This window comes from Cyprinus carpio, chromosome B4 (genome assembly GCF_018340385.1).
Source record: "Cyprinus carpio isolate SPL01 chromosome B4, ASM1834038v1, whole genome shotgun sequence".
Classification (NCBI taxonomy): domain Eukaryota; kingdom Metazoa; phylum Chordata; class Actinopteri; order Cypriniformes; family Cyprinidae; genus Cyprinus; species Cyprinus carpio.
This window is the reverse complement of record NC_056600.1, coordinates 20653512-20716993: the sequence shown is the minus strand read 5'-3', so window position 1 is coordinate 20716993 and position 63482 is coordinate 20653512. Positions and strand designations below refer to the sequence as shown.

General features: G+C 39.0%; 1 protein-coding gene across 3 annotated transcripts; it reads left to right on the top strand.

Moving 5' to 3' along the window:
• Window positions 1-11659: 11659 nt before the first annotated feature.
• LOC109102933 lies at window positions 11660-32255 on the top strand. Of its 3 annotated transcripts, XM_042722369.1 has the most exons (7): window positions 11660-11792; window positions 12584-12649; window positions 14796-14847; window positions 15049-15223; window positions 15956-16310; window positions 16644-16847; window positions 18005-18339. In XM_042722369.1, the coding sequence occupies exons 3-7, from the start codon at window positions 14803-14805 to the stop codon at window positions 18078-18080; spliced, it is 855 nt and encodes a 284-aa protein (XP_042578303.1). In that variant the 5' UTR covers window positions 11660-11792; window positions 12584-12649; window positions 14796-14802; the 3' UTR covers window positions 18081-18339. The 3 variants fall into 3 exon arrangements, 2 of the variants coding, with proteins under 2 accessions (XP_042578303.1, XP_042578305.1); XM_042722371.1 differs by lacking the exon at window positions 18005-18339 and adding an exon at window positions 32189-32255 and having other exon boundaries at window positions 12584-14847; XR_006154554.1 differs by lacking the exons at window positions 15956-16310; window positions 18005-18339 and having other exon boundaries at window positions 12584-15223; window positions 16644-16780.
• Window positions 32256-63482: the final 31227 nt, after the last annotated feature.

Genomic DNA, 63482 nt, shown 5'->3' with positions numbered 1-63482 from the left:
CCTAACAAAGTCTGTGACTACGAACCGAATCTAACTTTGGAGGACCTGAATGAACTGAAGCCGCTATTGTTGCATTCCGTGGTCAACTGGCAACAGTTCAGAAAAGATTGCTGTTCTGGCGCTCCACCTGTTTGCACAAAAATAAGAAGAGACAGTAATTTATCTAATGGGATCCGATCTATCAGACGGTCCTTTTGAGAGTTGGATGACGATTGAGAAATTCTGGTATCCTGAGGAAAGAAAGCATTCCGTCATTCTGGCTAAGGATTCAGCATAATCACCACACTCATATCTTGCGGGCCATAGATACACCAACAAGTTAAGCCACAGTGGAAGAAATCACTATGCCTTTCCACACGCTGAGGAGACGAAGTATTGGATCATTAAGGGTAACGCAGCTAGCTGCCATGGAATAGATCATATTTCAGTTGTGGCCATTGTAGACGTTTTGGAGTTAAGGTGAGTGAAGCAGGAAGATGGCAGACTTGCAAAGGAGTGACTCCTTCCTGGGATCTATGAGCCTCCATTACAAATATCGGGGTGGATTATTTTGGTCCTGTGGAAGTTAAAAGAGGATGTTCCCTTGCAAAAACGTTATGGAGTAATCTTTACTTGCATTGCAAGTCGAGCATGTCATCTGGAAGTGCCCTATTCTTTGGACACTGATTCGTGTATCAACTCTCTCCGAAGATTCATTTGCTTCACCAGCTCCACGTGGATCTTGGGTTGATGGGACGGGAGTTTTGGAAGTCTTTTTTCCAGATAAAAATGGACTTGTGTCGTTCTGTGCGAGTACAAACGAAGAACCAGTGTACTCGAGAGACCTGTGGACAAAGCTTTGTCTGTTGGAATGACAACATGGAAAGTGGTATGGACTGAACTTTGCAAAGACTATTTACTGTTCTGACCTACAGGACTGATTAATGCAGTGTGTTTACAATGTTGCTTTGGGCTTCATGGCTCCTTTGTCAAGTCAAGTCAAACCGTCATCTTTATTTTATAGCGCGGTTAAAACAAAAAATGATTGCGTCAAAGCAACTGAACAACATTAAGTAGGAAAACAGTGTGTCAATAATGCAAAACTGACAGTTAAAGGCAGTTCATCATTGAATCCAGTGATTGTCATCATAGCAGCTCAGTTCAGTTTAAATAGTAGTCTGTGCAATAATTTTAGCAATCAAGTCAACGATATCGCGAAAATTACAAATCGAACAACGAAATTAAGTATAGTCCCCAACAATAAGCAAGCCAGAGGCGACAGCAAACAAGGAACCAAAACGCCATCAGTGAGAGAATGGAGAAAAAACTTTGGAGAAACCAGGCTCAGTTGGGGGCTGGGCCAGTTCTCCCCTCTGACCAGACGAAACCAGAGCAGTTCAATCTCCAGGCCTGCAGCAAAGTCAGATTGTGCAGAGAATTCATCTGTTCCTGTGGTCTTGTCCAGGTGGTCGTCTGAGACAAGGTCTTTACAGGGGATTCTGTCTCTGGGGCTCTAGTCCCTGGTCTCCGCTGTCTTTCAGGGCTGTAGAGGTCCGTTTCTAGGTGCTAATCCACCATCTGGGCTGGATACATACTGGATCCGGGTGACTGCAGTGACCCTCTGACTTGGATACAGACTGGATCTGGTGGCTACGGTGACCTCGGAATAAGAGAGGAAGCAGGGACTAATATTGAGCGTAGATGCCATTCTTCTAACGATGTAGCAAGTACAGTCGGGTGTTATGGGAAGTGTTCCCGGTTCCGGTTTACCTAATTAATGCAGCCTAAAAATCCTTTAACGGATTTGGATATTACGTATGGATTAGTATGTTATGTGTAAGCCAGGTAAAGAGATGGGTCTTTAATCTAGATTTAAACTGCAAGAGTGTGTCTGCCTCCCGAACAATGTTAGGTAGGTTATTACAGAGTTTGGGTGCTAAATAGAATAAGGATCTGCCCGCCCGCAGTTGACTTTGATATTCTAGGTATTATCAAATTGCCCGAAGTTTTGAGAACGGAGCGGACGTGGAGGACTATAATGTAACAAGAGCTCATTCAAATACTGAGGTACTAAAACCATTCAGGGCTTTATAAGTAATAAGCAACATTTTAAAATCCTATACGATGTTGACAGGGAGCCAGTGCAGTGTTTACAGGACCGGGCTAATATGATCATACTTCCTGGTTCTAGTAAGACTCTAGCTGACTGCATTTTGGACTAACTGGAGTTTGTTTACTAAGCGTGCAGAAGACAACCACCCAATAGAGCATTACAATAGTCTAACCTTGAGGTCATAAACGCCAGATGGATTAACATTTCTGCATTTGACATTGAGAGGCATAGGCCGTAATTTAGATATATTTTTGAGATGGGAAAAATGCGGTTTTACAAATACTAGAAACGTGGCGTTGCTAAGGAAAGGTTGCTATCAAATAGCACACCTAGGTTCCTAACTGATGACGAAGAATTTGACAGAGCAGCCATCAAGGCTTAGACAGCTTTCTAGGTCATTACATGCAGAGCTTTTAGGCCATATAATTAACACCTCTGTTTTTTTCAGGAATTTAGCAGGAAGAAATTACTCGTCATCCAGTTTTTTTGAGTACTATGCATTTCGTTAGTTTTTCAAATTGGTATGTTTCACCAGGCCGCGAAGAAATATAGAGCTGAGTATCATCAGCATAACAGTGAAAGCTAACACCGTGTTTCCTGATGATATCTCCCAAGGGTAACATGTAAAGCGTGAAGAGTAACGGCCCTAGTACTGAGCCTTGCGGTACTCCATACTGCACTTGTGAACGATATGATGCCTCTTCATTCACTGCTACGAATTGATGGCGGTCATATAAGTACGATTTAAACCATGCTAATGCACTTCCATTAATGCCAACAATGCCATCTTTGTATTAATCTTGTATTGAATTGTAATGTCTACCTGCCATGTACAATTAGGGGCCGGGGTGTAAGAGCCATTATGTCTTTTGTAATTCTGTTTTTTGACCACTGGGTGGAGTGTGGGCCCAAATGAGTATATAGGTAGGCAAACGGTAAGAGAAGTCAGGTGTGTAATTAGAGGGAAGCACAACATTTTTTGACCGTGTCTGGAGGTGAATATGTGGAGGCATCCAATGATATTTTATGTGCATTGTGCAGCAGAACTGTGAGTTAAATGACCAGTACGAGCTGTGTGATGAATAAATCTGATAAAGCAGTGTTTGGAGGACGATGTTTTGTTTGGATCTCACGTGTCAGAAACTACCCTACAACACCTCAAGTGACAAAATGATTAGTATTTATGTCATTATAACCTGTGTTCTCCTCATGCTGCAGGAGTGTGTTGGTGCAAGGTGGATGGAGATCTCAAGGCAGTGCCCTAAAATGCAGATCTGAAGATTTGTCATCACAGAAGTTGCAGGCCTATCACAAAGTTCCTGAAGTGTGTAACAGTATGCATTTTCCCACTTCCTGCAGTAACTTCTAATGTTCTTGAAACCACTAAGAGTTCTGTGTAATTCTGTGTCGAACAGTTTGCTTTTTTTTCTACTCCCTGCAGTAAAATTTGTTCAGTCAGTAAGGTCCAAGCAGGATATGTGCAAATGTGATAGTTTTCTAAAACATTGCAGTTTTGTTTGCATGTTTTGTGAAGATTAAATAAAATTTGTACAGATTACATTTCCGTTGTACTTACTGACGTACACCTCTGCATGCAGACACCCAACTGTACAAATTCATTTATTTGCCAGTCCTGAAAAGCCAGTCCTGAACCTAGAGAACCCATGTTCTGCAGAGTTCAGCTCCAACACACTTGCTTGGACATTGCTACTGATCCTGAAGTCCTTGCTTAGCTTATTTTATTTTGTTTGTGTGTTTATTCGGGGTAAGCTAAACTTTGCAGGACACTGGCCCTCCAGGAGCAGGACTGAGAGTCCTGACATTAGCTCTTTACATTCAGTGCATGTAATTTATCAACATTTTAGTACATCTTAAAATATACAGCTCATGAAAAATAAAAGTTCCAGATTGACAAACATTAATAAACCAGTGTGAATAAACTATATCTTAAAATAAATTTGGATGGGAATGGGAAGTTTGAAGTAGTTGTACAGCTTGAAGTGTGAAGTTTATTCTTGTACACAGATATGGCATATTCATGGCAGTACACATGAAATTCATGTTGTAACAATAAAAAACTTCACAATCACGGGAAGAAGGAGGCCGGAACCGGCGGACACTCAAATAAAACTTTAATGACAAAATAAACACAAAACAGCGCGACTCACGGGCGACTGCCGCACATAAACAAAAACCAAACACAAAATAAAGCCCAGGCCTGGTCATCTCTCGTCCTTCACTGTCGTCGCTCCTCTTTTATATCCTTCCGATCTCCTCCGTGGGACTCGAGACAAGTGAGTGGAGCAGGTGTTGCTCATTTCCCAATCACTCCACCGGCCTCGCTCCATCCCCACGGCTCTCGGCCCCGCCCCACTCTTCACATACCCCCATCGCCCCTCGCAGGCCGGGGGGTACTCCCCGAGACTGCGCTCTAACTCCCCCCCAGACCACCACCCCCCACCCCCTCCAGGGGGGACCGCTGACGGTAACCTGCGGGAACCTGGGGGTTAAGGACAAATAAGGCGAGAGAAAAGGAGATGGAAGGATGAGGAGCGACGGGAGACGAGAGAGGGGAGAGAGGAGAAAAAATAAAAAATTAAAAAATCCGGTTCCCAGACACGCCGCACTGGGCCCTCCACCAGCTGGGTGAACTCCTCCCGCGGTGCCTGGCGCGTGGCACTGGACGGCCCTCGGTGAACGGCACGACACTCCTCTGCCGCCCGGTGGACGGCGACGGCTCCTCAAATAAACACAAGCCGGCAGGAGTCCCCCTTTCTCCTCTGCTCCTCCCCATTCTTGGCGGATGGCAGCAGCTCTCCGGCCCCCTGGCGAATGGCGCCAACTCCTCCACTCCCTCACGGCCGGCAGCCGCCCCTCTCCACATCGTGGTTCGGCTGGCAGCGAGTTCGTCCGTCCCCGGGCAACTCACTCCAGCCCACTGCCTCGAGCTTCCACGGCGCCAGACTGCTACGCCCTGCTCCGTGGCACCGCGGATTCACCCCAGCGGCAAGGGATCTTCGGCAGCGCGTCCCTCCTTCCTCCCGGGTTTCGGCACCAGTGTAACAATATAAAACTTCACAATCATGGGAAGAAGGAGGCGGGAACCGGCGGACACTCAAATAAAACTTTAATGACAAAATAAACACAAAACAGCGCGACAGCCCCTCACGGGCGGCGACTGCCGCGCAATAAACAAAAACCAAACACAAAATAAAGCCCAGGCCTGGTCCTCTCTCGTCCTTCACTGTCGTCGCTCCTCTTTTATATCCTTCCGATCTCCTCCGTGGGACTCGAGACCGGTGAGTGGAGCAGTGTTGCTCATTTCCCAATCACTCCACCGGCCCCGCTCCGTTCCCACGGCTCTCGGTTCCGCCCCACTCGTCACACATGTATTTATTTGTCATTTAAACTGATGTAAACAGAAAAAGAATAGACTGGATTTTTTAAACCTGTCGCCCCCTCTCTAGTGGACATTAGTTGTTAAGGCCTTCATTGCTCAGATAACAAAAGTCACTAGGATTTTTTGGGAAGGTAAAAGTCTGACCAGTTATACAGCAACGCGAGTCAGAGGAGTCTGAAGATCTGTGCTGAATTTGGTGAAACATTAAAGTTCTAGTCGATGTCAATTACTCTCATAATAAATAATAATAATGTTTAAATATATGTTGGCTTTCTCAAACCCAACAAAGAAGACTGAGAAGAGAAACATCAACCAATTTAGTATGTGATAAAACTAATATTACTAATTTATTTCATAAATTTAACTTTATTAATTTTCACAATTATTTATTAATGTCACACACACCTACCTAGTGCCTTTTGAATTAAAAGACGAGAGTGGTAAATGTTACAGACATATTATCATGGAACTGTTTCAGTCTTTTTTTTTTTTTTTTTTTCCACTTCACTTTTATCCAAGGAGACAGAACTATTTGCACTGTATTTATCAATGGGACAATATTCATCAATACTGTAACCTAGAAATAATTTAAAGGGGTCACTTGCAATCACAGCGCGAATTATGTGCCCAGCAACATCTGATTCAGTTATTATGGTAATTAACAGTGAGTGGTGGTTTCAGACATTATAGTACTGATTCTTATTGAATGAATGAATGAGGCATTTATATATTTATTCTGCCTGAAAGAATGAAATACCGTGCTGAAGGCAGAGCGATTCGACCAATCAGATGAAAGCAGTGTTTCAGCGCCGCCCACAAGTGTGAATGAAATATTGAAGCCAGAAAACGATTTGTAAACCCCAAACGACAAAATGAGATAGAGCCAAAAACTCATTTTCCGTTTGTAAAACTAAACGGAAAAACTAATAAACAAATAAACGACACATTTTTTTCCATTTCTTGTTACTGCATTCTAAATAAGAAATGAAAATGATCAAAATGTACACGGACCGGACACGTACATCGTTTTTTTTTTTTCGTCCAATTTTCTAATACTATTTTTTTTGATGACACACAATACATTTGGAAAACAAAAAATACAGCCATTTCTGCTTTTTTTTCTTTTAAACAAAAAACCAAGCTGCACCCTTTTTTAAAATTTCATCTTTCATTCTGAAATAGATTAATGAATGAATGAAAAAGTACACGGACCCAAGCTTTGACTCTCACGTACTTTTTTGTTTGTTTGTTTTAGATAGATAATCAGTAACCTAGCTTTCTTTTTTATTTAATTCGTAACAAACTCTAATTACTTTTTAATTTATTTTAACAACACTTAAATACATACCTTGCACCGTTTTAATCTTTTCCGGGGTAAAAAAAAGTCATTACATTGTTTCTATTTAGTGTATGTTTTAACCTTTTTCTTGAAATGCATTGTGTATGTAAAAACCTTAATAAAAACCTCCCTTATCCCGTTTAATAATCATACCACATTTCACATTTTAACGTTTAAAGCACATAGTTTTAAACAGTCTTCAACGTCCCCCCCACACACAAAAATGCTTTTCCCCTGATCATAAATTCCTTCAGATGGTCAGACACACGGGTGGGGGCTGTACAGAAACGGGGGTCCAAACAGATGTCTAAACAGGTGTTTTTTTTATGACCCTCATCAATCAAACTTTTTGCCACAAAGCATACCTTACTCTCTCTCTCCACCGTCAAAATGAATTTGTTACCTCGGTATAATTTTCTTTTTTCTATGCTGCCGCTTTCCCCTCCTCTAGGTTACTTTTAGGAGATCAATTCCATACTTTCGCAGTTTATCTGGAATGGTAAACGACCCAGAATAAAACTGGTCACATTGCAGCATCCTATACTTTCCGGAGGATTGGCTGTACCAAATTTTTAATTATATTATTGGTCATTCCAACTTAAGACTCTTTATACTTGGGTCAGTCCTCAATCTAAAGTTTCATGGAGAGTAATTGAAGCTGACAAGGTTAGACCACATAGGCTCCAAGATATTTTATTTGCTGGCACAGGAAATAAAAATGATAAATATAAATTTGGCTCGGTTGTGGCCAGTTCTATTAGGATCTGGAAAAGGGTGGAACACCTGATGAGAGGACCTTTCAAATTTTGTAACAACACACCCTTATGGCACAACTTTCAACTTTTTTTATGTGGAAATCTGCCATTTGTCCAGCTCTCTTGGTCTACATTGGGCATAAACACTTGCGGTGACTTATATGATAACCAAGGACTCTGCTCGCTTCAAGAACCAAGAACTAAGTTTTGTTTACCAACATCATCATATTTTGTCTTTTTTTTTTCAGTTACGCTTTGCTCTCAAGGCCTCTGGGGCTCCCTGGTCATCCCCCATTTCCTCTCATCCTATGTGGAATTTGAATTGCACCACCCTCTGATGGGCCATCTGTTTCTTTAATATATAGTAAACTTAATGATCACACTGCAAAGCCTCTTTCTATTAAATCTATATGGAATCGTGAATTAACAGATTTTGACTTATCAGTGGACTGGGAGAGGGTGTGGTCTAATCTAATCTTAACTTCTAAAATCTTGGCTCATCATCTTATCCATTTCAAAGTCATCAATAGAGCATACATAACTCCTTACAAGAAGTTTAAAATGAAACTGCAATCGACCTATAACTGCCATATCTGTAACACTGTATCATCGGGTACTTTTCTCCACATGTTTTGGGAACATCCAGTTGTTGTCAACCTACATATGGACACATGTGAATTCTGTTGTATTGTTTTTACTACAAATTGGTTACACATCTAATCCAGGTTTATGTCTTCTCAATGACGATTCCAACTTATGTATAAGTTTATTAAAGAAGAGAATGTTGTTTGCTGGTTTTACAGCTGCAAAGAAGACAATAATACAAAACTGGTTTACTCCGAACATGTGTGCAAAAACATTTTGGATACATAGACTCCTTGGGATAGTGGCCTGTGAATGTACAATGGCATGAATGAACGGAGCTAGGCCTGGGACTATTGATTGACATTTTGGAGTATGTAAAGGAATGAAAAAGTAAAAATCAAAATTATTTTGTCTCTTTCAGATTGTGAATTGTTGATGGTATGTCTGTTGCTCCCCCTTCCCTGTTTGTTAAAAATAAAAAGTTGATCACAAAAAAAAAAAGTAAAAAATGGTGAATGGGAAAACAAAGTAGGCATCTGGTTTCCTTAAGGTAGCTTGAGGAAATTGGATGAAATTAAGAATTTTCTTTTTATAAATTATATCAGTATCAATAAAGTTACCAAGGAAAGGATTAAAATTAGCTCATATTAATATTTGTAGCCTTAGGAATAAACTTGTTGAAATATCTGATGTTTTAATTATAAATAATCTTGATCAAACATTCTCAGATGATGTAGTAAATATTAATGGATATAATATTTACAGGAAAGTTAGAAATAAATATGGTGGAGGGGTTGCCATATATATTCAAAGTCATATTCCAGTAAAGATAAGACAAGATTTAATGCCTGTAGATGTAAAGGCTCTGTGGCTACAAGTACAGTTACCATTTGTCAAATCATTATTTATTGGTTGTTGCTAATGTGCAAATAGTTGTTATTTAAAGGGGTCATATTCTAACGCTCAGCCCAGGCTGGGTTACTAAAATTGGGGTCTGACTTTTCTGTGTGAGAGTTAAAACGTGTTAAAAGAATGACATAAAACAGAAAAACAGTTAATAAGATTGATGTATTTACAGGTTCACAATTAAAGACTTTAAAACAACACAATAAAACTAGGTAGACCCTATTGAAATAAAAGTTCAATAAAGAACACAGTTATTTTGTCCATACCCTAAAAACAGTCCAAGAATCCCCATGTGTTGTTGAGTCCCAATGTGAGTGTCCAGCAGTGTATATACAATCCAGTCTGAGTGAAATAAAAGTTCAATAAAAGTAACTCCACAGTCTGGGTGTGAGTGGAAGCTGTTTGTCTGCCATGCTGCTCTTTTTATAGGGCTCCTGCTTCCTGTCACATCTAGACTGTGGAGTTACTTTTATTGGACTTACCTCTCTGGACACTTGCAGCCACTTTAACACCAGGCATGCATCAAAAGGATATTTTTCGTTTCCTGTTTCAAAAACTAATGCAAAGCAATGGGCTGTAATGTATAGAGGAATGAAAATATGGAATGAATTGCCATCTGATAATTCATGTTTTTTAACAAGTAAAATGAGGTTTAAAAAATTGTTGAAGAAATATTTAATAGTACAGTACTCAGTAAATCTTGATGTTCTGAATGAATTTTGGGTTTGTATGTTTTATTGTATTTGTTTTTATTGTTATGGATTAATGTAATTTTGTTTTTTACTTGTTGGACCCCAGAAAGAATAGCCACTACCTTGGTATTGGCTAATGGGGATCCAAATAAACAAATAAATAAACTGCTTTATTTACAGTATGCTGAATATAAAACTGTTAAACAAGAACATTAAAACATTTCAAACTTGTTAAACAACCATTTCAATACATTCCTCTTATGAAAACGCTTTATAAAACATTTATCAAATATTATAAAACTCATCCATTAAGCGCTGTCAAATAGAACGTTGTCTGCAAATTCACAACATGTAAATTACCAACAAGTTTTCAAACTGTTCTCATGTATGCCAAAATGTTCTTACAAACAGAAACATACTTATAATGAATTTTAAAAAAAAATTCAAAACATATAAATATCTTTTACACATATAGTTCATGCACTGATCTAATGCATTCTGCTCACCTTAAAACAATAAATTCAATCAAAAACCTACCCAAAAGACAGACAAACAGACAAAACCTCAATGTTAGTTGACATGGATCGAGAGGAAGGACAAAATAATTATTCTTCGCCACAGTAACATACTGGAGTCAGAGAAATTTGATATCCTTACTGTAGATTTTCTTAATACTCTTTATTCTAGTTATTATTTTCCTCTTTTTCATAAACTTACAAGAGTTAAAGAAAATTAAACAAATTTAATTTTCTTGTAACTCAAGGTATTGAATCTGATGTTTATTTTTCAAACTTGTCTGAATATTTTCCAATATTCCATTATTCTGTAATTAGGGTTAACAGGGTTAAACTCTCAAAAGAAATACAGCAAAATAATTGTTTTTTATTGATCGATTAAATGACAGTCCTTCTACATGGCACTGCTTAAGACTAAACAAATTATATTTATTTTAGATCATCTTTCTGGTCTGTCTATGATGTGGAATCACAAGACATGACAACCCAAGCATGAAAAGTGAGTATTTGTGTTTTTCTGTTACCTATAGAACTATTACACTTCAAACTTTTCTAACTATTACACTTAAAGCCACACATTTCACAGTACATACTGTACATAGATACGCATTTCTTTTGTGTATGTCTCTAAACAATAGTTAGGTAAACAAGTTACAGCTGATAAGTAGTTTTAAGTGAAAGATACACTGTTAGAAATTACCAGCATTTCACAATAATTAACAGTATTCTTTTACAGTAACTTGTTGTAATTAAGTTTCCCTGTAATATCCCAATGAATACCTGTAAAAACTACAGTATCCTTGGATTTTACAGCATTTAACTCTTATTTTACAGTAAAATCTTGCAATCTAAAACCTGCTGTTATATCACAACAAGGTCTGTAATATCACAGCAACACAGTGAAAAAAATTAAGGATTTCACAGCATTAAACAGTATTATTACAGTAAAATATTGTATTGAAATATGCCCTGGGAAGTCAGATGACATAGCCGAACTGTTTTGAACCATAGACTGTATAAAAGCATGGACGTAGTGTCCGTGACGTCACCCATAGACTCTTCAAGAGCGAAAAGGTGGGAGCTGGTTGCTGAAGTCACGCCCAGCTAGCGCGACGGCATTGTCAGCAGCGGCAATCCACCTGTCACTCACGTGGCCACACCCTTAATTATGCAGAACTTTAAGGCTTAATATAATTTAAACGGATGAGTTATAAAAAAATTCACCCCCCTCACAGTTGTCATGAAGGGCAAAATTAGCTATATAGACCAAAATCATGTTTTGCACCAGGCTGTAAACATGTTTTTTCTTTCTGCTGTAAAGTTGGGCATTTTAACATGGGGAGTCTATGGACTGACTCCCTTTTGCAGCCAGCCTCAAGCGGCCAGTTGATGAATTGCAGTTTTAGTCACTTCCTTGTTGGCTTCACGAGAAAGAGCGCGAGGTTGCCGCTCGTTTTGAACTGAAGGCGCCGTCGTGTCCCTCTTCTATTCCGGGCTGAATGGAGAAGGTGAGCAGCATGCATGTTTGCAGCACTTACACCCATGTTATTTTAATATAATTATAATATTTACTTTCAAATAAACGTTTATCGCATGACACAGTTCACATTTTGTTAGAAAGTGCCCGGAATTGTTGAAAGTTCTCTCACAGCATTTGCTAATAGTAGTTATGTTAGTAATGACGAGAGTTTCGCTATAATTTTGTATGTCACTCTTACCGTTTAGACAACTTTGGTGTTTGTAAAATTTATAAAACCAATGATGGGACAAACATTACTATTTATTTGTGCACATTTCTGTAATTAGTCAAGGTTATCATAGATTAGCAGGGCTAACCGTTAGCTGTTTGACTTTAATAACTTAGTGATTCAAACGGTCCATGAAAAAATATTTTTCCAGCGGATATCCTAGTTACAACATGACTGAGCTGACTGGAGTAAGTTAGTCTCATGTCGTGTTCGACAACTGGAGGGTTTCAACACTAGGGTTCCCACTTGTCCTGATATGAATGAATAATAATTGTAAAAGTTGTAAATGCACTTTATATTGAGTGAGCAATCTCAAAGTGCAACAGAAAAAAAAAACACACTATATATATATATATATATATATATATATATATATATATATATATCTATATATATATATATATATATATATATACCACTATCTTTTTTGACATACGGCTAAAATTAAATTACACTGATCAATGATCATAATCTGCATTCAAACTGAAATTCTTATTGTTGGTTGCCTTTGTGTAATTTCTCCTTTTTCTTTCCTTTTCTTTTCTTTCCAGGTCATCAGAGGGCGAGGCTAACCATCCTGTTCAGTGTCAGGCTAAGAGTGAGGAGAAATAGATTAGGTAGGTGACTAGTTAACATGCACCACAATGTTCAACTGTAAATTCGTTGGCTGTGAGCATGTCTGAGAATGTGTGTAACTATGTTCAGCACACAAAACTGCATAGCAATGCCCCCAATTATCACTACCAGTGTGGGGTGCCTGACTGCTCACGGAGGTACAGAAAACACACGGGACTGCAAATTCATATGTATAGGCAGCATAGGTCCTACCTGCAGGCTGCTGGGCCTATACTGCCTGACACATCAGCTCTACCACCTGACACATCAGCTCTACCACCTGACACACCCTTGAAATGTCTGCTTGAGGCTTGTGCATTTAAGTGTGACACTTTGGCCTCTCTTATTAAGCATTTGAAGATGCACATAAGGGAAGGAATGGTAACTAGATGTCCATTTAGAGGTTGTGATTGCACGTTCACACACATGATGACTTTTGCTTCACATATTTCCAGAAAACATAGGTGTGCAGAGGATTCAGTTTTAGATAACCTTGTTTTAGACAAGTCTATTGCTACAGAGCCGTTGCCAGGGCCCAGTTAGTCATATTCAGAGGCTGCCGAGGAACATAATGAACCACAAATGCCATTAGCTGTCGACAAAAACCTATTTTTACAGAACCTTACACTTTTCTACCTGAAATTGCCATCTAAGCTACTCTTACCAGCAAGCACCATTCAAACCATTATTGATGGCTTTCAAAGTGCTCATGAACTTGGCCTGTCCAATTCCCTAAACATTCTGGGTGAGAAACTAAAAGAACTCAGAATCCCTCAGGCCACTATAAGCAGCATCACTGAGGAAATGAACAGAGATGATCTACTCACACTCTATAACAGGGGAATGCTCAGTACAGATGCAAATAGGAAGGCTGCTTTTAAAGAGTGTTTTAACTATGTTCATACAGTTCCTTTGCTCTTGGGTAATGATGAAAATGACAAAGAATATTTTGCTCAGTATGTTCCTATACATGAGACATTGGTGACACTTTTCACAAATGAGTCTCTACGTGAACAGTATACCATGACACGTTTGCAGCCATCCACTGATGCTGTCTATCAGGATGTCAAGGATGGAGAAGGCTTTCAAAGTAATCCAATGTTGAAAGCTGACCCTTCTTCACTTGGTTTAATACTGTACCAAGATGCCTTTGAGGTTGTCAACCCCCTGGGCTCAGGGAAAAAAAAGCACAAGGTTTTAGCGGTTTACCTAACTCTGACTGACATCTTGCCTCACAATAGATTGTCTATTGATCAGATGCAACTTGTTCTCTTATGTAGGGAACAGGACTTTAAGTATTTTGGGGTAAATAAAGTTTTTGCTCCCCTGAGAGGTGTAGTCACATCTGATGGCATTGTACTAAAGGGCTCTTTGGTTGCCATTGCAGGAGACAACCTGGGATCCCATTCTATTGGGGGATTCTTGGAGAACTTCAGTCGGTCTACTTATTTTTGTCGTTACTGTGAGGTGTGTAGAGATGATTTCCTGACTAATGCTATATCGTGTGGTACCAAAAGAACAGCCCAATCATACGCAAGTAATTTGCAAGAGCAGGAAACTACTGCCACTGACTCTGTATGCGGCATCAAGTTTGACTCTCCTTTCAATCAGCTTTCACATTTCCATGTTTGCCAGCCTGTGCCAGAAAATTGCACAATTTTAAGAATTTGTGCAAAACTCTAGCAGAGAGGCACCAACTTCTACAAGCATACTTGAGTGCAGGAAACTTGTTCCCTCCACTTGTACTAGCAGAAAAGGGGACTGATTTTCATGTTGACGATTACAATGACAGGATCAGGGCATCTGTAGCCAGTTGTCCATTCCAGTTACAGTCGGCAGTGGCTTTTAACTATGTTACAGTCAAAGGCACAGATTACAGAAGGGGGATGTACATTTTACTAGAGAACAGTGATGAAGGGCTTCTTATGGGGAAGATTATGCTAGTTATTGTTGTTCATAATTCGGTCTATTTTGTCTGAGAGAAACATACTTTTGTAAAGTTATGTGACACAGGTGTGTACTGTGACCTAGGAGTGGCCCAAGACAATTATGTGTGCATTAAGCAGGAAGATCTACTGGACTACTATCCTCTTTCAGCATACAATGTGTATGATCAGTCCCTTATTGCTCTCCACCATTCTTTTCCAGAGACAGTATGAGCAGGGAGGAAAGTAAGGATACAGGATACGTGAGGAGAGACGTGAGTAGTAGAGCAGGCTATGTAGTCATAGCAAACAAAGTTTTTTTTGTTGTTGTTTTTTGTTAGCCTTGAATAAAGTTGATTTTGTCATTAATTTGCTTTGTTGATTGAACAGACTATAGTAGGAAATATGCATACAGTGTAGGGATGGCAAAAATGAGAAATTACAGTGTTTCATGATTCACTACTTAATGAGACTAGGCCAAGGAAGCAGTGTGGTCATACTTGCCTGATCTCCCTGATGACCTTCTTTCCACCATGCTGGATGAGCTTGGGGTCGAGTCTATTGAAGATCTGACCTTGGTGGAGGAGAGGGATCTGGTGAAATACCTCAAACCTATCCAAAGTCGGAAGTTAATGAAGGGCATCAAGGACGGTAAATTCATCTGTTCACCCATTACACTTTTCACTCTTTCATGTCACTGAACTAGGGCCTTAGAACATTTGCACAACTGGTAGACAATATACTTTGCATGTAGTCCCAAGCTCACACATTGGTTACCTGTCAAATACTATTGGATGAAGTGATTAATCTCAGGTGTGCAGCACAGCTTATAGACCTTATTCATGTGTGTGGCATTTGTTCAGTGTGACGTAATGGGTTGGGGAAATGTATAATAGGCATAAAAAATAATAATTGGAATTACAAACTCATCAAAACTGGGCTGTTTTTCACTGCTGTTGTTTTCACATCTGGAAATACATAGAAGTGAATGCAGCTGATGCTTATTACTTTCATGCATTTCCAAACTTAATAACAATAGCAGTGAAAAACAATCAAACCCTTTTATGATGAGTTTGTAATTCCAATAGTGTATTGGCCTGTTATTTTAACTATTGTTTTTTAAGTGGCATTATCAGAGCAATCTTTTTAACATGAGTCAATGGACACTTCTGCGTTCTCCCAACCCATTATGTCACATTTGAACAAATGGCACTCGCGTGAATAAATTCGAATTGCTTCATCCAATAGTGCTGACAGGAAACCAATGTGTGAGCTTCCTCCAGGAAGTACTGGAGCAGGACTACAGTTAAGCACACAGTCTATTGACCCATAGCCCTACATCTTGCCCTATCTTAATTAATAAATTGTTTGTGTGCCTTCTAGGACTTGTTACTGTTAATATGGAGTTTGTCTCTGCTCCTGATCCAAGTGCTCCAAGTTCCCCAACTCCATGTTCTCCAAACGCAACATTCCAGCCTCCAAATCAGCTGTTGCCCAGCCCTCCAAGCACTGCCCCAAGCACGTCAAGAGCTTCACAGCCTGGCGTACCATGGCATGTTGATTTTCGTCTCAACTGGGACCAGGTGTCATCAGCCATTCGACTTAGAGTGGAAAAAGAAGAAAGACCATTGCCAGACGAGAGAAAGGCCTTCGTGGTCGTGCTCGTGGACCAAATGATGCAGCACGACCGCAACCCAACCAGAGCCATGTGCCACAGCGTTGTGAGAAACATTGTCAGGTAGGGATGGGACTATTATCAATATTAGCTTTCAGTTAATCCCCAGCCCCACCCCCTTCAACTGTTTGCAACTTTCACTGATTCATTCCCTGCACCTATGATGTAACAAGGGTGCAAAAGTGAAGACTTTGTAAACATGGTTTTTTTAAACAGAGCTAGTATATTCAAGAAAACCATACTAATTGACATGTTTTAATGAAGTTCTTGTTCTGCCTGATGTTTTTTTTTTAAGCGTGGTTCTTTCCTTTAAGTAATCCTTACATTAGCTGTACGCTTCTGTCATAAGTGCCACAATGGTGACGTGTTTTATAATTATCCCACCCACATTTTCAGGAGCCATCAAAAATCATTTGGCGACATTGGCAAGCACGGTGATACTGCTGGAGACGGATGTCACTCTCTTCTGCAACAAGTAAAAACGAGAGTGGAGTACAAAAATAGGAATAATACTCTTGCTCAACGCCGCAGAGAAAGAAGACCGTGCACAGGAATGGAAGGAGAGGCCAGACTGGCAAGAGGTCCTGTTGACCAATACGGGTATGTGGCAATATGTATGTGGCAATATACATGTAAAGTCTGTCAATATTTGTTTGAAAGCATTGTATATGACCATGAATAACCCTGAAACAAGACAAAACATACTTTTCTCTTGACTACTTTAATGACACTTTGACATGGACCCTTTTCACAGCAATCATGTTGCGATGTTAATAATGTAGTAAACACCTGTGTAATTACCTGTGATTATGGCCTTGTTCCATTTAGGACTTAGCTGAGCCAGGGCGCTGATATTGCGCATAGTGGCTCTCTGGCATGCATGGTTGTGGTACACTAAATACCTTGACCTTAAAGGGATATTCCACCATTTGGGGAATTAAGCTAATTTTCCACCTCCCCTCAAGTAAAACAATTGATTTTTAACTTTCTCCCATTCATCCAGTCGTTCCCTGAGTTTGGCGATACCACGTATAGCTCCAGCCTAGCATAGATCATTGGATCGGATTAGACCATTAGCATCTCGCCCGCAAAGTGACTGAGATTTCCGGAATTTGTCCGATTTAAAAGTTGTCTCTTCTCAAATTAGAACGTGCAATAAAACTAACGGAAAATGAAATGTGGCGATTTTCTAGGCTGATTTGACATGGAACTATACTCTCATTCTGGTGTAATAATCAAGGAACGTTGCAAACGTACCATGAGCGCAGTGATATCACGCAGCATGTGAAAATAGTCCCCGTAGAATGCAACGTTTGCAACGTTCCTTGATTAATTCCGGAAATCTTAGTCACTTTGCGGGCGAGATGCTAATGGTCTAATCCGATCCAATGATCTATGCTAGGCTGGAGCTATACGTGGTATCGCCAGATTCAGGAAACTGCTGGATGAACGGGAGAAAGGTAAAAATCAATTGTTTTACTCGAGGGGAGGTGGAAAATTAGCTTAATTCCCCAAATGGTGGAATATCCCTTTAATTAGTTTGATAAAATACACCTGTGTTTACAACACTATTACACTGTAACATAACTTCTGTGGGATGGGTCTATTTAGACAGTCACAACAGGGAATCAAACTGCTGACCTTAGACTTTAGTAATTGGTCTAAATTAGAGATCTGAACACTGTGTGTGTTGGGCGGCTACAAGACCAAATTGTTACTTGGGTACTAACAATACATTTGTATGTCTGTATACACAGAGGAAGGAATGAGTGGGGCAGAGAGAGCAGAACCAATGATGGAAAAGACATACTTCATCCTGCGGAAATACCTTAACAAAGTGCCTGCTGCAGCGATGTCTGAGATCAAACAGGAACGGCCATTTCAGAAATGCCTATTCTCACACTTTGGCCTCCTGACGGACGTCAATGTCCTTCAGAAGCTACAGGAGGCAATTAGTCAACGAGGACAGACCATCCTGGATTACTGTGCAACACTGGACAACCCCAAGATCCGTGATGTTCTGGTCTGCTATGATCCAGACTCTGACAAGGCTGCCTGCATTCTGCTGCTCCTTATGTTGTACTTCAAAGAGCCGAAATACATTAAGATGATTTAAGTTTATTTAATAAAATATATAAAAATAAAAAAAATTCAAAACAATATAAACACAATACAAACATTTACCTGGCATGATTTACTACCTCTGACCAATGAACAATATTTATCCTTTGTCCTAAATCCATGCTATTGTGTGTTAACTATGTTACAGCCATGTGCCACTGCTGTGGACGTCAATACTGCAGAACTCCCCAGCACCCCCTGGTTGATCATTCAAGGTAATGTTACATTTACATTTACATTTACATTTAGTCATTTAGCAGATGCTTTTATCCAAAGCAACTTACAAATGAGAACAATGGAAGCAATCAAAAACAACAAAAGAGCAATGATATATAAGTGCTATAACAAGTCTCAGTTAGCCTAAACACAGTATACGTAGCAAGGGCTTTTAAATAATATAATAAATAAAAAGAAAACAGATAGAATAGAAAAAGAATAGAGCAAGCTAGTGATAGAAGTCTTTTTTATAATTGTATAATAAATGAAAAGAAAAATAGATAGGATACAAAAAGATTAGAAAGGTAGTTACATTTTTTTTTTTTATTTTTTAATAGAATTACAGATGGTAGACAACCAAAATGAGTAATGCCGCGGCGTTAACTGCAAATCAGTCGCGTGTTAAAATCATTCGCGAAACTACCGCCAGGTGGCGCAAAGGGACAGATTGCGAACTGAATGTAATTGTAAAATGAAAGGAAGACAAAAAAACAACAATAACATTATAATATACATTATAACATCCTTAAAAGCCATTAAAAATAGGATAGTCTTAGGCTACAGTCTACTTATCAAAAAATAAAAAAAAAACTTTACACAAAGCCTCTTATGCATGCTATTGTTTTTAAACAGTCATTATATATATATATATATATATATATATATATATATATATATTTATATATATATATATATATATATATATATACGGATTAAAATGTTTTCATTTCGGTTCATTCTTGGTTTAATAATAATAATAATAATAATAATAATAATCTTCAGGTTCCATTTGCAGAGCGAAATGAGAACGGTCCAGCATTTACAAATAATTCTTATTAACTCTGTTATTATTCTTGATTTTTCAAACTGCTAACACTTTGCATTTTTGAATTGTGCCTTTACTGTGTGACCAATAATTGTGAATTGTGACTTTGATCGCGCTGGTGCCTCACGCGCACATATTCATTGGAAAACAGCAGTCGTTCACCGAGCCATGCGGCGCGAGCGAGCAGCGGGCCATTTTTGGCATAATTTTGCTAATTATGATTTTTTTTTTTTCGTCGATACTGAAACACGTGTGAAATCCAAAGCCTATTTTACCTAATGAATAAGAGTTTAGCTTCAAATGGGCAACATGTTTGGATTTGTCCCTAAAAGTGAAAAGTGAAGGGAACTAAAAATGTCCTTGGTACATTAGCCTTTAGCATTATTAGGCCTGCCGTTATTATTTCTGAATGTAATAAAATGCAACTCTCACAAATGTAATTTATTTTTTAGCGGGTTTGTGTATGTTTTTCGTGTATGTTTTTATCCAGCTTTATTTTTCCATTGCATCTAAAAATGACTTTGTGCATCACATTCACTTCGTGAACAAACAAATATAACTTCAGATCTCCCTCCTGCGATGCTCAGCTGTGGACGATTTCAAAATGTTTGATATAAAAAAATCTAATTATATTGTTAGTTTTATGCTAACATGCACTCAAGTCTTCGGATACTATACAAGATACAAGTTCATTTAGGCTAGCATGCACTGTGACATTTTACCGTTTCAACTTATAAACTCCTTGAGATTTTAAAGTCAGTTTAATAGTATTGAAATTCAAGTTGAATCTCGAAAAAAAAAAAAAAAAAAAAAATTATTTCTATGAATTAATAAGTTAGCATGACTTTTTCATCATAGCATTTTTTACGAGCTGTATTCGTTTTCTGAAACCAAGCACCCACTTTTTAAATTTATGAATGCTCGCATATCTCCTACAACCTACAAATAAAGGCTAATAGAGGTTCTTTCTTTAATTATTTATTTATAATGTTTATTCTTGAAGAAAATAAGGATTTATTCTTTAATAAAATAAGGGATCCAAATATTTGTAATGTACAATAATATAGGCCTATATCTGCCTGCAGTTAAAAAGATTATATTTGTTTTGATTCATCCATTTATGTTACAATTAGCCTATTCTAAAAAATAAAAATAAATAATGTCATAAAAAATGCCATCGGTCTGAATAAATTTTACCATTAAAGAATTGGGGTAGTAATTTAGGAGGTTAAAATACAGTGAAATTACAAATGGTCTATGAAACATCTGATGCATTTTTTAAACAATGGCACTTAAAGTTTTCAACTAAAATAATACTATTTCAACCATATAGCCTGTATAAATAAATAAAATGCATACTTTTCAGTGAACGAACACTGAGAGTGTAGGTTGCTTCTGGTGTTTGGATTTGTACTTCAATATAATGAGCTCCAAGTTTAAGCATAGCCTACACTAGTTGGAATTTTTTTTTTTTTTTTTTTTTTCTTACTCTCTATTTAACAGCATTAACTTACAATGAAATACGTCTTCCTTCAGGCAGACTGAATGTTTTCCTGCCTTTCTAAATGTTGGGTTAGTTTGCGCGAGTCCCGCGCGCTGTGAAGCGGGAGCAGCTGACGGAGGATTCCGCCTGGTCTTAAAGCCTTCCGCAAACGCCTACGTACACAAATAACAATGATTTTGGCAAAAAATAATGATTAATTATCAATTGATAATTTGTTATTATTTTGGTCTAGTGAAAATAATAATATGGGCTGCGGGAAAATAATGAATAAAAATAGAAGGGCTGCTGTGAGTGCAGGCATGTTTCAACCCCAGTAACAACACACCGTTCCTCACAGCCAAAAAAAAAAGACCGAGTTTAGTTCAGCTGGAGGGGGCTGGGGGTAGTTCTGTATGGCTTGTGGGGGTCGAGATAAAGGTGTGAATCTCTTGCTCTTTCAAATGGACAGTCTTATGAGGGTTTCAAACTTGCAGAACAGGTTTTAGGACAACTTTAAAGAAAGGTTTGATCACTTCAAATGTTGACTACTGTATAGCGCAATAAAGTTTATTAGTTTATTATAACTTAATTTCAGAGGAAGTTGCCTTAACTTAAAAAAAAATAAAATAAAAAAAAAAAAAAACTGTAGCATTAGGGCTGGGCGATAGGCCTATGGCCTAAAAAAAAATCCCCGATTTTCCGATTTACAATTTAATCCGTTTTACGTTTTTTTTTTTTTTTTTTTTGCCTCCCTACTTAAAATCAATATTCAAATGACAAAGAAATTGTTCAAAACAAGTTTTAATATAAAAATATATTATTTTTTAATACTAGCCCATCATGCCATCCACTCAGTGTTAAAGAGCTGTTCAGATTAAAATTGGCAGCTCCGCAGTGAGTCAGTGTCATGGACGGAGGACAGACCAAGTGTAGGCCTAAATCAGTTTTCTAGTCTATATTTTCATCTCGTTATGCCACTGGTTTAGGTTATGTATTTATTTTTTTGTTTATTTCTTATATCAATTATTTGTAAATATAGCAGACACTGTCTAACCGTGTCTACACCGGACGGCCTTGTTCATATAGGGCGAAACATCTCTCTCACCCGGATCCGCAGTACAGTAGGCCTATGTGTGAGCGGAGTGGAGCAGCAAACAATTTCCCTCCGCGCTCCGAGCATTTAATAATCACTAAGCTCCGCGTTCATTGATACCAGAAACACTGCTCCGCCTTCACTCCGTGCACTAAAGTTGAAATGTTATGTTCATAATAGCTTATAAAAATAAAATAAAAATAAATAAATAAATAAAATTACAGGAGAGTTTCAAGGGGAATAGGCTATTGTGTGCAAACTTTTTGTACCAAACGCCAAACTAATAAAATTGTCAGCATTAAAAGGTATAATTGCTGCTTTCTGCTGTGGCAAATTTTGTTTTGTGATGAAAATAACAGTTTTACATTTTCGTCAGTTTATTTTATCTACAGATCAATGCATTTGTTACAGATTTCTGCTCATTCAAAATCAGATACAGATGAAGTAGCCTACTGTAAGATTACATTTGTTTGAATGCATTATTGCGACAGCGATTACGTGTGAATGTGCTGTATCTGTTTTTAAATCATGCTTTAACCCGAAAATAATCAGTAAAAGGAAGACAAATTCCTTGAGAACTAGCCTGTAACATCCCGCTCGACTATTGCCGTCATTATAGTCTTCTGATCGGAGAGATTATGTGTATCAAGCTATAGCTAAATATGTTTATCATGTGAATTCTTGCTAAATATTCAGTTATATTACGGGCTGTTGGCATGAATTGTACTCGTGATGGAGCGGTGCTGGAGCGAGTGAAAACCACGACGCTCCTGACTTTTAAAAAATCCGCTCCTCTTCAGTCAGAATCACTCCGCTCCGCACATACTCTGTTCGGCAGCGTGTCTCAAACGTGCGGGGAGGGTTGAGCCCAATCATTCTCAAAACATAAAATATTTTTATTTTTTTTATTTATCAATTTTCGTTTTTGTGTTTCAGAGGAAAAATCAGTGTTAAGGCATCTCTCCATTACAGACCGTTCTGAAGGAAGAATTTATGCAAACGTGTATAAAATTCTTTAAAAACTTTAACAGAGATGTCTAGATGGTATTTAATAGGTCTGCTTCCCACGTACGATTTTTGTAGTTACTAGTCGTTCATTTGTCATTATTCAACTAATCGCAAATTTATATTAAATTTACAAATATAATCCAGCCTTAATATATTCCACGCTCAAGAACATGCATTAAGTTCGTCACAAAGCACAGGCAGAAGTAGCCTAATAATTATGAAAAAGGAGACATTTTAATTATTTATTAATAAACAAATGTTTTCTTGTCGGCTGCAAAAGATGAAATTCACAGTGCTGACTCTCTCCACATGGACGCGCCATTAAACAGAAATACAACCTTCACAGATTACATAATGCTTTCGTTTTTGAATTGATTCGTTTAAAAGACATTTCAAGCTTTCTGTAGATATATTTCTCATGTATGTGAGACGCCACAATTTTCAGTTATTTCATTATTAGGAAAAAAATTACGTGATCGAGAGGGCGCCTCCCTGTCATGAATGCGCATTAATAATTTTTGCACAAACACTTGAATATAAATAATAATTCACATTTTGCATATGCAAAATAATTTTTTACATGCAATTATCCAAAATAAAACCAAACAAGATTTGTAATGAAGATAAAATATGTAGAAAAATAAGAATAAATGCTGCGTGCACTCAGCATCATGCAGAGCAAATCTTGCACTGATATTTTACGGAATATTATACAAACCTGCATTTAAATGCGGCTGCAATTTATTTATTTATTTAATTTATTTATTTATTTATTTATTTTTACTTTACTTAAATTATATGAAAGCAAGTAAAGAAGACTCCATTTAAAATCACTGAAGGTGTCAATTAGTAAAGCTCTTTTTTTTTTTTTTTTACATCGTGTGCACTTTGTTGATAAGTGAGGACGTTTTATTAATCCATCCATTCTTTAGAGTTGCAATGATTTAGTTAAATCGTGCAGGTTTAATTTATTCGTTTCTTGTTTTAATAAGGCCTAAATAATGGGAGCGAAAATAAAAATATACTAACAATTCACAAAAAAAAAAAAAAATATAATATTATATTATTAATTCATATTATATAAATAATACTGCACACTATTTAAATGTGTCTAATCTAAAATATGGTGTAGAGAAAATATAAGCACAGGCTCATAGGCTTGACATTTATCCTGCTTGAATTCATTCTAAGAAACGCACATATCTTCATAAGGACTAAACTTTCATCTGTGAATATTAAATATTTTTTCTTACATTTTCCCCGACTGCAATCAAATATAACACTTCGGTGAGGCAAAGCTGTCGTCTATTTGCGAAAATGTGCTTTGATGCGCTTGTTTGAAAACCTGTGATTAAAGCGCCACTCAGCAGCCAAAAGCTGCAAATGCACTTTGCAGACGCCGCGGTGGCGGTACGAGCGGCGGTAGAAACAACGTTTTGGATGTCCACCTACTGTAGAATAGTGAGGGAAAAAGTTAGAGGGTCAAATAAAGATGGAAGAGATGTGTTTTAAGCCGATTCTTGAAGATGGCTAAGGACTCAGCTGCTCGGATTGAGTTGGGCAGGTCATTCCACCAGGAGGGAACATTTAATTTAATTAGTAGCCAGTGCAAATTGATAAATAGAGGTGTGACGTGTATTCTTTTCGGCTCATTAAAAATTAATCTTGCTGCCGCGTTTTGGATTAATTGTAAAGGCTTGATAGAACTGGCTGGAAGACCTGCCAAGAGAGCGTTGCAATAGTCTAGCCTGGACAGAACAAGAGCTTGAACAAGGAGTTGTGCAGCATGTTCGGAAAGAAAAGGGCCTGATCTTCTTAATGTTGAATAAAGCAAATCTGCAGGAATGGACAGTTTTTTAGCAATGTGGTCTGAGAAAGGTTGCTGATCATCAATCATAACTCCAAGGTTTCCTAGCTGTTTTTGAAGGAGGAATGGTTGATGTGCCTAACTTGATGGTGAAATTTTGATGAAACGATGGGTTTGCTGGAACCACAAGCAGTTCTGTCTTGGCAAGGTTGAGTTGAAGGTGATGGTCCTTCATCCAGCAAGAAATGTCTGTTAGATAAGCTGAGATGCGAGCAGCTACCGATGGATCATCAGGATGGAATGATAGGTAGAGTTGAGTGTCATCAGCATAGCAATGGTATGAAAAGCCATGTTTCTGAATGACAGAACCTAATGATGCCATGTAGACAGAGAAGAGAAGTGGTCCAAGAACTGGGCCCTGAGGCACCCCAGTAGTTAGATGTTGCGACTTGGACACCTCACCTCTCCAAGATACTTTGAAGGACCTATCTGATAGGTAAGACTCAAACCACTGGAGTGCGGTTCCTGAGATGCCCTTTGTCAGTAGGGTTGACAGGAGGATCTGGTGATTAACCGTGTCAAAGGAGTGGAGTTATACGAGCCTGTCTAAATGATGAGGGGAAAACACCTGTATGAAGGGATGTGTTAATGATGTGAGTGAGTGCAGGTACAACTGCAGGAGAAATGGCTTGAAGGAGATGAGATGGAATAGGATCAAGTGGACAAGTAGTAGGATGATTAGAAAGGATGAGTTTGGAGACTTCTGCCTCAGAGAGTGAAGAGAAGGATGTGAATAAGTGTATGTTTGTTTTGTGTGAGATGTGCTTGATGGATTGTGGTGTGGAAAATTGAGCACTGATGTTTGTAATTTTATTAATGAAAAACGTGGCAAAGTCGTCAGCTATTAGAGATGGAGGAGGAGGACAAAGGAGTGAGGAAAATGTTTTAAAAAGCATGCGAGAGTTAGACGAATTGTTAATTTTGTTATGCTAGTAAGTCTTTTTAGCAGTGGAGACATTAGCAGAAAAGGAAGAGAGGAGTGACTCATACACATTAAGGTCAGTAGTATTTTTGGATTTGCACCACAACCTTTCAGCAGCTCTAAGCTTAGAACGATGTTCGCGTAGAACATCAGATAAACCAAGGGGCTGAAGGGGTGGTACGGGCTGGCCTGGAAGACAAGGGGCAAACAGTGTCTAAACAAGATGTAAGAGTGGAGCAGAAAGTATCAGTAGCACTGTTAGCATCAAAAGATGCTAACAGTTTAGGGGAAGGAAGCGAAGATGAAACCATTGCAGATAGCCGGGAGGGTGAGAGTGAGCGTAGGTTACGTCGAAAGATGACATGTGGAGGAGTAAATGATGTGTCAGGAACCATGTTGAGGTTAAGAGTGAGGAGGAAGTGCTCGGAGGTGTGCAGTGGAGTAACCAGTACATGATCAGTGGAGCAGTGTCGTGTGTAAATAAGGTCCAGTTGGTTGCCTGATTTGTGAGTAGCAGTAGTTGACACTCGGTTGAGATCAAAAGAGGCAAGCAGAGTGTGGAAGGTCAGCAGATAGAGGTTTATCTAGGTGGATGTTGAAATCTCCAAGCATAACTAAGGGAGTACCATCCTCAGGAAAGGTTGAGAGCAGCACATCCTAATTCATCCAAAAAGTTACCTAGTGGTCCTGGGGGTCGATAGACAACTACAAAATGTATTTTAAGAGGGTAGGTAACAGTAACGGAATGAGATTCAAAGGAACTGTTGATACCCAAAGATGGTAAAGGATTAAATTTCCAATCATTAGAGATGAGCAGACCAGTACCTCCACCTCTTCCAGTCAAACGGGGGGAGTGGGAAAATGAGAAATTATTGGAGAGTGCTGCAGGTGTAATTTGTTTGATCCAGGTCTCTGTCAGGGCCATGAGATTTAACTTTGAATGAGTTATAATAGAAGTAATGAAATCGGCTTTGTTTACAGCAGACTGGCAATTCCAGAGACCAATAGAAAAAGAAGGTAGTGTATTAGCAGACATAGGCAAAGTGTGCAGGTTGTTAGGATTGCGCTGCCTACATTGTGTGATGCGTGGTTTGCGAGTGGTAGTGATAGTAGGGATCTGGAAACACATAGTAAGAATTAGTTATATAAACTGAAACAGAAGTGAAACAAGTAGAAGGAAAAAGGAGTAATCAAAACAATACTTATATCCCTTGCCGGTGTCCCTGCCCGGTGGAGTCGCACGGTAGAGTCGATGGTCTTTACACTCTTCGGTCTTCACACGAGGAGGGCTTAACAGGAGGGCTGCCGCGACCGCTGCCACGGTTTACTAACCTTTTTTGTATACCCGTCAGACAAAACGGTAATTGAATTCAGCTGAACACACTTTACTGTTTATCACAACAAAGGTCTAAGCAAGCGCACGACACTGACAACGTATGTGATAGAGTACGAGACCAAATGCAGCACGTCTCAACACTGTAACACTAATGAGCGGATGGTATTCAACCATCTGTTTCATATTAATGAATCCTGACTCTCTAACACATCCTGCACTCAGAGAGAAGAACTTAAAAAAAAAAAAAAAAAAAAAAAAGATAAGGACTTTTGTTTTTACGACATCCTCCAACATAAAACCCCCCCTCGGGCGCCGCGATGTCGATAACATCTCAGCCCTCGTGACATTTATTACACCTTCGAGATGATCCAGAGACACTCTCGTGAGCATCAAAGGAAAGATAAACACCCGCCCTTTAATCACAGCACGACGACATTCCAGACACACACACACACACACACACCCACACGAGCATTTCTGGCTCACACATGAACACTTTTGATAAACTACCTCTAAATGTATTAAATGTATCTCTTTATGTGCTTAGATGTCTTCACGTGATATAGTGGAATAGATATAATGTTTACTGTGTGTTTAATCAAACTTTATATGCCTGTAGTTAGGAACAACTCTGTATCTCTGTATCCCTGACTCGCAAAGTTATAGTTTATGGTGTCTGTATGATCGTAGAAACCCGACTGTGACGAATCTCAATGGCAAATTACAAAAAGATGCATTGTTTCAGAAGTACAATCTTTCTGAGGAAAAATGTGTAATTTTGTCATCGCCATAAATTAGACCAGCGGGCGGAAATCAGCAGACAAAGAAGATTTTTCCCGCCTCAGTTTCTCACACCTCATTGGTTCATAAGGTGACATAGGTGTGAACCAACCTTTCAATAAAAACAAAGGAAAACCCTTGCTCGTGGCATTCCGCCAGAGAAAGAGGGGGGTTTCCCAGTTCGCTATCGGACTTCTCAAGAAGTCCCTCCGTTTGTTCTTCTTTACTTTTTCGTTTTATCTTAGTTTTTCTTTATTGTCTTCTGATATTTGACTTCGTTCAATTGTCCTCACGAGCCAAACGAACTTAAGTCTAATCATCCTTTTGGCAAAGTTTACATTCGCGTTAACCACGAACTCACACATCACCAGCTCCGGAACGGACAACGCAGAAGCTACAACAACGGACAATTTGAGCTCAGCTACACACAAGAGCCAGATCAAAGCAAGTATTTTCTTATATCGCAACTTAAAAATTGCTGTTTAAGGTTGTCTAGGCTATTCCACTTTTGTGAAATTATCCAATGACTTGGAGTCTCTCACAAAGTTAACTGTTTGAAAATTGTCACTCTGAGATCTGCCTTCCCTCTTTCTCTCTCTCTTTCTCTCTCTCTCTCTTTCTCTTTCTCTCTCTCTCTTTCTCTTCCTCTCTATCTCATTACTATTTTCGTTTGATTATCTTGTTTAAATTGTATTGCTTGTTTTGCTATATACTCATATTTACTCTGTGTGAATTGTAGTTATGTACTCTTTAGTCCGCTTTTATTAAATACAATAATTTGCTTGAATTGAACCGTTTTATTGCTCATCAAGATCGAAGTCCCTGAATCGTGTGATCTAAGCTACAAGCTTTGTTTTCTAGGAATTACTATTCAGTAATCTAAATACTACATACACAGAAAATATTGTTCTTCCTGATCAGAAGATTAATATTTCTTGGAGTTTGTAAGAAGGGTATTTTTATTGATATTTTATAAGGGAGTCTAGCATCCAGTTCGCGGGACGAACAGATTGTCTAGATAACTTACCATTAATTCTAGTAAAGATTACCTTTAAATGATTAAATATTCCCTCTTTGGGTAATTTAATATTTGTAAGCAATAAGCACATCATATTCATAGACTCATGAATATTCACTTCATTTGAGTTAATTATTCCCCAGAAAGTGATTGTTGCTACAACACAGTAAACAAACAAGCGTTTCCTAGCAACGACGACTGCGCTAAACACTAATGAGACAAGAAATAAATACACTTACGATCTGCTTTTAACTTCCGCTGATTTAACTGCTTCTCTCAAAGGGTATTTCTGTACACTGTCTTTTATTTTATTTTTTTATTGTATGTGTAGCGTGAACCAGACAAATTAAAGATTCGATCGGGAGCCTGGTTGAAACATGAGCCGAATTCCACAGAAAGGCAGGATGTTGTAAATCAACTCCTAGCACCACAGTCTGAAGCAAGATAACTAACCAAACAACTCTTTCACAGAACAGCTTTCAACATTAACACCATTAGAACAGTTATTGACAATTTCAATTCGAAGAAGAGATTGTCTAATTTTGGGGCAAGTAATCGAAGAAATGGACAGTCTGGACCTCACATGTAAAGCCATGAGTAAACAAGATCGTTGGATTGACTTCCCCCCACCTAGCAAAATCCAGACTGAAATTCCTAAGGAGACCTGTTATACCCCTCTGGTCTTCACAGGACATATCCTTTCTCCCCAGAATGGCACAGAGAATGCCTTCCAATGCATATATGCACCCAAATGAACTCAAAAAAAGACTTCTAAATGGATATCAGTCCATTGCTCAACTCCAATAATACATGAAGCCACACATTTGATTTTAATGTTTCTAATCACTTATTGTGTATGTCTTTTTTAAATAACTCTTGAATAGCTTAAGGCATCATATTCATGTGTAGTATGTGTGTGTTCGAATATTCTTGCTTGAAAACGTTTCTGACCATCAGTTATTTGTCAAATGTATCATATTCTTGTTATAAAGAATCATGTCCAAATTATACCCTGCAAGAGCGGGAAAATTCGGACCTCGTGCTTGATAAGATAACATATGATTTATGAATGGGTGGGACAAACAATGCAACACACGAGAAAAGACAATATCTAATTGGTCAAGACAACATTTGAGGTGTGGCCAAAATGCCAGTTTAAATACTCAGGACACCATCAAATTTTGCTTTTTAGCTTTTGTCAAGCTTTTGCTATCAGTCATGCCGGCTTTTAGCTTTGCTTGTAGTTTAAGCTTTTTTAGTCATGCTTTTAGCTTTTAGCTCTCGTTTAGCTTTTGCTATCAGTCATGCCGGCTTTTAGCCTGCTTTTAGTCATGCTTTGTCATCAACTTTTAGCGTTCTTTCGAGCGCCGTTCCAGCGTGCTTCGGCCTGCACGCCTGCTGCTACTTAGCCACGATGAGAAGAAACACACCCACCTAGTCTCGTCAAACTTTACTTCTTTTTCTTTTCTGTTTGAGAGTTTCGTGTTCTGAGTTAAGTTTTGTAACGCCGTGTCTCCGAGTCTGACCTCGCGTGCCCGTCTGAAACTTCAAACCAGCCCACAACTCCTGCATCTTCAGCCAACGCCCAACCACGGGCTTCCCAAGACGTCACTTCAACGACTACTGAACTTCCAGCCAATCAGCAACTTCGGGAACCCCCTTTTCAGCGACAACAAGGGAACCCCGTTAAACAGGCAACGCAAGTAACCTCCAGACTCACATCTGTACTGGTGTTATCTAATATAATTTTAAACCTCATTGAGGAACTCAGTGCGAGGGTTAATTAAGTGATTAAATGGTTGTTCATGTCTATGCAATTTCACGTATTGCTGTAAACTTGGGATTTCACATTTTCTTTCTCTTAAACACATTCTTTCCTAACGTTCTATCCTCCTGCAACTGTGTGAATGTGTGAGTGTGTGTGCTTATGGTGTTAGATTAGTTTATATGTCTTAGATTTATCTAATAAAGCCTTATTTATATTGAAAAGAGAAGTATCTTGTGTTTTTTTGTGCTCACAAGTTAATGTCTTAAAACTGCCGATCTTGTTACTGTGCTAATTAATAGTGTTTTCACTATACTTTGGATATTAATATCCAGCGCAGATTTTATGTTAAACGGCTCGTTCATTTGAATCGCTGGCCGTTTCAGTGATCAGCCGTGAAACAGTGATTCTGTTCAAATTCCCTTTAAAATCTTAAATGATTCCCTTTGAGCTAAATTGACCTGTTTCCCTTACATATGTTACTTTGATCTAGTATCGACATTTCTAACTCATTATTTTGTTTTCATTCTAGAAATCTACATGACCACAATAAATAATAATAATTATAATTGTAATAAGAATGACATTTGTATAGCCCTTTGTATCTTAAGCAGATCGCAAAGTGCTCATAACACATAATGTTGTATCTGTTCATTTCAGGTGACATGATGAAGCCCTCTGGATGGCTTATATCCATCCAGGGACATGTCGTGATGGGCCCACACCCTTTCTTTTTACACGGAGTAGCTCTTTCTTCAGCAGCTATTACGTATTCAACCTTGAGTATCCTGCCGCTGGATCTTCGACGCTGGAGTTCATTCAAAGGTATTAGATCACATTTAATCTTGTAATTCACATTATAGTACAGGCTTCCAACTCAATGATTGTCTTGAGGTCAAAAATGTTGACAAACGAGGTACCTGAGGCTAGCCTGGTGAGACCATCCTGATCTCGCGAACTCATTCAATTTCGCTCTGCAGATCAGTCTGGGTTTCTACACTTGTTATGCTGACAAATACCTGCCAGTCCAATCACAGCTATTTATTTTGTTTTGGGGCAGGCTATGTGATGATGATTTTGAAACGTCTATTGCGAAATGCGAATGTATAGAATGAAGTAGATGAAATTTTCTTTAAAAGCAGAACAAAATGTTCTCAGGCCCTTAATTGAAAAGGATGTGTTTGTCATACTTTCAACAGGGTTTGGTTTTAATTTACCAACTGGCCAATTGCGTGAAGATGCATTTCAGTGGCGGTGCACGTTGATATGGCCTCTCATAGTAGAAAATCAACCACTTTGCCTCAGGCAAACCTAACCTGAGGCACCTTGGCTAAAAATGGCAAAAAAAAAATTATGGTGAGAGTAAGATCTAACAAGTTTGGATTATAAATCTATTAGGGTTTGATTTGGGGAAAAATCACACCAAAAAGCACACATTGATAAATCCTGTCTGCAATACATACTGTAAGTCTATTTAAAACTGAAACTATCTTTGCTTATTAACAGGTGCTTCCTGGGCATCAATCCTGAAAGAGGCTAAAAGACCAAGAAGCGGACAACAATGAACCCTCATGTAAGCACCCTTTTGAGGAAACTTATTGACTTTGAGTGGGCATCATAGTTTTTTTTTTGCAGTGGTAGTTGTCAGGCTCAGTTTTGAGTAGCCTTGTTCTTTTTTTTTTGTAATTTTTCAAGACAACTTTGCACTACAAGATTTTTACACAATGCTGTTGCGTGTGGACTCATTATAATGTTTGAGACTGAGAGGAGCGCCTGACCCCTTTACAACATTCCTTCATCGCTTTCTCCCTTGCTCTCTTATCTTGCCATGAAGGCCTCGTTCCCATCCTGTCCATTACTGTTATTGTGACACAGCTAGCTGAAAAGTTGAATTGTGAGACAGGTAGTTAAATTGCAAGTTTGCAAAATTTCTCTGCATTTTCTGCATTTTAAGATGGCTTTTATGACTAGAAAGTTAAATTTCTTGAACTCTTGAAGTTCTTGGCATCTGCTGTACCTTGAAAAATATTTATTTGTTAATAAATATGCCATTGGGCTAACGTTGACTTTACCTCAGAGTTGTTTGTTGGGAGAAGGGGGTTAATTGTACAATGATTGTAAATTCACAGTAAATGGAAGCTTCATCTGCATTACTTTTACAGTAAGTTATTGGACAATTTTAGCATGACTTCCACAGTATACATTGTAAATTCACAGTAAATTATTGTCAACTTGTACATTACTTTCACAGTACACACTGTAAAAGTACAGGGCCTTGTTGTAATGATGTACAGCAAAAGATTGTAATTCCCCAGTAATGTACTGTAATATCACAGTAATTGCTTTGTCACTGAAGCTGTGAAGTTACAGTATACAGTTGTGATTTTACAACAAAGCATTGTAATATCACAGATATAAAATTACAGTAAATTGCTGTGAGTATATTTCACAGTATATTGCTGTAATTCTTACTGTGAAAGTCATGCAAAATTTATCCAATTATTTATTGTAAATTTACAACGAAAAATTTTGTGTTTTAGGCATCTGTCTTTTAGGTCTGACCCAGAAAACAGATGTCTTAATATTCTGTTCTTCTTTTTTATGAAAACATGTGGTAAACAGTTTTTGTCCTCATCTGCATTATACCAACATGTCATAAATCCCAATAGTTAGTTAGCAAATGCAACTGTTTATTACTGAGACAAGTCACATCAGAGCTGCATTCTAGTTTATGTTGAACATGTTTCATCTACCTACATGTTTAACAGCGCTACTGTTCTAGGTCTCATTACACCGTTGTGAGATTCAAAAATAAAAACATATAATAACATAACAAAAAGAAAAAAGAACAAACTAACATTACAGCAAAAAAAAAATAAAAACAAAAAATAAAACACAAAAAATATAACGACATTAGCCTAAGGCCTAACAATTACAATTAGGTGGGAAAATAAGAAAAGAATGGTGAAACTGTGGTAAACATATTCAAACAGAAAGATTGAACAGCCATGGAAACATATAAAATTGTTCTGTTTTCAAAGAGTAAGGTAAAGAAAAACTTTGCGGTTTAAATCTCACAACAGTGTGACAAGACCTAGAAGAGTAGCGCCATTAAACATGTAGGTAGATGAAAAATTTTTCAATATAAACTAGAATGCAGCTTTCATGTGACTTATCTCAATTGCATTTGCTAACTAACTATTGGAATTTATGAAATGTTAAAACATGTTGGTATACTGTAGATAAGGATAAAAACTGCATACCAGATGTTTTCATAAAAAGAAGATCAAAATATTAAGACATCTGTTTTCTGGGTCAGACCTAAAAGACAGAAAACACCTGCATCAAATTATTGGTGTGGAGAAAATAAAAAAAGACATGAATCATTTCACCTTTCACTTAAAATGACTTATAATCTGTAAGTCGTTTACCAAACTATTGTTTAGAGACATACACAAAAGAAATGTGTATCTATGTATGTACTGTGAAATGTGCGGTTTTATGTGTAATAGTAAGAAAAGTTAAAAGTGTAATAGTTGCATACAGTAGGTAACAGGAAAAACACAACTACTCACATTATGCTTGGGTTGTTGTGTCTTGTGATTCCACATCATAGACAGACCAGAAAGATGACCTTTAATTGATCAATAAAAATAAATTATTTTGCTTTATTCCTTTTAAGAGTTTAACTCTGTTAACCCTAATTACAGAATAATGCAATATCGGAAAAGTCTGAATATAAAACATCAGATTTAATTTCTTTAGTTAGAGAATTTGTAAAAATTTTATCAAATAAATTTGTTGAATTTTCTTTAACTCTTATATAAGAATATAATATAATAAAGAATATAATAAAGAAAACAAACAGAGTGCGCTGTCTGCTGTCTTGGTCACGCGTGATCTTCATTCAGAAACACATCATTAAAATGAACTGTAACTCAGCAAATACTCAACACATAGACATGAGAGATAGATCTATAGAAAGCTTGACATGTCTACTTTTAAACTGAGCAAGTCTTATTGAAAACAAATATTCTGTGATAAAGTAATCCATATGAAAACAATGCTGTGTGCAGTCTTTCATGTCTCCCTTCATTATATTTAATGCGACCATGCCCACGCGCCGAGCGCGCTATTGATATCACAATCGTCTACATGAAGTTTGCGAACAAAGCAAAGAAAGCAGCGAGACAGTACTTCACATTTTTTAAATGTTACTGTTTGCTTCGCGCTGAGAGGAATAGTCTGAATATAAAACATCAGATTTAATTTCTTTAGTTAGAGAATTTGTAAAAATGTTATCAAATAAATTTGTTGAATTTTCTTTAACTCGTGTAGGTTTATGAATAAGAGGAAAATAATAACTAGAATGAAGAATATTAAGAAAATCTACAATAAGGATATCAAATTTCTCCAGAACCCAGTATGCTACTGTGGTTAAGAATATTTTTTTTTTGTCCAGGCAGGTTTTTGATTGAATTACTTGTTTTAAGGTGAGCAGAATGCATTAGATCAGTGCATGAACTATATGTGTGAGAGATATTTATATGTTTTGAACATATTTTCAAGTTCATTATTAAGTATGTTTCTGTTTGTAAGAACATGTTGGCATACATGAGAACAGTTTGAGAACTTGTTGGTGATTTACATGTTGTGAACTTGCAGACAACGTTCTATTTGACAGCGCTTAATGGATGAGTTTTGTAGTATTTGATATTTGTTTTATAAAGCATTTCATAAGAGGAATGTGTTGAAATGGTTTTTAACAAGTTTTAAATGTTTTAATGTTCTTGTTTAACAGTTTTATATTCAGCATACTGTAAATAAAGCAGTTAAATGAGCACATAGTATTATTTCAAATAAATTCCGTGTTTTCATAATAAAAGCATCTAAATTGTTAACAGACTATTATCTTTTATATTAAAACTTAATAAAAATGTTTAGTAACAGTTTATTTTTTAGAGTTGTTAAGCTAAATCAATGAGAGACTGGTTTAATCTTTCTACAGACTTATACTTTAGACATGTAGAACATATCCGCGTTTATGTGTAGGCTACTCAATATTAGTCAGTCGTGACTCGAATCCGACATGCAGGATCAGTGAATGAAACTGTGACCACAAACATCATCAGGTTAAATGAACAAAGAAGATATGCATTCACACAGTTTCATTTATTTGAATGTTTCACTGATATAAAATGACCCTGAGTTGTTAGAAAAGAAATGCATACTGACATCACTGCGAGATGACTTAAGGAGATGATGAACCAGTTCACTGAACTGAACTGTGTAAAAGAATCAATTTGCGGAAATGAATTGGACATTGCATCACTAACAGAGATCACAAAAAAAGGGTTTGTAAAATCACAACACAGAAGGAGCGTATATTCTGTTATAAAAATTAGAAAAAGTGTTTGTATATAAACAAATCATAATAATTAACACTTCTGTCCCCCTCATTTCTGAAATGATGGCTATGTCCCTGCAGGGCTCTGTCACAAAACTACAAATAATCTAGACTGAAGTGACAGAACCCTGACAATCTATGCATAGTGTATGGTGCAGCCAGGCAAAAACGTTTCAACCTTTCAATTTAAAAGAGTTCAAACTTATAGGGAATTTTGACAGAATAAGTGTTTTATGACTGATCTGCTCAATTGTTCAGTGATTAATTGACTGTAGCTATCAATTCTGAAAGGGATAATACTTCTTTGGCTACAGAGAATAATATTGTATCCTATTTATATATACACTATTTATTAACATAGTAATAACATGGTTGACAGTTAAAGACAACTGTAAGGCAAGTTTAAGACAATATAACATGCGATCACAAAGCAAAAGACTCTTCTCTTCAAATACAGACAAGAAGACTTTAATAATTTATTATAAAGCCCAAAGCGTACCTCCTTTTTTAAAGCCTAAAGTGTACTTTGGCCATTCGCATTCTACGACGGACTCTGCATACTGTCCACAAATACAATCACCTTTCACAAGTGATGTTGTACATGTATTGTCCGTGCGGACAATAAATCAGCCAGATGTTCCCAGACCCTCTTGATGAATGTATTTTTTTTTTACTTGTTAAAATGTTTTTGTACTTGTTTAAATTAGAGTTGCAAGTATCTTTTAATCCCCTCAGATAAGCACTTGTTTATGCAGGCATATATTGTTTTGAATTTACTGTCACTTATAATGTATCAAAACCAAATTAGTTCATGTAAAATTTTTATGTATATAGTGATTTTGTTGACATCATTGTTTTATAATTTTGTAGGTATAGTTTGCCACGTCTGATTTGGTTTTAGATGATTATTTCTGTCTGTATTTGTTTTTAGGGTTTCATGCAACCCCATCTGTTAGGAGGAGAGTTCACACACTTGGAGTTCCCCAGAAGGGTGCAACGAAAGGAGGTGGGCAAGAAGATGTTGTACCGAGACTTCACCATGACTGGCTGGTGAGGATATTACATTTGCTGTCATATTCCATCAAGATTGTGTTTGTTTGTGTAGCAAGAAATATTGCTTCCTTTATTATAAAAATCAAAACTTTGTTTTATTAAACTGCTTTCAAAACATTCAAATGGCAACAGTAGAATCCAACCATATTTATTTCTAATACATTTATGGTCTCCTCCAGGATCATTTTTTTTTTTAGGGGTTAAAATTTTTATGTTTTTAGTTGTTGTTGTTGTTGTGGTTCAGTGGTGTAAAGTATTTGAGTAAATGTAATTTGGTACTGAACTTGAGTATATTGTTGTCTACCTTGTAGTTCTACTGAATATCAAAGGTATTCAACTTTTACTCTCTACTTCACTACATTTTTGAATAGGTACAGTTGAGGTCAAAAGATTACATACACATTGCAGAATCTGCAAAATGTTAATTATTTTACCAAAATAAGAGGGTTCATACAAAATGCATGTTATTTTTTATTTAGTACTGACTTGAATAAGATACTAAGACTTTAACAGTCCGCAAGATAAAGTAATACTTGAATTCATAAAAATTAGCCCATTTAAATATTTACATACGCTTAGTCGACCTCTGGGGTTAACTAACATGGATACGCGTTTTGTGGCATATTCTCCTGATAAGACCGAAAAGAACTTAAATTACACTTTCAGTTTTGATCGTACAGATAAGAGCAATACATCAATCGAATCTGTAAAGGGTCTACTTTTATTTGTATACACACATAATTACAACAAATTTTTGTGCATTTATATAATAAAGAAAACAAACAGAGTTCGCTGTCTGCCGCCTTGGTTCTGCGTGATCTTCATTTAGAAACACATCATTAAAATGAACTGTAACTCAGCAAATACTCAACACATAGACATGAGAGATAGATCTATAGAAAGCTTGACATGTCTACTTTTAAACTTATTGCATATGAAAACAATGCGATGTCCAGTCTTTCACGTCTCCCTTCATTATATTTAATGCGACCAAGCCCATGCGCCGAGCGCGCTATTGATATTACAATCGTCTACATGAAGTTTGTGAACAAAGCAAAGAAAGCAGCGAGACTGTACTTCACATTTTTTAAAAATGTTACCGTTTGCTTCGCGCTGAGAGGAATAAGACATAATTCACCTCAATAACACCGCTGAGAGGAATAAGATTTGGATTACCTCAGAAAGAAGAACGAAGCGGCTTGACCCAGCAGAGATCATAAACATGAGTAAGTCTTTTTTATTATTAATCTACTTGTATTAGTTTTCATATAACTTGTACACATTTTACTAGTTAGACTTTTTCCAAACTATAATTACTGACTAAATGTATAATCAAGTGAAACATTATGAAGTTTCATTTACATCATCTCAATGTTTCACGATGCCACAATGTTTTTTTTTTTTTATGTTCTATAACATAGACAGCAATACGATATAAAAGTAATATGAGTTATAATGTTGCTAGCATAATGTCAGTAAGAATGATTAGACAAAACTTTACTATGATAGGCTATTCTCTGTTCACGAATACAGCCATATATGTTTATAACTATATTGTATAGGCCCACATACAAAGCATGCTTGTGTTTTTAAGAATGTAACTAAGCTTCTGGTCATGAATATCTGCTCTGGTGTAAATATTTTGAATGTGTTATACCCCGTCATTGGTGTTTGCAATCGTCTGAGGTAAAAAAGTGTATCAAATAAGCTGTAAATATCACTGATAATAAATGTGCTATGTGGTAATTGTGTTCTTTTTCTCCCTATAAATTACTACTAGTATCAGTGACCATCACAATAATATTAATTATGCAGTTTATTTGCGTAAACAGCATGCTTACTTTTTTATTTCAGATAAATGATAACATGTTGCAAAGCGAGCCAATGCAAATAAGCAGCCCACTCAGGAACCTGGAACACAGCTAAGACCAAGCGAGGCGCACACTCCCATCTCTTCAAAGTCTCTTCAAAAAAGTATGTCCTTCAGAGCACATAAACAATATACATTTTGGAAATGCCAGGTATGTGATGTTAATTTTTATATATTTCATCATGACGCAATACCAGTCAAAACTTTTGAACAGTAAGATTTTTAATGTTTTTGTAAAGAATTATCTTCTGCTGACCAAGCCTGCATTTATTTGATCCAAAATTCAGAAAGTTGCATTTGCTAAAGCAGCAATATTGTGAAATATACTATATATATAAATATACTATACTATACTATAAAATAACTGCTTTCTATTTGAATATATTTTAAAATTTAATTTATTCCTTTGATCAAAGCTAAATTTTCAGCATTATTACTCCAGTCTTACTCCAAGTGTAACAATATACACTATATCATTCAAAAGCTTGGAGTCAGTATATATAGAAATGAAAACTTTTATTTAGGACACAAGTGATGATAAATACAATAATAATGTTACAAACGATGCTGTTCTTTCAATTAAAAAAAAAAAAAAAAACATCTATTTTCAACATTAATAATAATTATAATAATTACAATAATAATAATAATAAATGTTTTTTTAAATAGCAAATCAGAATATTAGAATGATTTCTGAAGGATCGTGTGACTGGAGTAATGATGCTAAAAATTCAGCTTTGAAAGTCAGCTTTGATTATTCCTAATAAACTGTTTAACTGCACTCGCAAGTGAATCTCAAGTTATTTTGTGGGATAATTAAATATATTCTAAATAAACTACAAACATAAAAATATATAAATTTATTTTGTCCTCACATTCTTTATTGAAACTCTCCAAACTCAGTCACACACCTGGCTGAAAGGCTCATTATGCAGCTCATTATGCGAGCCTTTGCCTTCTCAGGTGTGAATCACACTAATATTCACGATCAATCATGCCTACTCGCATATGCCCTTTTGAAACAAAAAATGTCTTTCAAAAAATTTAAATCAATCTATTGTTTTCTGTGAGCGTAAACAAGATGATTTTCGCATCATTCTGAAGCAAAAATTCTAGGCTACAAGGTCCATGTTTGACAGTCTTGTGAACAAATGTTCTGTATGTGTTTTATGACCTTATTTCAGTGACTTCAAAATTGTAGTTTTTCACTAACCACACATAAATGTTGTTTTCTCAAAACACAATCATGTACATACATGTTATTTACATATTATTGTAGCCCATTTTTTAATGAATATAGTGTTTTCAGACTTTAGCCATGTATATGTTTATAAGCAACTGAAAAAAGCACAAAAGACAGGGTATTTCAAAACTTCTCCAGGCCCCCAAAACCCCTTAGACCCTAGAGGGTAAAAGTTGTCCAAATGAAGTCCTAGCAAAGCATATTATCAAATATCAAATATAATATGAAATAAAATTATATATATATACACTATAAAAATAAAAATAATATCCACATAAAACAATATCTACACAAAATACCAAAATTTTTTTTTCATAAAAAAAAAAAAATATAAATATTACCACCCATATAATGTATTTTTGGCTCTTGCAAATATACACATTAAGACTGTTTTTTTGGTCCAAGGTCACTTATGTATGTAAAGCTGCTTTGCAACCATGTAAAATTGTGAAAAGCACTCAATAGTGTATTACATTATTGCAATTACTGTATAATTATAGATTATTATTATAATTATTTGCAACTCAAAACATTTATTTTTATCTATACAATATTTTTATTTGATTTTTATAATCAACAAGTAGAACTCAAATACAGTGTACTGTATTGTACACTTAATAATAACATGTTAACAGAGGATTCAACTAAAATAAATTGCTGAAATATTACTTCAATATTTAACTAATTAAATTGTTTTATTTGCAAATCCCCCATTGTTACATTTGTGCTATACAGTGTTGCCAACTGCTTTCAATTGAAAGTAGCTAAAATGTCACTAGATGACATCATAATGGCAAATTCACTGATAAAGGTAAATATAAATCAGTGGGTAAGATGAGAACTTAGATAAGGTTTATCCAAGAAGTTGCTATATTTGTCCCTAAACTTGTGAAAAAAAAAAGTCTCAAAAGGGGTGGGGAAGTCACTAAATCTAGCTACAAAATTGCTGAATTGGCAACACTGGTGTTGTAGGCAAAAGTTGTTATTGGAAACTCTTCCCTCACAGCACCTGTTAGTAGAAACATACTGGATGATCCAATTCATACCTCACATTTTCTTTGGTTTGCCCAAAGGAAAAAAAATATACATAGTATCATCTTAAAATAATTTAACCATTCTCAGATTTCAAATACATGGTGAGACTAAAGGTTTCTTCTGAAAAAATGTGCCAAATCTGCAACACAGATTCCCAATAGTGTGAGTTCAGAGGTTTAGCAAAAGTACAGCAAAACTTATAAGCTCATAAAACTCATTCATGAAAGTATAAGGTGAGGAGAGACTGACTTATCAAGCCCCCTTCACTGAACATACTGTAGCCTATATTTAGGCCAATATTAAAATCCCATTATTAAAATACTTAAGACACTTTTAAGGGGTGAAGGAACAGACAAATATCAATAGACAGAATGTGATATTGTCTCTTGTGCCATATTCTTAGGTGAGAACTCATACAGCGGCCTTGTTTACTTAAATGATATGACAACATACAATACAAACAATCCCCACAGACATACATTAAATGGCCTTCATACAGCTACAGGATCATAAGATGAGTTGCTTCATTCATCCCTTATCGACACTAGTTATGGAGCTGAGTGAGCATGGACGTGTCTTTGGGGTTATGAAGTGGTGTCCTCTTTCAAATGTTCCATCCAGTTAGTTTATATGGGTATGTATGTGTGAAAATCATTTTTAACAAGTTTTAAAGATGTTGTAGATGGAATTAAGAACCTAGCCAGTGTACTTTCCTAGAGATGAATATATATATTTCATCCTTCCCCAAATGCATTTGTAAAAAGTATAGTATTTTACAAATGAATTTGTAGTGCACTAAGTTTGTGCTTGAACCATTCCTCGGGTTTACAAAGAATGGTGTGAAAAGGGAAAAACATCCAGTATGTGGCAGTCCTGTGGGCGAAAATGCCTTGTTGATGCTAGACGTCAGAGGAGAATGGGCCGACTGATTCAAGCTGATAGAAGAGGAACTTTGACTGAAATAAACCACTCGTTACAACCGAGGTATGCAGCAAAGCATTTGTGAAGCCACAACACGCACAACCTTGAGGCGGATGGGCTACAACAGCAGAAGACCCCACCTGGTACCACTCAACTCCACTACAAATAGAAAAAAGAGACTACAATTTGCACGAGCTCAACAAAATTGGACAGTTGAAGACTGGAAAAATGTTGCCTGGTCTGATGAGTCTCGATTTCTGTTGAGACATTCAGATGGTAGAGTCAGAATTTGACGTAAACAGAATGAGAACATGGATCCATCATGCCTTGTTACCACTGTGCAGGCTGGTGGTGGTGGTGTAATGGTGTGTGGGATGTTTTCTTGGCATACTTTAGGCCCCTTAGTGCCAATTGGGCATCGTTTAAATGCCACGGCCTACCTGAGCATTGTTTCTGACCATGTCCATCCCCTTTATGACCACCATGTACCCATCCTCTGATGGCTACTTCCAGCAGGATAATGCACCATGTCACAAAGCTCGAATCATTTCAAATTGGTTTCTTGAACATGACAATGAGTTCACTGTACTAAAATGGCCCCCACAGTCACCAGATCTCAACCCAATAGAGCATCTTTGGGATGTGGTGGAACGGGAGCTTCGTGCCCTGGATGTGCATCCCACAAATCTCCATCAACTGCAAGATTCAATCCTATCAATATTTTTGATTCTTTATTAAGTATGCTTTCAGCACCTTGTTGAATCAATGCCACGTAGAATTAAGGCAGTTCTGAAAGTGAAAGGGGGTCAAACACAGTATTAGTATGGTGTTCCTAATAATCCTTTAGGTGAGTGTATATCTTCATCCCCCCTAGGGGGCCCCCTCTTGTGTTACGCTGGATGTGCTTGCTTTTTCCTCGTGATGCGTCAGCTGCTGTTTTCAAACTCGCACAGCGCTTAATCGTGCATTTGCTAATTTAAACATGAAGAGGACTTATCCTCCTGGCAGCCAGAAGCGGAAAAAAGCAAGAAGAGGAGGAAAAGAGGTAACATGTCAGCGGTAAATGATTGCGATACGATTGACAAACATATGACAAACAAATTTTTCGTTGGTAATTCCAGCTTATTCTCGTTTAATTATTAAAACTAAATTTCACATTACCGCTAAAATATTGTAAGTCTGACGGACATAATGACTGTTTACAATTATTGGAAAGACCGAAGTTTTTTTTTTTTCTCCCCCACGGTAGTTACTGCATCATCAGAGAGAATCGCAGTAGCAGAATACAGGTCAAACTACCTTCTTAATGTTCTCAATAATATTAATAATAATATAGGTCGAGCTACAGCTGATCAGCCTTCTAGCTAGTTTAAAATGTTTTCGTTTTTTTGTTTTACTTGCCCGACAGTACAAATAGCTTAAGTGACAAAAAATATATATATAAAAAATACAAATAAATAGCCTAATAACAAGCGAAGCATCAAAACACAAGAATGATTCTTCTAATTTTATTAGCCTTCATTTAGTGTAAATGGCGATTGGTAATGGATAGTGTATGTCTGGTATCAAGGTTGCGCTATTGAGGCCATATTTGTCTCTTTGTGAGAGACTTAAAAACAAATGAGCTTAACAAACGTAAGAGGTAAAAATTCAAAATGTTTAGTTTATTCCTAACATGATATAATTAAGTAACATGCCATGACAAGTGAGCTATTTTAATGAATATTCTCACGACGCAAAAAAAACAACAACAACAACAAAAAAAACATTCAAAACACCTACAGGGTGCACTCATTATGTGAAGTCTAGTGTGCATTTACAGTGCACTCTTTCACTGCATGAATCAGTCTATTAAAATACATTCAGAATTATCACAAATTCAAGAAATGGGGGCAGAAAATGTGTATATTTATACCACTTCATATAGTTAATCAATTTCACATGAAGAGTAAATTTTTTTTCTCCAAAAATGACAATGACAAATTTTTTTTATTTTTTTTTATAACAGTTCAATAAACTAGAAGTTAATTAAGAGACCCATATTACCTGTTTTTGCACTATCTCAACAACATAAATAATTCCAAACAAAGCTACAGCCACTGATTTATAATAGAGATCAGTGGCCACAGGGATATTTTGTGTCTCTGAGCAACATGATGGTGTTCCGTTCCTGAATGACTCAAACATTTAAAGGGGTCATGACATGGGTTTTTTTATTTTATTATTATGGTCCCCTAGATGCAATTATAGTATTACTATAGTTTTTTTTTTTTAAAAAAACTTTTAAAATGTAGTGAATTATGACATTTTCCCACCCTGTTTCTCATCCTTTGATTCAAACAGTCTGTTTTTGGGTTGTTTCCCCTCCCTTTAAGAGTTCAGTGTTAACGCCCATTGTTATGATTGGCTAACGACAGTGCCTATGGATTAATTATTAACGCCCCCAGCCAGAACATTTGCGGATTGAGCGTAACTGTTTAGTAGCGGGTGATGCATTCGAAGCGATGGCTCTTGCAATGATAAAACCTTATATGTTTGAGCACATCTGCGTGGCATTGTAATTTTCCTGTACACAGACCCACTTGCTGTCCGTCGACTGAACACTTGTGAGGCGCGTGGCGCGACAACGATATGAAATGAGCGTAGTTGTATTGTGCTGGAGGCGGTCATATGCAAATGGTTGGAACGTCACTTTGCACCGTGACGTCACTTCTTACCATGGATCCAGAACAAGCTGTATTTAAAGCTTGATTAAATAAATGGCTCGTTTATAATGGGGAGGATGTCTTAAGCTATGAAACTTGCAGGACGTTTTAATGGTACAAAGACCTCTTATATTCCAAAAGATCAAGGCAAATTTGGTTTCTCATTTCATGACCCCTTTAAATGATTCAGTTCAATTGCAATGACTCACTTATTAACAGTGACTTGCTTCCGCCTACTGGCGGTTTGTTTTAATTTCACATTTAAAGTATCTTTTTATTATTTAAATAATTTCAAATATCAGTATTCAACGTTTTATGTTTAATATATTAAAACATTAATTATGCATTTGTAAAAATAGGCCTTTTTAAAGGTAAATAAAAAAATGTGACTAAATCATGTGCTTGTGCGACAAACTGCGAAAGTTAGTGGCAAAATAGCGACCAGTAGGAAGAATGAGTCTAGAGCCCTGGCATGTATGAGTGCTCTTGTACGCACTGATGGCACATTGTATTCATGCACAGGCACAGACATTTCCGTACATTCACGTTGTTTCCGCACAAATTCGTGATAATGTTTTGATTTGTCATGTGTATGTTGCTGTGTCATCTGTTAGTTTTACTGAATGGATCCGTGTACTGAAGTATATATGCAGTCAGCAGGCAGTTGGTTTATGGGTTTTTGGCATCTCCATGTGGTCCTGTTGCAACTTGACTTTTCTAAAATGTAAAAAAAAGCCGAATTGAGGCAGTAATTAAAGCAAAAGGAGCCCCTACCAAGTATTGAGTACGTGTACAGTAAATTAACATACTTTCCAGAAGGCCAAAACAATTCACAAAGAAATTTTTTTTATTGGTCTTATGAAGTATTATAATTTGTTGAGATTGAGAAGTTTATTGGTGGGTTTTTGTTAAATGTGAGCCAAAATCATCACAATTAAAAGAACCAAAGATTTAAACTACTTCAGTCTGTGTGCATTGAATTTATTTAATACACGAGTTTCACAGTTTGGGTTGAATTACTGAAATAAATGTACTTTTCCATGACATTCTAATTTAGTGAGATGCACCTGTTTATATACAGGTACACACACACACACACAAACACACACACACACATATATATATATATATATATATATATATATATATATATATATTATATTGCGTTTGGTTCTTTGGTGTTCAATTTTAACAATTTTAACAATTCAGTGTGTCTCTCACGTGTTCCCCCATGTGCTTCTCTTACATGCCTGTTTACATCAGAGCGCATGCTTCTTTCAAGCAGCATACAGCGGTGTTGTGCATTTTGAGCAGTTGATGGGAAAAATATTCTTAAAATGCATTCCAAATTCTGAAAAATTTGTAATATACAATTATTCACGGTATTTAGAAGTGCCCACGATAACAATAACGTGCCTATTTATTACCGCAATATATCGCATTACCGAATATCGGCACAAGTCTACTAATATAATGTAATATAGTGATGCGTGTCCCTATGCCTCATCAGCATCGCCCTGGAAACGCACGAGGAGCACCTGAAATCCTCATCACCGGCCTATCCGTCACGTCTGCCGACAATCAAGCGGCTACATAAGCCGCCGCCACTGACACACAAGTGAGTGATCACTCCAGAAGACTGGACACCCCACGCACGGACACGCCGCACCCGGAACACCACCACGATCAGCGCACCAGCACTTCCCACTTCTGACCACTAAAGTTTGCCTGTTCTAATAAATCCACCCTACGGGGCCTTATTTTGCACTCCACGCTGTTGTGTGATTCTTCACCCCGTTACACTGGTGGAGAATGCGGGCAGAAGTGTGAAGAATCACCGACAGCCACCCTCACTTAAAAAAAAAAATAAATAACTTTTTTTTCCCCTCATCGCTGTTTTCTTTTCTCCCTTCCCCCGTGCAGGCGGACGCTCCTCCCCTCATCATGGAAGAGCTTCTCAAGCACCTCATGAGGTCAGCATCCGGCAGCAGCAAATCGCTGAACGCCTCGCCAGCCGTCAAGGGGAGACAGAACGCCAGCTTGCCATCCTTCAGGCAGGCCGACAAGCTCCGCCGCCTGATCCCCGTGTCCAGGCCGCGCAGCTGATACCCAAAATGACCGCCCATGATGACGTGGAGATGTTCCTGGAGATGTTTGAGAACGTCGCCATCCCGAGAGCGTTGGGAACGCCCGGGCTGGGCACGACTGCTCGCACCCCTCCTGACCGGCGAAGCGCAGTGCGCCTACTTCTCCCTCCCACCCGAGGCCAGTGAGAGCTATGAGGAACTGAAGCGGGAAATCCTGTCTCGGGTGGGATTGTCGCCGATCGCAGCAACACAACTGTTCTTTGACTGGGAATACAACGCACGGTCTCCAGCCCGGGCCCAAGCGGCAGAACTCTCCCGGCTCGCGCGGCACTGGCTGCTGGCTGGGGATCCCACCGCTAGCCAGGTGCCGGAGCGTGTAGTTGTCGACCGGTTCCTGCGCGCACTACCCCGTCCCCACCGTCAAGCGGCAGGAATGCCGAATCCCACTACTCTCGGCGAGCTGGTGGAAGCCGTCGAAATGGCGGATGCTGCCCAACGACGAGAGGCTGGGGAGCGAACGCCGACATTTCCCCGGAGGGTGGTCCAGTAGCGACGCACGCCGGAGGGTACCTCACGGCCAGTAAGCAGGCCGGCGGCTCCCACGACCCAGGATGAGCCCATGCCCACCGAACCACCACGCCCTTCCATGCAGACGTGGCTGGCAGGCTGCATCGTCCACCGTGCTCCACCCGGGGGGGCCCCACGAGCCAAGGTGAAGGTAAATGGCCACCCATTGGAAGCTGTCCTGGACTCCGGGAGCGCGGTCAGCCTCGTCCACCCAACCGTCTTGTCCCCCCGCCCGGAGTCTAGAGCCCACCTGGCCATCACGTGTGTCCACGGGGACACCCAAGAGGTGGCGGCACGGCGGGTCACCATTTCGGCCGCCCCAGGATCTTGGCCGGTTGAGGTGGGGATCGTCACGGACCTCCCAGTGCCAATGCTCCTGGGGAGGGATTGGCCCGGATTTGACCGCCGCCTCCTCGCCGCCACCCAGTCTGCCAGCCCCTGTGGGAACCGCCGAAGACACCTCCAGAAGAAGGGGGACTGACGTCGTCCCATGCTGCTGGCATCCGACAGCGCCAGAGAGGGTGAGTCCCCGAGTGACCCTAACCTATATCTTGATGTCTTCCAGCAGGTGTCAGGAGAGGGAGACTTCAGCAAGGCCCAGCACGAGGACGACCGGTTGAAGCACTGTTGGGCCCAGGTCCGGGTCGTTGAGGGGAAAGAGGTCCGGCCAGGGCCCCACCTGGTCCCGCACTTCATCGTCAGGAAAGGCCTGCTCTACTGTGTCGCACCGTGAAGGGGGGAGGAAAAAACCTTGCTGGTCGTGCCCCGGACGAAGACGGAGACAGTGATGGAGCTGGGCCCACTCACATCCCATGGCCGGCCACCTCGGGGTCCAGAAAACCATCCAACGGATCTGGGATCGCTTCCACTGGCCCGGCCTGGACGCCGAGGTGAAGAGGTTCTGCCAGGCATGCCCGACCTGCCAGCGGACGTCGCCATGGACCCTTCCCCCCAGCCTGCTGATTCCACTACCCATCATTGAGGTGCCCTTCGAGCGGATCGGGATGGATAAAGTGGGGCCGCTGCCGAAGTCCGCCCGGGGACATGAGCACATCCTGGTGATTGTCGACTATGCCACCCGGTACCCTGAGGCGATTGCCCTGCGGAAGGCCACCGCCAAGGCCATCGCCCAGGAGCTGTTCCTCCTCTGCAGCCGAGTCAGCATCCCAGCTGAGATTCTGACTGACCAGGGGACCCCCTTCATGTCCCGGCTGAGACGTGTGGCCGCTGAAGACAGACGGGATTGGGACCAAATGCTGCCCTACGTCCTCTTCGGCCTCCGAGAGGTCCTGCAAGCTTCCACGGGTTTCACCCCCTTTGAGCTCCTGTTCGGGCAGCAGCCCCGGGGCCTCTTGGATGTCGCAAGAGAGGCGTGGGAGCAGCAGCCAGCTGGCCACCGGTCATCGATCGAGCATGTCCGTCTGATGCGGGAGAGGGTCGACAGAGTGATGCCCTTGGTCCGGGCCCAACAACACCACTACGATCGGGCGGCGCAGCCACGGGAGTTCCAGCCGGGAGACCACGTCCTCGTCCTGGTCCCCAACGCGGCTTGCAAGTTCTTGGCCACCTGGCAGGGGCCGTATACCATGACCGAGAAGGTGGGCCCGGTCACCTACAGGGTGCGTCAGCCAGGACGAAGACAGGAAAGCCAATTGTACCATATCAACCTGTTAAAGAAATGGATCGGAACCAGGACCCAGCTCTCCGCCCTTGCCACCTCCTCTCCCGTGGTTGTGGACATGGAGCCCCAACTGTCAGCCGAAAGACGGAGCTGCAGCACCTGGTCGGTCAGTTCTCCGATGTGTTCTCCCCCCTCCCTGGGCGGACCAACGTGGTACAGCACGACATCTGGACACCACCAGGACTCATCGTGAGGCAGCGGCCCTATCGTGTCCCGGAGGCTCGGCGACACGCCATCGAGGAGGAAGTTAAGGAGATGCTGAGGTTAGATGCTGATGCTGAGATGCTGTCGGATCAAGGCAGCCCTCACGTCGGAGCCAGTCCTGCGGGCCCCGGACTTTAACTGCCCCTTTCTGTTGCAGACGGATGCCTCCGACACGGGATTGGAAGCCGTCCTCTCCCAAATACAGGACAGCGAGGAACATCCCGTAATCTACATCAGCCGGAAGCTGACCCCCGCGGAACAGCGCTATGCCACCGTGGAGAGGGAGGCGTTGGCCATCAAGTGGGCAGTCCTGGAGCTAAGGTATTATCTGTTGGGAAGGAAATTTACCTTGATTACTGACCATGCCCCCCTGCAGTGGATGGCCCGGGCGAAAGACACCAATGCCCGGGTAACTTGGTGGTTCCTAGTGCTCCAGGACTTCCACTTCAGCGTACAACACCGAGCCGGGACGGCCAACGCCAACGCCGAAGGACTCTCCAGGATTTGGTCAGCTTTCGCAAGTCTGTCAGGGCACACTCCCCACCCCCAATCTCCCCGTTGTACAAGAGGACCAGGACAACGCTTGGGGGGGGGGGGGGAGTGTGACACGTGTCCCGATGCCTCATCAGCGTCGCCCTGGAAACGCACGAGGAGCACCTGGAAACCTCATCACCGGCTGATTGGTCACGGCTACATAAGCCGCCGCTACTGACACACAAGTGAGTGATCACTCCAGAAGACTGGATGCTAACGCTGTTCTTCGTGTTCCCCTACAGAGAGCTCGTGACCGATCAGCACCCCACGCATGGACACGCCGCACCCGGAACACCACCACGATCAGCGCACCAGCACTTCCCACTTCTGACCACTAAAGTTTGCCTGTTCTAATAAATCCACCCTCCGGGGCCTTATTTTGCACTCCACGCTGTCGTGTGATTCTTCACCCCATTACTATATATATATATATATATATATATATATATATATATATATAGTGTATATCTAAATGAAATAAAAATTGTTATCCATTTTTTTTTTATATTTTATAAATATAAAACAAAACTCCCTGTTGAAGAATTGCAATAAACATGTATTTTCATTAGCATATTTGTGCATCTACAGTTGAACATGTTTTATAATCAATAGAGAACGCACCTATAGATTTGATGTTAATATTTAATTTTCATAATTTAATTACTAGAAAAAAAAATTGCAGTTCTTCATTTTGTTCAAAGTTCACAGTTGAACTGTTTGGTTAAGATAATTTTGTGTTTGGGTGGCTGTGTTAAATGTTTTGAGAACAAGTACATTGCATTGGAGAAAAATGTCAAATCGACAGAGGAAAAACTGTAAAAGTATATTTCTGCTTCAGTAGTACTTCAGTGCAATTGCAAAAGTATACTAAATACCACTGATATTCAAATCAATTACATTACTAATATACTTTAAATAAAATATATTTAATTTAAATTTAGGATAATTATGTGTACTAACATTGAACTAATTTTTAAATCATTTAAAACACACTGAACACTAATAAACGTCCTCTGTATATTTTTGTGGTAGTATACTTTATTTCAATGCACTAAAAATCTATTTAAATATCAGTGATATTTAGTATACTTTTGCAATTGCACTGAAGTACTGCTGAAGTAGAAATATACCTTTAATTAGCATATTTATAGTGTATTAATTTTACAATTTTATTTAATACAAAAATAAAAACGGACTACAAATGTACTTGCTTGTATTTAAGTATTTTTAGTGCAAGTATATTATGTCACACTTTAAAGAGTAAGTTTCATCTGTGTGTGAAGAATGTTCCAAAGTGAAGTAAAATTCAACAGATTTCTCATGCTCAGGGAGTAGGGAGCAGTGATTAAGCAAATGTGCAGTTGCGCACTTGCCCTCCTGCCTGTCTCATTCATGTTCCACAACACTACTTATCAATGCTTAGTGCTCATCGGGAACAGATAATTTAATGGACACTGAGTGGGCAATTAGGACTGATCTCCTGACTGTCCACACTCTGATCACTGAGCATTGATAAGTAGTTAGGTGGGCTTTGAGGAGGGGCCTCCATAACCGTAACATCCCCTATATGCCAGTCCACCAGTCAAAATGGGCAGAAATACTAGCCTCATTATTCACTGGATATACAAACCTGATTCCAAAAAAGTTGGGACACTGTACAAATTGTGAGTAAAAAAGGAATGGAATAATTTACAAATCTCATAAACTTATATTTTATTCACAATAGAATATAGATAACATATCAAATGTTGAAAGTGAGACATTTTAAAATGTCGTGCCAAATATTGGCTCATTTTGGATTTCATGAGAGCTACACATTTCAAAAAAGTTGGGACATGTAGCAATAAGAGGCTGAAAAAAAGTTTAATGTACATATAAGGAACAGCTGGAGGACCAATTTGCAACTTATTCGGTCAATTGGCAACAAGATTGGGTATAAAAAGAGTCTCTCAGTGTGGCAGTGTCTCTCAGAAGTCAAGATTGGCAGAGGATCACCAATTCCCTCAATATCAGCGATATCAGAAAGGAGTTTCTCAGAGAAAACTGCAAAGAGTTTGAAGTTATCATCATTTACAGTGCATAATATCATCCAAAGATTCAGAGAATCTGGAACAATCTCTGTGCGTAAGGGTCAAGCCAGGAAAACCATACTGGATGTCCATGATCTTCGGGCCCTTAGAGGGTACTGCATCACATACAGGAATGCTACTGTGATGGAAATCACAACATGGGCTCAGGAATACTTCCGGAAAATATTGTCGGTGAACACAATCCACTGTGCAATTTGCCATTGCCGACTAGAAATCTATAGGTCAAAAAAGAAGCCATATCTAAACATGATCCAGAAGCGCAGGCATTTTCTCTGGGCCAAGGCTCATTTAAAATGGACTGTGGCAAAGTGGAAAACTGTTCTGTGGTCAGACAAATCAAAATTTGAAGTTATTTTTGGAAAACTGGGGCGCCATGTCATCCGGACTAAAGAGGACAAGGACAACCCAAGTTGTTATCAGCGCTCAGTTCAGAAGCCTTCATCTCTGATGGTATGAGGTTGCATGAGTGTGTGTGGCATGGGCAGCTTACACATCTGGAAAGGCACCATCAATGCTGAAAGGTATATCCAAGTTATAGAACAACATATGCTCCCATCCAGATGTCGTCTCTTTCAGGGAAGACCTTGCATTTTCCAACATGACAATGCCAGACCACATACTGCATCAATTACAACATCATGGCTCAACATTTCACCCATTGAAAACATTTGGCGCATCATCAAGAGGAAGATGAAGTGACAAAGACCTACAGTAAGACAGTTGAGCAACTGTATTAGACAAGAATGGGACAACATTTCTATTCCTAAACTTGAGCAACTTCTCTCCTCAGTCCCCAGACGTTTGCAGACTGTTATAAAAAGAAGAGGGGATGCCACAAAGTGGTAAGCATGGCCTTGTCCCAACTGTTTTGAGATGTGTTGATGCCATGAAATTTAAAATAAACTTATTTTTCCCTTAAAATGATACATTTTCTCAGGTTAAAACATTTGATATGTCATCTATGTTGTATTCTGAATAAAATATTGAAATTTGAAACTTCCACATCATTGCATTCTGTTTTTATTCACAATTTGAACAGTGTCCCAACTTTTTTGGAATCGGGTTTGTAGTTGAATTGCACTCATCTGCAATTAAACCAATTAATGTTGCAGTTTCAAAGTGGGTCCCACCTTCTGGATGCGTAACAGAACGAACACATACTTCAGGTGCTGCGAACTATGCGATGCAAACGGCTAAATAGGCACACAAAGAAGTACAGCTCTTAATGCAGGTGTGTGAATTGTTGTAATTTATTTTGGAGTGATTGCAATGTTTTCTAAATATAAACTTCTTGTGTCAATCAGCGTCATTTCTGTACAGGTCATTCACTGCTTTATTACAAGTTTAAAAGAGCATGAGCACCACTGACGTGCCCTGACACTTTGAAATTGCGCGTACAGTGAATTACATCGCGTCGGTAGCTGACTGGCAAAATAGCTACAAAAGTAAAAGCAGAGATGTTTGTATTCATAGTTAAAAAGCAAACACACTAGAACTTTTTTTTTTTTTTTAATGGTTCAGATAAAGGATCTCAGGTGTATCTTCTAAATTTGGCTGATGATTAGGATTACTGCCCTAACATAGCACTTATAACTAATTAAATAACTTATCTCTACTTAGTAGCGATCGTATAAATAATAATAATAATATTCAGCAAAGATGTGTTAAATTGATAAAAAGTGATCGTAAAAGACTTGTTGTTATAAAAATATTTTTATTTTTATTTTTAAACATCTTTTTAATAAATAAAAAAATCCTGAAAATATTCAGGTATCACAGGTTATAAAATAAGCACTGAGCACTGTTTCTAACACTGATAATAAATAAGCATACTAGAATGATTTATGTAGGATCATGTGACACTGAAGACTGTTGTGTGTCATGTGACACTGAAGAGTAATGGCTGATGAAAATTCAGTTTTGCATCAAAGAAATATATTTTAAAGTAAAGTAAAATAGAAAACCATTATTTTAAATTGTAATAATATTTCACAATATCATATTTTTTTCTGTATTTTTGATCAAACAGCCTAATTCCAGGCTTGATGAGCATAAGAGACTTCTTTCAAAAACATTTAACTCGAGTGGGGCGGGGCCGAGAGCCGTGGGAATGGGTCGAGGCCGGTGGAGTAATTGGAAATGAGCGACACCTGCACCACTCACCGGTCTTGATTACCTCAGAGGAGCTTCGGAAGGATAAAAAGAGGAGTTACGACAGTGAAGGACGAGAGAGGACCAGGCCTGGATTTTATTTTGTGCTTTGGTTCTGTTTGTGCGCGGCAGTGATTTGCGAGGGACTGCCGTGCTATTTTGTGTTTATTTTATTATTAAAGTTTTTATTTAAATGATCGTCGGTTCCCGTCTCCTTCTTCCCGATTTACAAACGTTGTTACACTCACTTTTTAGTTAAGTAGTTTTGGAGGGAGGGAGGGATTGATTGATTGATTGATTGATTGATTGATTGATTGATTGATTGATTGGACATATGTATATTTTTGTATATTTTTAGATAAAATGGGAACATTATATGTAAAATTCACTTTAGAGAACATCTGGATTTTTGCAGTTTGTTTGTTTGTTTCTACAGCACTCGTACACTTGTTGTTTTTAAATGATTACTATAAATACATTTTCATTTGCTGACATTATGGTCAGGTCCAGTATAGTTTGTACTTTAATATCTTAACATTAAGTCCCACTTTCTTTTCTCTCCTTTGTTTTTTGTCTCAATAGGGCTTATAAAACCATTGAGAATGAGGACCTCAGATTTCCTTTGATATATGGAGACAGAAAAAAGGTAACACTGGTGAGAGAATCGGAGGACAAATTGAAGCAAAAAGAGCAAATCAAAAGGCAACTCTGGCCAGGCACCGCCACAAGACATGGCACTAGAACAGAAGTGTCAAGGCAAAGAGAAATCAACAATGGTATAGACAACAAGAGGAAAGAAAAGTAAGATTTATTTCATAGATGAAAAAACAAGGAAAGAATTAGATAAGATTAAAAAGGATAATGACAGGATAAGAGAGCCTCAGCTACATCACCTTGTTATTGAAGGACTGCTACTATGCATAGAGCTGTACATACAGTACTATCATGAAATATCACTTATCTGACACTCAAAATGGATACTACTCCTGTTTACTTGGAGGTGCCCTCCAATTGCAAAGCATTATACATTTTTTAAAGGAGTGGTTGATTGTGATTTCACTTTTTTAATGTTAGTGTGCAATGTTGCTGTTTGAGCATAAACAATATCTGCAAAGTTACGACGCTGTATGCAATGCAAACCGAGACACCATCTTAAAAAATGCTTAATGAGAGACTTTGTGCATTGCGTTCATATTCTGCTGCTCTGTGGCCATGGATTTGTGGGTCTTGTCTTTTTCTTGCAGGACCCTGTACGTTATAGTACTGAATTAGTTTTGATCGTTTAATCACCTTTCAGCGTCTTGTCTCCATTGGCAACATGCATGATGTGTGTCGATTGCAAGTGACGTCGCAGGCAGCAGAGAGTGCAAGTGAAGATTGCAAGTGACATTGTAATTTAGTTTCTTTTTTCTTGTCTTCACCACCTGGCTGCTGTTGTGAAATGTTGCGAGATTCAAACAAAAACTATTCAATGAATAGAACATAATAAAAAAGACTGCAAGTGACGTCACTTGCGGAAGCGCAAGTGTCCAAGAGTGCAAGTCTGAGAATGCAAGTCTGAGAGTGCAAGTGCAAGTCTGCAGCGCAAGAAACCTTAAAGTGCAACATTTTATCAAATATTTTATGTTGATGGCTGTCTTATGTCTTTGCAGTCATCAAAGAAAGCTATTTCAGTTCACTTCAATTCAAGTTTATTTGTATAGCGCCTTTCACAATACAAATCATTGCAAAGCAGATTTACAGAAAATTAAAGTTTTTACATTATATTCGTGATAGCTTATCAGTGGTGAGTATGACTATTTGATGTCCATATGGCAGAAATGTAGAGTAAAAATCTAACTAAAAACGGTGAAAACTATTAAGAACGATAATATGTTGCAATCAAACTTATAGCAAAATTTGGTAGTTTTCTATGTTGTTTCAGGATTGCCATCATCTGAAGGCCTCTGAGGGTGATGGATGACAAGCCGTGAGACCAGGGAACTGTTTAACAAGTGTATCTTTACTTGAGATGCAGGAGTTAGTCCACATACATGAAACTTCTCTACGATAACACACTTGAGCACGCATAGAGGTGAGCTTATAACTGAGAATTTAAAAAGCAACAGAACACTTATGTTCTACATCCTCCTTTTTTAAACTGTGACAGTTATTCCTTAACAAAGGATTCTTACATTGTAATCTTACTTAACAAAATCTTTACCTTTATGAGAAATGTGTCTAAAGAATACTTAAGCTAAGCTAAGAGTCTATAACACAACATTTAACAGCTCACATTTTAAACATCAGTTAAACAACTTTACACATTCAGCATTATTACACAGTGAATGAACTTTTCTCTTTCTCTTTTCTCAGTATGTATTTAGGGTTTGGTTTGCAAAGGCGACCAGCTCTGGTCACATATGGAGTTTTGGAAAGAGTTTTTGTTGAATGTTCAGTTAATGGTTTTTGCTTGGTTTCTTGTGAGTTGCATTATTCTCTGACCTTATTTGAAGTAGGGTGTTTGTGTTTGGACTCAGCAGAGGGGGTCTGGACAAAAGGAAAGTGTCATCTCTCTGTACTTGAGCTGTTGTGGTGGACTGGAAGTGTGGCTCTGAGACTGGAAGGATATGTTTTCGTTTGGTTTGTATTCTTTTCCTTCTGACTGCACGAGATATGACCTTGGTTCATCACAGCATTGTTTAACAAGTCCAATTTGATCATGGCCTTTGGAAGTTGGGAGTCTCACTACTTCACCTTGCAAGAGTGGTCGGAGTGCTTTACTGGATTTGTTGTAGTATGCCAGCCAGCCATAACTTCTGATAACTTTTTATTATCCCCCTTTCAGTACCGAAACACAAACAGTATATGTCACTCCCGTTTCCTGTGTCCCATTTCCCTACATCCCCCTTTCCAAATAATACTTCTCTTTTAATCCTTTAGGGGAGCAACATAAACTTGTTATGAAGAAATATTTATCTTCTCATTAGACAATTACCATTCTTAAACAAAAAGGTTCAAATAACAATTCTGTACATTTTGAACAATACAACAATGTTTTTTTTCCCACAGCAAAATGTGTTCTGTATTTATTTTTTTCTTTAAACTAGAAGGATGGGGTAGACTGCCCAAAACCTTCAACTGAGTGTGGGGATTATTCTGCCCCATTGGCCACTAAGTGTTTATCCGGGGTATCTCTAACTACATTCAAAGTCCTTTAGATACCCAGGAGGTGCTCTAATCCTGGAAGGATATCGTCTCGTACCTTGTGCAGTCGGCTGGCATAACTTCTGACTTTCTGGTGTGACCATTAAACCTGCAGAGTGTGAAGATGCCTGCATCTCTGTCAGGTCTGGAAGATCAGAAGAGATCACAGGAGCATTCAGAGTTGGAGAGAGGTGAAACCTGTTTCTCCTCAGTGTACCCCTTGGAGTCTCTATAAGATAAGATCTGGGTGTGCCAGCCGTAGACACCACAGAACCCATTTCAGACATGTCTTTGACCCATACATGTTCCCCTGGTTGCAAGTGCGTCATGTCATGTGCTTTGTGTCTTCTGTCGAAATTTTACGTTTGTATATCAGCTCTTTCTTTTTCAGCTTTTCCAAATCTGGACACTTTGAACTGAGCTGAGATGGGATCAAAGGAACTAGTGTCCTTATCTTCCTTCCCATGAGGAGCTCCGCAGGACTGTTACCATTAGCGAGAGGAGATGCACGGTAAGCCATAAGTGCAAGGTAGGGATCACTTGCCTTTTTCAGGAGATTTTTAATAGTCCACACCGCACGCTCTGCCTGTCCGTTACTTTACGGAAAATGAGGACTCGACGTCACATGGTTGAAACCCCAGTCCTTTGCAAACACACTGAAACTCTCCGAAGCAAACTGTGGCCCATTATCTGAGCGCACCACCTCTGGGATTCCATGACGTGCAAAGATGGATTTAAAGTGTTCAACCACAGCCTCTGAAGTTGTTGACGTCAGTTTCGCAATCTCAAAGAACCTAGAAAAGTAGTCCACAATGAACAAGTACTGCTTGCTGTCTTTTTGAGACAGATCCGCTCCTACTGTGGACCATGGCCTTGACGGAAAACCAGTAGGCATCATTGTTTCTCTGAGGTTAGTTCTCTCAAGTGCACAAGTGTCACAGTTCTCAATCATTTTTGTCAGCTCTTTACTGAGACCTGGCCACCAAACTGATTGTTTTGCTCTCTCCCTGCACTTTGTTATGCCAAGATGTCCCTCATGCAGTTTCTTTAGTATCTCGGCTTGGAGTGACGCTGGAATTACAATCCTGATTCCATTCAACAATAGTCCATTTTGCACAGAAAGTTCTCCTGCAAATGACAGGTAAGGCTGAAAAGCTTTGTCAATTAAGAATTTATCTGGCCATCCTGACACACAGTATCTCTTTAGCTGTTGGAGTATGGAATCATCATCTTGATGTTTTTGGATCTCTCTTAGTCTTTTTTCTGTAGTTGGCAAACTCGTCATGACAGAGTCAGCATACAGATTGATGTCCTCTTCAGGAAGCCCTTCTGCTGTACTGCTTATGGGAGCTCTAGACAACACATCCGCTGTTGCAATGTTTTTGCCCGCCACATGAGATATGGTGTATGAGAATCTCAACAAATGCATACAAAGCCGCTGAATGCGTGGTTGAGCTAAGCAGAGGAACTAGAGGTTTATGATCAGTTTCGATGTGGAAATTTTTCCCAATGAGAAACTCGGCAAACCTCTCACAGGCCCATGTGGAGGCCTGCGCCTCCTTTTCTATTTGTGCATACAGTTGCTCTGTATCACTGAGAGACTTGAAGCATATGCCACAGGTTTCCACACATTCTCTGCCTGCTTCTGAAGGAGAACAGCACCCAGCCCATATGAAGAGGCATCCGCAGAAACTACTTTATCCTTGTTTGTATCATATAGCGCCAAACCTGGAGGTTTTGTCAGTTCCAGATGTGGTAAGAATTTACCAAGGTGGTTGACCATTCCCAAAAACCGCCTTGTTTCGCTGACATTACATAGTCGTTTCATGGCTTTTATTGCTTCCACCTTATCTGGATCTGCACTCACCCCGTTCTCCTCAATGATTTGTCCAAGAAACTTGATTTTTCTCTTGGAAAACTCACATTTCTCATTTAGTGTTACACCTGCTTCCTGAAGTCTTGAGAGCGCCCTTCGCAGCCTCTCGTCGCGTTCACTCTGAGTGGACCCCTAGACAAGCACGTCATCCATTTGACAGACCACACCTTCCAGTCCCTCAAGAATTCTGGACATGCGTTTTTGGAAATGCTCTGGTGCTGAAGAAATTCCAAAGCATAGACGGTTATAACAGTATCGTCCAAATGGAGTTATAAAGGTGGTGAGCAAAGAGAATTCCTTTGAAAGTGGAATCTGCCAAAAGCCAGCTTTGGCGTCGAGCTTAGAAAACACTTTGGCTCCAGCAAGTTGTCCCAACGTGTTCTCCACAGAAGGTAGAGGATGTTTTTCCCTCATAACTGATTTGTTCAGTTCAGTGAGATCTGTGCAAATTCTCACTTTCCCTGTCCGCTTCGGCACCACGACCATGGGAGCACACCACTCTGTTGGTTCCTCGACCTTTGAAATTACCCCCTGCTGTTCCATTCGGGTTAATTCTTCCTTCACCTTTGGTAAAAGAGGGAGGGAAATGCGCCTAGGTGTTGACAGAGAAAAGGGTTTTGCCCCTGGCTTTAGCACAATGCTGTACTCACCCTCCATTTTGCCTAAGCCGCTGAAGAGTTTTGGAAACTCCTTCTCCACTCTTTTTTTTTGAGCTTAAGCTGACATCATCCAGCCTGGCTACTAGCTGAAGTGCAGCGACTGCTGGTCTGCCTATCAATGGCATGTACAATCCGTCAAAAACATATATGTCCTGTTTTGTCCATTTATTGTGTTTACTGAGGGTGGCTGTAAATTTCCCCTGTACATTCAGTGACGTTCCACCTGGCCCCTGGAGAATTTTCCCTGCATGTTTTAATTTGTTGAACCGGCCCTGGTTATACAATGTCACAGGAACAACTGTAACATCAGCTGCAGTGTCAATTTTGAACAGTGCATCATAATTGTCAATTTTTATCTCAGCCATCCATGGGCTTCCAGCCACATTAGTTGTTACTGAGCCTAGGAATGCAATGTGCATCCTCAGAGAGTGTAGCAATATTCACCTCGTACACTTTCTTTGACTTGCACATCCTCGCATAATGTCCTTTTTTATTCCACCGGTTGCATATTGCATCTTTTGCTGGGCATTGCTGCAGATTATGGCCTTTTGTGTCTCCACATCTTGAACACTGAGTCCCCTTTTTATATCTTTCATAAGGTGTTTTCTTTGCAAACTGTCCATATTGTGGCTTCACTTGTTTTGATTTCACATTGCTGTTCTGTTTAGCCTGCACACTATCCAACTATTTGTTAACGATATCCACTTTGAAGTTGGACTTGTGCAATTCTTGTTTTTTTTTTTACCTGTTCACTTTGTCGAACTCGGACAAAAGCCTTCTCAAGTGTCAGGGTCAAATTCAGGGTCAAGTTGTAGTTGTTCTGACAGCCTTTTGTCTGTCAGACGCACGACGAGCCTATCTCTCAACATCTCATCGTGCAACTCTCCGTATCCACAGTGCTGAGCTAGACAATGCAGTTCCGTTATAAAGTGATCCACAGACTCACCCACTTCTTGCTGAATTTTTCCGGCAGAGAAACCTGAAACTGATTCATTATGGTGCCGCAAACTTGTCCAAGCAGCCCCCCCTCTGCTGACAGGACAAAACAAAACTGAGACTAAACTAACTTCAAAACTTCAATAACTCACTTGAAAGTTGCATGTCTGCACTTCTGACACCATGTTCTGTTGTTTAATAGGCACAACGACAACCTTTAATAATGGAGGACGATGCGACAGCCAGCCATAACTTTTGATAACTTTTTACTATTCCCCTTTCGGTACCGTAACACACACTATTTGTCACTCCCGTTTCCTGTGTATTCTAAAACTACTGTATAGAACCTAATACTACAGAATGTTTCTGATCTTGAGCAATTTCTGAAACACATCTGATCCATCCCTCTTGGATTTCTCCATTAGCTGCTTTGCACTTCACACTGCCCTCTCGGCTAGCCCATTGGCTTTTGGATATACCGGGCTACTGGTGATGTGTGTGAAATCCCAAGCTGCAACAAATTCTTTGAACCGTTGACTTGTAAATTGGGTGTCATTGTCTGAAAGGACTTTGTGCGTACTCCCATGAACAGAAAAGTGCCTGTTGAGTTTTGTGATTACTGTGCTATAGCACAGGTCACGAAGCAAATCAATTTCAAACCATCCCGAATATGAGTCAACTAGTGCAAGGTAGTACTGACCATTCCACTCAAAGATATCTGTAGCCACAGTTGACCATGGGAGATCTGGGATGTGGTGTAAGTGAAGAGGCTCTTTTTGCTGTTGGGTCTTCAGACTGTTACCTTATTTTCAATGTCTTTGGTAAGAGAATGCCAAAACACAATGCCTCGTGCCCGGCGCTTTGTTGCATCAAGGCCTGGGTGGCCTCTGTGAATGAATGTGATATATTTACTGCGTAGTGATTCAGGAACAACTATCCTTTGTCCCTTCACAAGTACGTCTTCATCAACTGCGAGTTCATCCCTGAAGGGAAAATACTCACAAGTTTCAACAGGCAGCTTTGACTGGCTACATGGCCATCCTAACTTAGGGTACATAACATACACAGTTTCACCTAATCTCATGTTAATCTTGAGTACCTATAGAGTAGTACTGCATCCTTCATATCTCCAAAAAGTCTTTAGTTTTATCATATTTATAAAAGAAAAATACAGCTTTCCAATTCTCTCCAGAAAAAGCCAAGCTCCTGGAGGCGTGCCATGGGCGGAGCTATAATACTGATGTTTCGTGTTGTTTCCATTAACATGTATTCACTTATGTGCTGACTTCCAACAAAAGCCAGAAATCTGATGCAGTTGTACTTACATGAATGGGGTCTTTTATCACTGGGACCGCTCCATGTTTTAATAGCAAACGATGTGCAAATCCAGCGTCGACCTGGGCCTTGTTTATAAAACATTCGTCACTGAAATGACGAGAACACACAAACGCACCTGCTACACTCCATTGCTGCCCCGGAAAAACAAACTGCATCCACTGTTTGTGTAACGCTGGGTTCTTTGGGAAGCTGAACACGGTAAACTTTCCCTCACATCCAAAAACACACTTATTTGGAGACATTCTCGAACAAATCCAATGCAGCGCTGCCGACGATTTCCCGATGAAGCGCGTTGATGGGCGCAATCTCTCTCTCCTCTGGTCGACGTGTGCGCAGGCGCGTTTTTCCAAGAGAAATGCTCATATAAGGAGTTCCACCATCGTCTATGTCATTAGATCCACGATCGAAAAAAAACAGCTGAAACTTGTACCAACCCGGAAGTACGATTTTCGGCACAGAAATTCTCCATCATTCATCCAAATAATTTTTTTTAACTTTGCCCATGTTTAGCATGAGAATCCATCTCTTTAACACTGTGAACAACTCTGAATACATGAAACACCATTGTAATCCCCCTTTAAGAATACTGCAAAGGCTTTGAAGAACTGGGTCCTGCGCAGTATGGGTTTGCAGCTCTTTCAGTCTGGAAGATGAGATGTGCCCGACTGACATAACTTCAATGTCAGCTGGATCATCATAGAGTTCGTTTGGACAGGCTCCAGAGGAACGTGACAGTGTGTCTGCAAGGTACATCCATTTCCCTTTCTTGTATGTGATTGTGAAGTTGTATCTGCAATCTTAGCATCATGTGTTGCAGTCTTGCTGGAGCTGTGTAGATTGGCTTGTTGAGGATAGTTACTTGCGGCTGGTGGTCTGTTTCAATGGGAATTTTTTTACCATATATGTAGTCGTTGAATTTGGTGCATGCAAATACCACTGCAAGAAGTTCTTTTTCGATTTGTGCATAATGCACTTATGTTTGAGTCAGTTTCCGTGAAGCGTAGGTGACTGGAGCACCTTCCTGAAGACATGCAGCTCCAAGGCCGAACTGAGAAGCATCGCTGGTGAGTGTGACAGGTTTTTAATGTCATAGTATTTCAGGGTGTGTGGACTGGAAATCTTGTGCTTTAGATTATCAAAAGTATCCTGATGTTGTTTAAACCAGCACCATTTTTTTTGCAAATCAACTCACACAAGGGGGGCAGACAGCTCACTGAGGTTTGGTATGAATTTTCCTAAGTTATTAATCATTCCCAG

Excerpts from the sequence above, each read along its gene's own strand:
- LOC109102933 (XM_042722369.1), top strand. The coding sequence starts at position 14,803 with ATGAGCAGGGAGGAAAGTAAGGATACAGGATACGTGAGGAGAGAC. Across the intron at positions 15,224-15,955 it reads AATGAAGGGCATCAAGGACG|GACTTGTTACTGTTAATATG; the intron begins GTAAATTCATCT and ends TGTGCCTTCTAG. Across the intron at positions 16,311-16,643 it reads GTTGTGAGAAACATTGTCAG|GAGCCATCAAAAATCATTTG; the intron begins GTAGGGATGGGA and ends CCACATTTTCAG.